This window comes from Triticum urartu, chromosome 4 (assembly GCF_003073215.2).
Source record: "Triticum urartu cultivar G1812 chromosome 4, Tu2.1, whole genome shotgun sequence".
In the NCBI taxonomy this organism is placed as follows: Eukaryota; Viridiplantae; Streptophyta; class Magnoliopsida; order Poales; family Poaceae; genus Triticum; species Triticum urartu.
The window spans coordinates 136310193-136379216 of record NC_053025.1 but is presented as its reverse complement, the minus strand read 5'-3'; the positions used below and the strand labels follow the sequence as shown (position 1 = coordinate 136379216).

Here is a 69024-nt window from a genome sequence, read left to right as displayed (position 1 = left end):
ATAGCATGGAACAATCAAAAATTATAGATATGTTGGAGACGTATCAAGCATCCCCAAGCCTAATTCCTGCTCATCCTCGAGTAGGTAAATGATAAAAACAGAATTTTTGATGTGGAATGCTTTCTAGAATATATTTTTCTCTATTGTGGCATGAATGTTCAGATCTAAAAGATTCAAGATAAAAGTTTATTGTTGACATAAAAATAGTAATACTCCAAGTATGCTAATCAAGCAATTATGTCTTATCAAAATACCATAGCCAAAGAAAACTTATCCCTACAAAATCATATAGTTTGGCCATGCTTCATTTTCGTCACACAAAATGCTCTCATCATGCACAACCCCGATGACAAGCCAAGCAATTGTTTCATAGTTAGCCTTTTCAAACTCTTTCAACTTTTACGCAATATATGAGCACGAGCCATGGACATAGCACTATGGGTGGAATAGAATATGATGATTGTGGTTGTGTGAGAAGACAAAAGGGAGAAAGTCTCACATTGACGCGGCTAATCAATGGGCTATGGAGATGCCCACCGGTTGATGTCAATGCAAGGAGTAGGGATTGCCATGCAACAGATGCACTAGAGCTATAAATATATGAAAGTTCGTCAAAGAAACTAAGTGGGTGTGCATCCAACTCGCTTGCTCACGAAGACCTAGGGCATTTGAGGAAGCCAATCATTGGAATATACAAGCCAAGTTCTATAATGAAAAAATCCCACTAGTATATGAAAGTGACAAAATAAGAGACTCTCTATCATGAAGATCACGGTGCTACTTTGAAGCACAAGTGTGGAAAAAGGATAGTAACATTGTCCCTTCTCTCTTTTTCTCTCTTTTTTCTTCTTTTTTCTATTTTTTTATTTGGGCTTTTTTCTTTTTTTTTCTTTTTGCCTCTTTTCTCTTTTTTTATTTTTTATTTTTCGCCCGGAGTCACATCCCGACTTGTGGGGGAATCATAGTCTCCATCATCCTTTCCTCACTGGGACAATGCTCTAATAATGATGATCATCACACTTCTTTTTACTTACAACTCAATACTTAGAACAAAATATGACTCCATGTGAATGCCTCTGGCGGTGTACCGGGATATACAATGAATCAAGAGTGACATGTATGAAAAATTATGAGCGGTGGCTTTGCCACAAATACGATGTCAACTACATGATCATGCATGGCAATATGACAATGATGAAGTGTGTCATAATAAATGGAACGGTGGAAAGTTGCATGGCAATATATCTCAAAATGGATATGGAAATGCCATAATAGGTAGGTATGGTGGCTGTTTTGAGGAAGATATAAGGAGGCTTATGTGTGATAGAGCGTATCATATCACGGGGTTTGGATGCACCGGCGAAGTTTGCACCAACTCTCGAGGTGAGAAAGGGCAATGCACGGTACCGAAGAGGCTAGCAATGACAGAAGGGTGAGAGTGCGTATAATCCATGGACTCAACATTAGTCATAAAGAACTCACATACTTATTGAAAAAATCTACAAGCCATCAAAACTAAGCACTACGCGCATGCTCCTAGGGGGATAGATTGGTAGGAAAAGACCATCGCTCATCCCCGACCGCCACTCATAAGGAAAGCAATCAAAGAACACCCCATGCTTCAAATTTGTCACATAACATTTACCATACGTGCATGCTACGAGACTTGCCAACTTCAACACAAGTATTCATAAATTTCACAATTACTCAACTAGCACACCTCTAATATTACCACCTTTATATCTCAAAACAATCTATCAAGCATCAAACTTCTCTTAGCATTTAAAATTTATAACCAAAGTGAATTACCATGCCGTTCTAAAGGACTCTCAAAATGATATAAGTGAAGCATGAGAGATCAATTATTTCTATAAAATAGAACCACCGTCGTGCTCTAAAACATATAAGCGAAGCACTAGAGCAAAAATTATCCAACTCAAAAGATATAAGTGAAGCACATAGAGTATTCTAATAAATTCCAATTCATGTGTGTCTCTCCCAAAAAGTGTGTACAGCAAGGATGATTGTGGTAAACTAAAAAGCAAAGACTCAAATCATACAAGACGCTCCAAGCAAAACACATATCATGTGGCGAATAAAAATATAGCTCCAAGTAAAGTTACCGATGGACGAAGACGAAAGAGGGGATGCCTTCCGGGGCATCCCCAAGCTTAGGCTTTTGTTTCTCCTTGTATTTTACCTTGGGGTGCCTTGGGCATCCCAAATCTTAGGCTCTTTCCACTCCTTGTTCCATAATCCATCAAATCTTTACCCAAAACTTGAAAACTTCACCACACAAAACTTAAAAGAAAATCTTTGTGAGCTCCGTTAGTAAAAGAAAACAAACCACCACTTCAAGGTACTGTAATGAAATCATTATTTATTTATATTGGTGTCAAACCTACTGTATTCCAACTTTTCTATGGTTCATAAACTCTATTACTAGCCATAGATTCATCAAAATAAGCAAACAACACACGAAAAACAGAATCTGTCAAAAACAGAACAGTCTGTAGTAATCTGTAGGTTTAGAATACTTATGGAACCCCCAAAATTCTAAAATAAATTTCTGGACGTGAGGAATTTATCTACCAATCATCTTCAAAAAGAATTAACTAAATAGCACTCTCCATTAAAAATGGCAGCAATTCTCGTGAGAGCTAAAGTTTCTATTTTTTACAGCAAGATCAAAAAGACTTTCCCCAAGTCTTCCAACGGTTCTACTTGGCATAAACACTAATTAAACACAAAAAACACAACCAAAACATAGGCTAGATAAATTATTTATTACTAAACAGGAACAAAAATCAAGGAATAAAAATAAAATTGGGTTGCCTCCCAACAAGCGCTATCGTTTAACGCCCCTAGCTAGGCATAAAAGCGAGGATAGATCTAGGTATTGCCATCTTTGGTAGGCAATCCATAAGTGGCTCTCATAATAGATTCATATGGTAATTTAATTTTCTTTCTAGGGAAGTGTTCCATTCCCTTCCTTAACGGAAATTGGAATCTAATATTCCCTTCCTTCATATCAAAAATTGCACCAATCGTTCTAAGGAAAGGTCTACCAAGAATAACAGGACATGAAGGATTGCAATCTATATCAAGAACAACGAAATCTACGGGCACATAATTCCTATTTGCAACAATAAGAACATCATTAATTCTTCCCATAGGTTTCTTAATGGTGGAATCCGCAAGGTGCAAGTTTATAGAACAATCATCAAATTCACGGAAACCTAGCAAATCACACAAAGTTTTTGGGATCGTGGAAACACTAGCACCCAAATCACACAAAGCATAGAATTCATGATCTTTAATTTTTATTTTAATTGTAGGTTCCCACTCTTCATAAAGTTTTTTAGGGATAGAAACTTCCAAATCAAGTTTTTCTTCGTAAGATTGCATTAAAGCATCAACGATATGTTTAGTAAAAGCTTTATTTTAACTATAAGCATGAGGAGAATTTAGCATGGATTGCAACAAGGAAATACAATATATCAAAGAGCAATTATCATAATTAAATTCCTTGAAATCCAAGATAGTGGGTTCTTTGCTATTAAAAGTTTTGACCTCTCCAATCCCACTTTTATCAATTTTTGCATCAAGATCTAAAAACTCTGAATCATTGGGACGCCTTCTAACTAAAGTTGACTCATATCCATTCCCATCATTATCAAGATTCATATTTCAAAACAAAGATTTAATAGGGTACACATCAATAACTTTTAGACCTTCATCATTATTATCATGGAAACTAGAAGAACACGCTTTCACAAAGCAAACTTTTTTTTGCATGCATCCTAGTGGTTCTTTCTTTGCACTCATCAATGGAAATTCTCATAGCTTTGAGAGACTCATTGATATCATGCTTAGGTGGAATAGATCTAAGTTTCAAAGAATCAACATCAAGAGAAATTCTATCCACGTTCCTAGCCAACTCATCAATCTTAGACAATTTTCAATCAAAGCATTGAAACTCTTTTGCGAACTAATAAATTCTTTAATATTAGATTCAAAATCAGAGGGGATCTCATTATAATTTCCATAATAATTGTTGTAGGAATTACCATAATTATTAGAGGAATTACTAGGAAACGGCCTAGAATTAAAATTACATCTATACGTGTTGTTACCAAAATTGTTCCTACCAACAAAATTCACATCCAAAGATTCATTATTATTCTCAATCAAAGTAGACAAAGGCATATCATTGGGATCAATAGGAGTACTCTTATTAGCAAACAATTTCGTAAGTTCATCCATCTTTCCACTCAAAACATTAATATCTTCAATTGCACGCACCTTTTTACTAGTAGATCTTTCAGTGTGCCATTGAGAATAATTAACCATAATATTATCTAGGAGTTTGGTAGCTTCTCCTAAAGTGATTTCCATAAAAGTGCCTCTCGCGGCCGAATCTCAAAGATTTCTAGAAGCAAAATTCAATCCGGCATAAAAATTTTGTATAATCATCCATAAATTCAAACCATGTGTAGGGCAATTACGTATCATTAATTTCATCCTCTCCCAAGATTGTGCAACATGCTCATGATCAAGTTGCTTAAAATTCATAATATCGTTCTAAGAGATATGATCATAGCGGGAGGAAAATACTTAGAGATAAAAGCATCTTTGCACTTATTCCATGAATCAATACTATTTTTAGGCAAAGACGAAAACCAAGCTTTAGCACAATCTCTAAGCGAAAACGGAAATAGCTTAAGTTTAACAATATCATTATCCACATCTTTCTTCTTTTGCATAACACACAAATCAACAAAGTTGTTTAGATGGGTAGCGGCATCTTCACTAGGACGGCCAGAAAACGGATCTTTCGTGACAAGATTCAGCAAATCAGTATTAATCTCACAAGATTCGGCATCGGTAAGAGGAGCAATCAGAGTGCTAATAAAATCATTATTGTTGGTATTGGCAAAGTCACACAATTTAGTATTATCTTGAGCCATCGTGACAAGCAAGCAATCCAACAAACAAGCAAACAAGCGAGGAAAAAGCGAACGGAAAGAGAGGGTGAATAAAACGGCAAGGGTGAAGTGGGGGAGAGGAAACGAGAGGCAAATGGCAAATAATGTAATGCGAAGGATAAGAGTAGTGATGGGTACTTGGTATGTCTTGACTTGGCATAGATCTCCCCGGCAACGGCGCCAGAAATCCTTCTTGCTACCTCTTGAGCATGCGTTGGTTTTCCCTTGAAGAGGAAAGGGTGATGCAGCAAAGCAAAGTAAGTATTTCCCTCAGTTTTTGAGAACCAAGGTATCAATCCAGTAGGAGACCACGCGCGAGTCACCTCGTACCTACACAAACAAATAAGAACCTCGCAACCAACGCGATAAAGGGGTTGTCAATCCCTTCATGGCCACTTGCCGGAGTGAGATCTGATAGAGATAATAATAATAAGATAAATATTTTTGGTATTTTTATGATATAAATTGAATGTAAAGATTGCAAAATAAAATAGATTGGAAACTTGTATGGTGGAAAATAGACCCGGGGGCCATAGGTTTCACTAGTGGCTTCTCTCAACATAGCATAAGTGTTACAGTGGGTGAACAAATGACTGTCGAGAAATTGATAGAATTGAGCATAGTTATGAGAATATCTAGGTATGATCATGTATATAGGCATCACGTCCGTGACAAGTAGACCGACTCATGCCTGCATCTACTACTATTACTCCACACATCGACCGCTATCCAGCATGCATCTAGAGTATTAAGTTCATAAGAACGGAGTAACGCTTTAAGCAAGATGACATGATGTAGAGGGATAAACTCATGCAATATGATATAAACCCCATATTTTTATCCTCAATGGAAACAATAAAATACATGTTGTTTCCCCTACTGTCACTGGGATCGAGCACCGCAAGATTGAACCCAAAGCTAAGCACTTCTCCCATTGCAAGAAAGATCAATCTAGTAGGCCAAAGCAAACTGATAATTCGAAGAGACTTGCAAAGATAACCAATCATACATAAAAGAATCCAGAGAAGATTCAAATATTGTTCATAGATAGTCTAGATCATAAACCCACAATTCATCGGATCTCGACAAACACACTGAAAAAGAAGATTACACCGAATAGATCTCCAAGAAAATAGAGGAGAACTTTGTATTGAGATCCAAAGAGAGAGAAGAAGTCATCTTGCTAATAACTATGGACCCGAAGGTCTGAAGTAAACTACTCACACATCATCGGAGGGGCCATGGAGTTGATGTAGAGGCCCTCCATGATCAATGCCCCCTCCGGCGGAGCTCCGGAAAAGGCCCCAAGATGGGATCTCTTGGGTACAGAAGGTTGCGGCGGTGGAAATAGGGTTTCGTGGTGCTCCTGGATGTTTTCGGGGTATGTGAATATATATATATATATATAGGAGGAAGAAGTAGGTCGGTTGAGCCACGATGGGGGAGGGCATGCCCCCTGCCTCGTGGCCACCTCGTTGGTTGCTTGACGTCCACTCCAAGTCCTCTGGATCACGTTTGTTCCAAAAATCACGCTCCCGAAGGTTTCATTCCGTTTGGACTCCGTTTGATATTCTTTTTCTGCAAAACACTGAAATATTCAAAAAAACAACAATTTGGGCTGGGCCTCTGGTTAATAGGTTAGTCCCAAAAATAATATAAAAGTGTATAAATAAGCCCATTAAACATCCAAAACAGAATATATAATAGCATGGAACAATCAAAAATTATAGATACGTTGGAGACGTATCATAATCATAGAAATTTTTCCGATAGAATTGATACTGTGGACTTGAGGTTGTTTCCTCGGAAAGTGTATTGTATGCTCATTACCGTTAACATGAAAAGTGACATTGCCTTTGTTGCAATCAATAACAGCCCCTGCAGTATTCAAAAAGGGTCTACCAAGGATAGTCGACATACTATCGTCCTCGGGAATATCAAGAATAACAAAGTCCGTTAAAATAGTAATGTTTGCAACCACAACAGGCACATCCTCACAGATACCGACAGGTATAGCAGTTCATTTATCGGCCATTTGCAAAGATATTTCAGTAGGTGTCAACTTATTCAAATCAAATCTACGATATAAAGAGAGAGGCATAACACTAACACCGGCTCCAAGATCACATAAAGCAGTTTTAACATAGTTTCTTTTAATGGAGCATGGTATAGTTGGTACTCCGAGATCTTGTAGTTTCTTTGGTATTCCACCTTTCAAAGTATAATTGGCAAGCATGGTGGAAATTTAAGCTTTCGGTATCTTTCTTTTATTTGTTACAATATCTTTCATATACTTAGCATAAGGATTCATTTTAAGCATATCAGTCAAACGCATACGCAAAAAAGATAGGTCTAATCATTTTAGCAAAGCGCTCAAAATCCTCATCATCCTTTTTCTTGGATGGTTTAGGAGGAAAAGGCATGGGTTTCTGAACCCATGGTTCTCTTTCTTTACCGTGCTTCCTAGCAACGAAGTCTCTCTTATCATAATGTTGGTTCTTCGATTGTGGGTTATCAAGATCAACAGCAGGTTCAATCTCTACATCATTGTTATTGCTAGGTTGAGCATCAACATGAACATCATCATTATCACTAGGTTCATGTTCATTACCAGATTGTGTTTTGATACATCTCTGTCGTATCTATAATTATTGTTCCATGACAATATTCTACAACTTTTATATACTTTTGGCAACTTTTTATACTATTTTTGGGACTAACATATTGATCCAGTGCCCAGTGCCAGTTCCTGTTTGTTGCATGTTTTTTGTTTCATAGAAAATCCATATCAAACAGAGTCCAAACAGGATAAAAACTGACGGAGATTTTTTTGGGAATATATGTGAATTTTGGGAAGTGAAATCAATGCGAGACGATGCTCGAGGGGCCCATGAGGCAGGGGGCGCGCCCCTGACCCTCGTGGACACCCCGTAAGGCGGTTGATGCCCTTCTTTCGCTGCAAGAAAGCTAATATCCGAATAAAAATCGTGTTCAAATTTCAATCCAATTGGAGTTATGGATCTCCCAGAATATAAGAAACGGTGAAAGGGCAGAATCTGGAACGCAGAAACAGAGAGGGACAGAGAGACAGATCCAATCTCGGAGGGGCTCTCGCCCCTCTGCCGCCATGGAGGCCATGGACTAGATGAGAAACCCTTCTCCCATCTAGGGAGAAGGTCAAGGAAGAAGAAGAAGGGGGGCTCTCTCCCCTCTCTCCCGGTGGCGCCGGAACGCCGCCGGGGCCATCATCGTCACCGCAATCTACACCAACAACTTCACCGCCGTCATCACCAACTCTCCCCCCATCTATGCAGCGGTGTAACCCCTCTTTTACCCTCTGTAATCTCTACTTAAACATGGTGCTCAACGCTATATATTATTTCCCAATGATGTATGGCTATCCTATTATGTTTGAGTAGATATGTTTTGTCCTATGGGTTAATTGATGATCGTGATTGGTTTGAGTTGCATGTTTTATTATTGGTGATGTCCTATGGTTCTCTCCGTGTCATGCAAGCGTGAGGGATCCCCGCTGTAGGGTTTTCAATATGTTCATGATTTGCTTATGGTGGGTGGCGTGAGTGACAGAAGCACAGACCCGGGTAAGTAGGTTGTTTGCGTATGGGAGTAAAGAGGACTTGATGCCTTATAATGCTATGGTTGGGTTTTACCTTAATGATCTTTAGTAGTTGCGGATGCTTGCTAGAGTTCCAATCATAAGTGCATATGATCTAATAAGAGAAAGTATGTTAGCTTACGCCTCTCCCTCAAATAAAATTGCAATAGTGATTACCGGTCTAGTTATCGATTGCCTAGGGACAAATAACTTTCTTGTGACAAAAAGCTCTCTACTAAACCTAACTTAGTTGTGTCTTTATCTAAAAAGCCCCTACTTTTTATTTATGTGCTCTTTATTATCTTGCAAACATATCCAACAACACCTACAAAGTACTTCTAGTTTCATACTTGTTCTAGGTAAAGCGAACGTCAAGCATGCGTAGAGTTGTATCGGTGGTTGATAGGACTTGAGGGTATACTTGTTCTACCTTTAGCTCCTCGTTGGGTTCGACACTCTTACTTATCGAAAGAGGCTACAATTGATCCCCTATACTTGTGGGTTATCAAGAACTTTTTCTGGCGCCGTTGCCGGGGAGTTATAGCGTGCGGTGAATATTCTCGTGTGTGCTTGTTTGCTTTATCACTAAATAGTTTTTATTTTATGCTCTTGTTTTCTATCTTTAGTTATGGGTAGGAAACGCAAAATACCAAAAAAATAGTGGTACCTACTGAACCAATGGTTGAAGAACCACTCAAAATCTATCACACTACTGAAGCTTTTTTACTTGGATCATCTTCGGTCCCTATGTGCTCGGGCTGAAACCCCAACTAGCTTAGTTGAGGGCAAATCTTTAGATGAGCATGCTTGTTATGTGCGACACCGCATATCTGAAAAAGGGAAACTTTTACTGGATCAAATTCACCGTTTGCAGTGCTATGCTTGGAATTTATGTGAAATATATGATTGTACTTGTTGTTCTAAAGACCCTAAGAAACACATTCCTTACCAATGTGGGTTTAGTGATAATGGAATCGTATCTTCGTATACTAAGGGTGTTTATAATTACTATGATGTTCCACAAATTGAAGAATTTGTTGCTTTTAGGGGTACTTGTGAAATTGCTTCTTTTATTGAAGAGTGTGATACTATTCTCTACAAATATGAAAATTTGGCCATACTTAAATATTGCTATGATAATTATTCTTCTAATCCTTATATTAAACCATATATCGAGGACTCCTCCGCTGTCCAAGAAGAGACTAATATTTTGCAGGAGTCTATGGAAGAAGAAGTTAATGACATTGTGAGCTCATTGGATGAAAAACATGAGGAGGAGAGCGAAGAACAAAAGGAGGAAGAGTGGATTGATCACCCGTTCCCACCTTCTAATGAGAGTAACTCTTCAACTCATACATTGTTTAATTTCCCTTCGTGCTTACCGAAGGATGATTGCTATGATGATTGTTATGATCCCGTTGCTTCTTTTGAAATATCCCTTTTTGATGATGCTTGCTATGCTTGTGGCCAAGATGCCAATATGAATTATGCTTATGGAGATGAACTTGCTATAGTTCCTTATGTTAAACATGAAATTGTTGCTATTGCACCCCACGCATGATAGTCCTATTATCTTTTTGAATTCTCACGACTACACTATATCGGAGAAGTTTGCCCTTATTAAGGATTATATTGATGGGTTGCGTTTCACTACTACACATGATGATTTTGATAGATATAATATGCATGTGCTTGCTGCTCCTACTTGCAATTATTATGAGATAGGAACTACATCTCCGCCTCTCCATGTTTCCAACACGATAAAATTGCAAGAAACTGTTTATACTATGCATTGGCCTTTACTATGTGTGCATGAATTGTTCTTTTATGACATGTCGACGCATAGGAAGAGAGTTAGACTTCGTTGTTGCATGATATATGTTACTTTATTCTCACTACTAAATCACAAATTATTGTTAATTAAAATTGGCTTTGATATACCTTGGGATCCGGGTGGATCCATTACTTGAGCACTATATGCCTAGCTTAATGGCTTTAAAGAAAGCGCTGCCAGGGAGACAACCCGGAAGTTTTAGAGAGTCATTTATTTCTATTGAGTGCTTTTATATAGTTTAAAAACAAAAAAATAAAGAGAGGAACCAAAAACTTTTCAAAAAGGAAAGTGAAAGTGAGAGAGACAAGCATTGTTGAAGTGGGGGGGCTCCTTGAACTTTGTTCATGCTCACGGAAACTTTGTGAATCTTTATTACATAAAATTTTCAACAGAAATAATTATCCCCTTGTACAATTCCATTGTATTATAAAAATAATGTGCCAAGGTTTGCCTTTAGGATGTTTACATTGCTTGTTGGTTTGTTCGGTGCAAGACAGAAACTTTGGCTGTAGTGCGCAATTTTACATTTTTTACTGGAATGTCAAACGGTTCTGAAACTTTTTGCACTGTCTTTCTATACAAATTGTTTACTTTTCCTAAATTTTTCAGAATTTTTGGAGTACCATAAGTATGGTGAATGTTCAGATTACTACAGACTGTCTTGTTTAAGACAGATTCTGTTTTTGATGCATAGTTTGCTTGTTTTGATGAAACTATCAATTTCTATCAGTGGATTAAGCCATGGAAAAGTTATATTACAGTAGCTACAATGCAAAAACAAAATATGAATTGGTTTGCAACAGTACTTAGAGTAGTTATTTGCTTTATTATACTAACGGATCTTACCGAGTTTTCTGTTGAGTTTTGTGTGAATGAAGTGTTCGAAGATCGAGGAGGTCTCGATGTGAGTAGAAGGAGGAGAGGCAAGAGCTCAAGCTTGGGGATGCCCAAGGCACCCCAAGTAAATATTCAAGGAGACTCAAGCATCTAAGCTTAGGGATGCCCCGGAAGGCATCCCATCTTTCTTCAACAAGTATCGGTATGTTTTCAGATTCGTTTCGTTCATGCGATATCTGCAAATCTTGGAGCATCTTTTACATTTAGTTTTCACTTTTCTTTGATACACCATGCTGGTATGAGATGTCCATGGTTGATTTATAGAATGCTCTTTGCACTTCACTTATATCTATTGAGTATGGCTTTATAGAATGCTTCATGTGCTTCACTTATATCATTTGAAGTTTGGATTGCCTGTTTCTCTTCACATAGAAAACCGCCATTTGTAGAATGCTCTTTTGCTTCACTTATATTTGTTAGAGCGTGGGCATATCTTTTTCAGAAAGAATTAAACTCTCTTGCTTCACTTATATCTATTTAGAGAGATGACAGGAATTGGTCATTCACATGGTTAGTCATAAAATCCTACATAAAACTTGTAGATCACTGAATATGATATGTTTGATTCCTTGCAATAGTTTTGCGATATAAAGATGGTGATATTAGAGTCATGCTAGTGGGTAGTTGTGGATTGTAGAAATACTTGTGTTGAAGTTTGTGATTCCCGTAGCATGCACGTATGGTGAACCGTTATGTGATGAAGTCAGAGCATGATTTATTTATTAATTGTCTTCCTTATGAGTGGCGGTCGGGGACGAGTGATGGTCTTTTCCTACCAATCTATCCCCTAGGAGCATGCGCGTAGTACTTTGTTTCGATGACTAACAGATTTTTGCAATAAGTATGTGAGTTCTTTATGACTAATGTTGAGTCAATGGATTATACGCACTCTCACCCTTCCATCATTGCTAGCCTCTTCGGTACCGTGCATTGCCCTTTCGGTGCAAACTTCGCCGGTGCATCCAAACCCCGTGATATGATACGCTCTATCACACATAAGCCTCCTTATATCTTCCTCAAAACAACCACCATACCTACCTATTATGGCATTTCCATAGCCATTCCGAGATATATTGCCATGCAACTTCCATCATCATCATATACATGACTTGAGCATTCATTGTCATATTGCTTTGCATGATCGTAAGATAGCTAGCATGATATTTTCATGGCTTGTCCGTTTTTTGATATCTATGCTACGCTAGATCATTGCACATCCCAGTACACTGTCAGAGGCATTCATATAGAGTCATATTTTGTTCTAGTATCGAGTTATAATATTGAGTTGTAAGTAAATAAAAGTGTGATGATCATTGTTATTAGAACATTGTCCCATGTGAGGTTATCAAAATAAAACTGGCCAGAGAAGCCCCCCAAAAAAAGAGCGAGAGGCCAAAGAAGCCTACAAAAAATGAGAGAAAAAAAGAGAAAAAGAAAAAAAATAAAAAATGGGAGAAAAGAGAGAAGGGGCAATGTTATTATCCTTTTACCACACTTGTGCTTCAAGAGTAGCACCATGTTCTTCATATAGAGAGTCTCTTGAGTTGTCACTTTCATATACTAGTGGGAATTTTCATTATAGAACTTGGCTTGTATATTCCGATGATGGGCTTCCTCAAATGACCGAGGTCTTCATTAACAAGCAAGTTGGATGCACACCCACTTAGTTTCAGTTTGAGCTTTCATACACTTATAGCTCTAGTGCATCCGTTGCATGGCAATCCCTACTCCTTGCATTGACATCAATTGATGGGCATCTCCATAGCCCGTTGATTAGTTGCGTCGATGTGAGACTTTCTTCCTTTTTGTCTTCTCCACACAACCTCCACCATCATATTCTATTCCACCTATAGTGCTATGTCCATGGCTCATGCTCATGTATTGCGTGAAAGTTGAAAAGGTTTGAGAACATCAAAAGTATGAAACAATTGCTTGGCTTGTCATCGGGGTTATGCATGAGTTGAATAGTTTGTGTAGTGAAGATGGAGGATAGCGAGACCATATGATTTTGTAGGGATAACTTTATTTGGCCATGTTATTTTGAGAAGACATGATTGCTTTATTAGTATGCTTGAAGTATTATTGTCTTAATGTCAAATGATAGACTATTACTTTGAATCACTCATGTCTTAATATTCATGCAATGATTAGATTACATGATCAAGATTATGCTAGATAGCATTCCACATCAAAATTTATCTTTTTTTATCATTTACCTACTCGAGGACGAGCAGGAATTAAGCTTGGGGATGCTGATACGTCTCTGTCGTATCTATAATTTTTTATTGTTCCATGCCAATATTCTACAACTTTTATATACTTTTGGAAACCTTTTATACTATTTTTGGGACTAACATATTGATCTAGTGCCCAGTGCCAGTTCCTATTTGTTGCATGTTTTTTGTTTCGCAGAAAATCCATATCAAACGGAGTCCAAACGGGATAAAAACTGACCGACATTTTTTTGGAATATATGTGAATTTTGGGAAGTGATATCAACGCGAGACGATGCTTGAGGGCCCCACGAGGCAGGGGGCGCTCCCATGACCCTCGTGGACACCCCGTAAGGCGGTTGGTGCCCTTATTTCGCCACAAGAAAGCTAATATCCGGATAAAAATCGTGTTCAAATTTCAATCCAATCAGAGTTACGGATCTCCGGGAATATAAGAAACGGTGAAAGGGCAGAATCTGGAACGCAGAAACAGAGAGAGACAGAGAGACAGATCCAATCTCGGAGGAGCTCTCGCCCCTTCGCCGCCATGGCGGCCTTGGACTAGAGGGGAAATCCTTCTCGCATCTAGGGAGAAGGTCAAGGAAGAAGAAGAAGAAGGGGGGCTCTCTCCCCCTCTCTCCCGGTGGTGCCGGAACGCTGCCGGGGCCATCATCGTCACCGCAATCTACACCAACAACTTCACCGCCGTCATCACCAACTCTTCCCCCCTCTATGCAGCGGTGTAACCCCTCTTTTACCCGCTGTAATCTCTACATAAACATGGTGCTCAACGCTGTATATTATCTCCCAATGATGTATGGCTATCCTATGATGTTTGAGTAGATCTATTTTGTCTTATGGGTTAATTGATGATCGTGATTGGTTTGAGTTGCATGTTTTATTATTGGTGCTGTCCTATGGTGCTCTCCGTGTCGCGCAAGCATGAGGGATCCCTGTTGTAGGGTCTGCAATATGTTCATGGTTTGCTTATGGTGGGTGGCGTGAGTGAAAGAAGCACAGACCCGAGTAAGTAGGTTGTTTGCGTATGGGAGTAAAGAGGACTTGATGCCTTATAATGCTATGGTTGGGTTTTACCTTAATGATCTTTAGTAGTTGTGGATGCTTGCTAGAGTTCCAATCATAAGTGCATATGATCCAAGAAGATAAAGTATGTTAGCTTACGCCTCTCCCTCAAATAAAATTGCAATAGTGATTACCGGTCTAGTTATCAATTGCCTAGGGACAAATAACTTTCTTGTGACAAAAAGCTCTCTACTAAACCTAACTTAGTTGTGTCTTTATCTAAACATACCCTACTTTTTATTTACGTGCTCTTTATTATCTTGCAAACCTATCCAACAACACCTACAAAGTACTTCTAGTTTCATACTTGTTCTAGGTAAAGCGAACGTCAAGCGTGCGTAGAGTTGTATCGGTGGTCGATAGAACTTGAGGGAATATTTGTTCTACCTTTAGCTCCTCGTTGGGTTCGACACTCTTACTTATCGAAAGAGGCTACAATTGATCCCTTATACTTGTGGGTTATCATGTTTCAGCATCAGAAATAGAAATATCATTCGGATTCTTAGGTGTGTCAACAACAGGTTCACTAGAAGCATGCAAAGTCCTATCATTTTTCTTTTTCTTCTTCTTAGAAGGACTAGGTGCATCAACATTAGTTCTCTGAGAATCTTGCTCAACTCTCTTAGGGTGGCCCTCAGGATACAAAGGTTCCCGAGTCATTTTACTCCCTCTAGTCATAACTCTAACAACATTATCATTTTTCTTATTATTTAATTCATTAAGCAAATCATCTTGTGCTTTAAGCACTTCTACCTGAGTGGTAACCATAGAAGCATGTTTACTAATAAGTTTAAGGTCACCTTTAACTCTAGACATATAATCACTCAAGTGTTCAACCATATAAGCATTATGTTTCGTTTGTCTACCAACATAAGCATTGAAGTTTTCTTGTTTAACAATAAAATTATCATACTCATCCAAGCATTGGCTAGCAGACTTATTACGAGGAATATCACCTTCATCAAATCTATAGAGATAATTTACCTTTACTACCTGTGTCGGGTTATTAAGACCATGTATTTCTTCAATAGGTGGTAAATTCTTAACATCTTCAGCTTTAATACCCTTTTCTTTCATAGATTTCTTTGCCTCTTGCATATCTTCAGGAGTGAGAAATAGAATACCCTTTTTCTTCAGAGTTGGCTTAGGAGTTGGTTCAGGAAGTGTCCAATCATTATCATTACTCAATATATTATTCAACAGCAATTCAGCTTGCTCAACAGTTCTTTCCCTGAAAACACAACCAGCACAACTATCCAGGTGGTCTCTGGAAGCATCGGTTAGTCCATTATAAAAGATAACAAGTATTTCATTTTTCTTGAGAGGATGATCAGGCAAAGCATTAAGTAATCGGAGAAGCCTCCCCCAAGCTTCTGGGACACTCTCTTCTTTAATTTGCACAAAATTATATATTTCCCTTAAGGCAGCTTGTTTCTTATGAGCGGGGAAATATTTAGCAGAGAAGTAATAAATCATATCCTGGGGACTACGCACACAACCAGGAGCAAGAGAATTAAACCATGTTTTAGCATCACCCTTTAATTAGAACAGAAATAACTTAAGGATATAGTAGTAACAAATTTTTTCCTCATGAGTGAATAGGGTGGCTATATCATTCAATTTAGTAAGATGTCCCACAATAGTTTCAGATTCATAGCCATAAAAAGGATCAGATTCAACCAAAGTAATTAACTCAGGATCGACAAAGAAATCATAATCCTTATCAGAAATATAGATAGGTGAAGTAGCAAAAGCAGGGTCATATTTCATTCTAGCATTCAAAGACTTTTCTTTCAGCTTAGCTAACAATTTCTTAAGATCATATCTATCTTTGTAAGCAAAAAGATCTCTAGCAGTTTCTTCATCCATAACATAACCCTCGGGCACATCAGGCAATTCATGTCTAGGGGGAGAATCTTCATCATCACTTTTCATCAATATTATCTGTTTCAATAATTTCATTTTCTCTAACCCTAGCAAGTTGTCCATCAAGAAATTCACCTAATGGCATGGTATTATCAAGCATAGAAGTAGTTTCATCATAAGCATCTGGCATATCAGAAGTGGCATCATCAATAACATGCGACATATCAGAATCAATAATAGGTGTAGGTGTCGCAAATTTACTCATAATAGAAGGTGAATCAAGTGTAGAGCTAGATGGCAGTTCCTTACCCCCCCCCCCTCGTAGTTGAGTGAAAAATCTTGGTTCTTTCATCTTTCAAGTTCCTCATAGTGATCAATAGATATAAATCCCAAGTGACTCAAAGAATAGAGCTATGCTCCCTGGCAACGGCGCCAAAAAATAGTCTTGATAACCCATAAGTATAGGGGATCGCAACAGTTTTCGAGGGTAGAGTATTCAACCCAAATTTATTGATCCGACACAAGGGGAGCCAAAGAATATTCTCAAGTATTACCAGTTGAGTTGTCAATTCAACCACACCTGAAAGACTTAATATCTGCAGCAAAGTATTTAGTGGCAAAGTAGTATGGAAGTAACGGTAATGGTGGCAAAAGTAACAGTAGTAGTTTTTGTAGCAATCCTAACAGTGGCAACGGAAAAGTAACTAAGCAAAGATCAATATGTGAAAATCTCGTAGTCAATGGATCAATGATGGATAATTATGTCGGATGTGATTCCTCATGCGACAGTTATAACATAGGGTGACACATAACTAGCTCCAGTTCATCAATGTAATGTAGGCATGTATTCCGAATATAGTCATACGTGCTTATGGAAAAGAACTTGCATGGCATCTTTTGTCCTACCCTCCCGTGGCAGCGGGGTCCTATTGAAAACTAAGGGATATTAAGGCCTCCTTTTAATAGAGTACTGGACGAAAGCATTAACACTTACTGAATACATGAACTCCTCAAACTACGGTCATGACCGCGAGTGGTCCCGATTATTGTCACTTCGGGGTTGCCGGATCATAACACATAGTAGGTGACTATTGACTTGCAAGATAGGATCAAGAACTCACATATATTCATGAAAACATAATAGGTTCATATCTGAAATCATGGCACTCGGGCCCTAGTGACAAGCATTAAGCATAGCAAAGTCATAGCAACATCAATCTTAGAACATAATGGATCCTAGGGATCAAACCCTAACAAAACTAACTCAATTACATGGTAAATCTCATCCAACCCATCACCGTCCAGCAAGCCTACGATGAGATTACTCACGTACGGAGGTGAGCATCATGAAATTGGTGATGGAGGATGGTTGATGATGATGATGGCGACGGATTCCCCTCTCCGGAGCCCCGAACGGACTCCAGATCAGCCCTCCCGAGGAAGATTAGGGCTTGGCAGCAGCTTCGTATGATAAAACGCGATGAATCCTTCTCTCTGATTTTTTTCCTCCCCGAAAGTGAATATATGGAGTTGGGGTTGAGGTCAGTGGAGTCCCATGGGGCACACGAGGTAGGGGGCGCACCCCAAGGGGGGCGCGCCCTACACCCTCGTGGACAGGGTGTGGGCCCCCTGATGCTGATTCTTTTGCCAGTATTTTTCATTAATTCCAAAACATGTCTCCGTGGATTTTCAGGTCATTCCGAGAACTTTTATTTCTGCACAAAAATAACACCATGGCAGTTCTGCCGAAAATAGCGTCAGTCCGGGTTAGTTCCATTCAAATCATGCAAGTTAGAGTCCAAAAGAAGGGCAAAAGTGTTTGGAAAAGTAGATATGTTGGAGACGGTCAACAGGTCGAATAGTCCGTAGAGAGATTCGTCGGGCTCGATTGCCACAACTTGTGGGGTGGTCGACTGGTGAGCCACCGCATGCTTCACCCAGCGCTGAAGCCGCAAATGGCCAGATCTCTTGCGACGACGTACAGCTGGAAGGGTGGGCGACGCGGGAGCTGACCGATACTGGGTCGACGGCTGCCGCAGGAGGACGCCGCAAGCACTCGCACGGAAGTGCGCCGCCCCACGGACGGGAAGGCCCTCGACGTTGAGGGGAGCCTCTTGTAACCAAGCGGAGTCGTCGGCGATGAAGACGAGCGCGCCGAGTCGGATCTCGCGGCCCAAAGCCAAACACCGCCGAAAACCATGTTGATTAAGATAAAAAATGCAACCTCACCGGAAGTTGCTAAGACAGCTGCCCCACGGTGGGCGCCAACTGTCGTGGGAGTAAGTCTGACAATAGAATAGGGGGTACGTAGGAGGAGGCAAGGTCCTAGCTACGGTGAAGTTGTGCATGCCAGGTTTACGAGTTCAGGCCCTTCTCGGAGGAAGTAACAGCCCTACGTCTCGATGCCCGGAGGCTTGGTCGACTTGATTATGCGTGAAAGTTACAGGGGGTGTGAACCCTTGTGCCAGAGGAGGGGGTGGCTTATATAGAGTGCGCTAGGACCCCAGCCGTCGCCCGTTACACAGGGTTCAATGTACATTAAGACAGGGCGTTACTGATAACGCCAACTATAAAGAGATATAAATGATCTTAGAGACTGCGGAGTGAACGCCTGACCGTTGCCGTCCTGAGTGGCTTTAGATCTTCTGTACTCAGAGTGGTTTCTTGTATGGTCGAGTGAATTCTTCTTGGTCAAATGGAATTGGGGTATCCGAGTGAGATAATTGGTCGAGTGGATTGCACTCCAAGGTTACTTCAGTTGGTATCCTTTGTTGCACTTTGAACGTTCTTGACTCTAAGGTAGTGACCTTGGGTAGAGCATCTTGGCAGGCCTATGACGCTACCCTAGGTTAATGGCATCGTCACTAATCTCTCCATTGCAGGAAAAGTACTTTACATCCAGTTCTATTTATGTTATTTACTTTCAACTTTCTATTACTCTCGCTGCTACAAACTCATCTTATTCACTATTCTGGTTCGTTTGCCTCTTGGGACACTAAACTTCTGCAGAATCACAAGCAGTTACCTCAAATAAGAATTATGACAACTTGTGTATGACAAAAATGCTACTAATAAATACTCTCCTCTGCTCTATGTAGGGAACGATTACTATTTGGGATACTTACACGAAGGTGCTACGCTATCCTGTGTGTCTTGCAGGCCATCATCCGATAGAAAAGGAAAATGGTGCATCATGGGGTGGGTTCTTTGTGTTGGGTGTAACGCCCCGAGACTGTTGCGCCAGGTGTCTTCCGGTTATTCGCTGTTGTTGCCTTGTCATTCGCTTGCGTGCTGCATCTTGCCATGTCATCATGTGCATTGCATCATCATGTTTTCAAAACTTGCATCCCTCTGGTTTCCTCCAGTTCTCTCCGTTGTCCGTTCTGAGCCCAGACACACTTGCATGCGCACGCGGCATGTCCGAAATCTTATTTTATAAGTGGGCATAAAATGTTCTCGGAATGGGTTGAAAGTTGGCGTGCGGTCTTATTATAGTGTAGATAGACCGCATGTCAAATTTTGTCGCATTCGGAGTTCGTTTGATAGCCCAACCGTTAAACATATAGCAGCATTATAGTCGGTCATACGTCGGACGTTTCGCTCCTCAAAACTGCCGTCGGGCCTCTCCTTCTCTTCTCTCTTCTCAGCCCAAGGCCTCTCTTCACAGCCCACTCCCTCTCTAAACCAGCCCACCAAACCCCCCCTCCGACCGGAACCATCGGATCATGATCCGAGGGTCCGAAAACGGATGAAACCCCCCTAACCCTAGACCCCTACTCTATTTAAACACCCCCTGCCATTTTGGGCATCCCTAACCTACCCCTAGCCTCCCCTGACCTCCAGCCGCCGCATCCTCCTCGAGATCGTGCTGCAAGCCACCTCCAACCGCTCCCTCCTCGTTTTCCGGCGAGCCCCGGCCCCCTAGCGCCACATGGCAAGCTCTTAGTGGCCAGCCGCAACCGCGCCGCCGCCCTCGCCCAACCACTGCTTGCCACGCGCCCCTCCTGCCTCCACCTCCCGCAGGGCCCGATGAAGCCCATCGCTGACCCGCCGCGGGCCGATTTGGGCCTGAGGCCGCCCACCGCGAGCCCGCGCGCACACGAGCCCCGCAGCTTCCCGCAACCTCCCGCTGGTGACCCCGATCCCCACCACTGAACTCCGATGGCGCCATCCCGGTCATCCCTCGTTACTCCGCCGCCGGCGACCACCGACCCAGGTCGTCGCGCCCGTTGCCTCCTCACTCCTCTGCTTCGATCTCTCCCTCTCTCTCTCTCGCTCGCTCGCGCCATCACCGGACTCCCTCTCGCTGCAGGACGCCGACCCCATCACCGAACCTCTGTCACTGCCTCGGATCCGATCGGGATCAACCCGAGCCGGCCTGTGCCGACCGGATCTGTCCATCCCCGCAGCCAGCCGGTCGACCCCAGCACCGGAGCGCCACCCGACCGCCGTATGGATTCCGCCGCCGCTCGTCCTCATCACGGGAGGAGGACGACACCCTCCGTGTCGGTGCCTCGACCTCCCGCGTGGGCCCCACACCCCATTCCAGGCCCGGCCCAACATCCATGTGGGCCTCGAGGAGCGCCAAGGCCCAGCCTGCTCCAACTCCTCAGCCAGCCTGTTACCTTCTCCATCGACTTGGGCCGAGACCCTTGGTGAGCGCCCGCTATTCCTCGCCCCGTGCGATTCCTGTTATGCCGCACTCATGTTCCTGATAGCCCAATTTTAGATGCGGTCTGTTACGTTTTTTTTCTACGGTGGAGAATTTAGCTATTTATCCAGAGAATGCCAAATTTGCAGAAAAACCCTTGGACATCATGCATTTAATATCTCACAAACCATGCATCGGATTAAAATGTTTTATATATGTAACTTGCTTAGAATTTCTTCTAGTTTCATAATTTGCAACTTTCATGCATGTTTAAAATGTTTAAACTTGTTGTTTGTTAAACTTTGCATAAATGCTATGTTAAAATGATTTATTTCATAACTAAATAACCGTAGCTCCATTTTATATAAACATTATATATAAATGGGGTGGAAAATGCATAGATTAACATGGTGGCATTGCTTTGCATGTTTAATAACTCTAAAATTGTGTATAGCACAGAACAGTACCAACCTTGAAATATGCACATGGGGCTTTTCTGGAATTGTTGTTTGTTGTTCTAGCCTCATTTAAACTTGCCTAGATAGGTAGTTTTCATATGCATCACCCCTTGCCATGTTTAATAACATTTAATATTGTTGGGTACATAAATGAGAGAGAACTAAGTAATTGAATGTGGTGTTTCATCAATATGCAACTCGTTGCATATTGAGCTCCACTTAATTTGTAGTATTGTCTGTGCACTTTTCTATGCCATGCCTCATTAAATTGGACATGCATCATACTTGATTGTGCATCATGCCATGTTTATGTGATGGTTGTTTACCATGTTGTTTGCTTCTTTCCGGTGTTGCTTCTTCTTGTTAGTTCCGGTAACGTTGCGTTTGTGAGGATCCGTTCGACTACGTCCGTTTGTCTACTTCTTGGACTCGTTCTTCTTCCTTGTAGGATCTCAGGCAAGATGATCATACCCTCGATATCACTTCTATCTTTGCTTGCTAGTTGTTCGCTCTATCTCTATGCCGCGCTACCTACCACTTGTTATATCATGCTTCCCATATTGCCATGTCAAGCCTCTAACCCACCTTTCCTAGCGAACCGTTGTTTGGCTATGTTACCGCTTGTGCTCAGCCCCTCTTATAGCGTTGCTAGTTGCAGGTGAAGTTGGAGTTTGTTCCATGTTGGAACATGGATATGTTGGGATATCACATTATCTCTTATTTAATTAATGCATCTATATACTTGGTAAAGGGTGGAAGGCTCGGCCTTATGCCTGGTGTTTTGTTCCACTCTTGCCGCCCTAGTTTCCGTCATACTAGTGTTATGTTCCTTGATTTTGCGTTCCTTACATGGTTGGGGTTATGGGACCCCCTTGACAGTTCGCTTTGAATAAAACTCCTCCAGCAAGGCCCAACCTTGGTTTTACATTTGCCTAACAACCTAAGCATTTTTCCCTTGGGTTTCAGGAGCCCGAGGGTCATCTTTATTTTAACCCCCCCCTCCCGGGCCAGTGCTTCTCTAAGTGTTGGTCTGAACTGGGCGATGTCCGGCGCCCCCTGGGAAACCAGTGTCTATGCCAATCCGACGTCTTGCCCATCCAGTGTGCCCTGAGATCAAGATATGTGCAGCTCCTATCGGGATTTGTCGGCACATTCGGGCGGTCTTGCTGGTCTTGTTTTACCATTGTCAAAATGTCTTGTAACCGGGGTTCCGAGTCTGATTGGGTCTTCCTGGGATAAGGAATATCCTTCGTTGATCGTGAGAGCTTGTGATGGGCTAAGTTGGGACACCCCTGCAGGGTATAAACTTTCGAGAGCCGTGCCCGTGGTTATGTGGCAGATGGGAATTTGTTAATGTCCGGTTGTAGAGAACTTGACACTTAACTTAATTAAAATGCATCAACTGTGTGTGTTGCCATGATGGTCTCTTTTCGGCGGAGTCCGAGAAGTGAACACGGCTTTGTGTTATGCTTGAACGTAAGTAGTTTCAGGATCACTTCTTTATCACTTATAGCTTTTCGACATCTGTGTTGCTTCTCTTCTCGCTCTTATTTGCGTATGTTAGCCACCATATTTGCTTAGCGCTTGTTGCAGCTCCACCTCATTACCTTATCCTACCCATAAGCTTAAATAGTCTTGATCTCGCGGGTGTGGTATTGTTGAGTCCTCGTCACTCACGGATACTTCCAAACAGTTGCAGGTGCCGATGATGCCAGTGCAGGTGACGCAACCGAGCTCAAGGGGGAGCTCGATGAAGATCTTGGTTGTTGTTATGTGTCTTTTTCGGATGATTAGTAGTGGTGCCCAGTTGGGACGATCGGAGATCTAGCATTTGGGGTTGTCTTCTTTTATTTTGGTTCCATAGTCGGACCTTGATTGTACTCTAGATGATGAATGTTTAACTTGTTATTTGAGTGAAGTGACGATTGTAAGGCAACTCTTTATCCCTTTCTTATTTAGTACATGGGATTGTGTGAAGATTACCCCTCTTGCGACAAAACCACCATGCGGTTATGCCTCTAAGTTGTGCCTCGACACGTGGGAGATATAGCCGCATCGTGGGTGTTACAAGTTGGTAATCAGAGCCATCCCCGACTTAGCAGCCCCCTGCTTGATCGAATCCCTGACGTTGTTGAGTCTAGAACAAAATGTTTTGAGTCTTAGGATTATATATATCGGAGAGTAGGATTATTTTTACTCCTCGGTCCCTTCGTCGCTCTGGTGAGGCCTCCGGACGTAGAATTTTTGACTTTCCTCTCCTCAAATTTCACGAATTTTTTTTAGGATCATGCGGGTATCTTGGGATCATTTCGATAGTCTTGTGACAAGAACATTGTTCTTGGTGCCTCTTGGCATTTAGGGGTTGTGGCAGTGTCTCGGGGAGTTGAGCTCCGAGGTGTTGTCGTCACAATTTTATCGTTGCAGTTCTGGAATACCTGAGTTCACCGACATCGAAAATATCTTTTATGTAGTTGTTGGTGATATAACCTCGACGCCACCCAGTACTGGGGCAGGAGTTCGGGAGTATTGCCATAGCTCGTATAACAGATGCCTTTCGAAGGTTGAGGTACTTGATTTCCGAAGGTTTCTTGGTTATGTGTTGAAGGATGGATACAGCTGGATGTAGGGATTGTTAGTTTGGGTGAGATATTATGCTTCCCCTGTATCCCCAACACCTGATTGCATAACCAGAAATTTTCGGGAGTTTATAAGTGGGAATTCAAGTATCACGTAGGATATCCTTCCAACAGACACATGATATGATATGGGGTCTATCATATGTTTCTTCCGGTTTATTCTGCAAGCCAATCCATTGTTTTGTTTTGAGTTGTGGTGTTCGAGTTGCTTCAATGTCAAATGTGTTTCCATACCTTTTCCAAGTGGTGTTCTCATGTTCTATGGGAGTGCTAATCCTTCTTGGTCATCAAGATTGTCATCCCAATTCTATTTCCAACTGGTGCGCTTCACTTTGAGATGATCCCATCATTCTCCCCTTCTGTAAGATCAATTCTAAGTTTTTCTCAACGTTGTTTTTTTCAACCGTCCCAAGTCGCCTTTGTTTTTACCGCCCTCCCACCCTTTTATTCAAAGACTCAGATTTCTTAATCAAGTATCCATGTTATGGATGTGAAGTCTCTTTATTCTTTTCTTTCAATGTTCTTATCCGGTGATTCTTGGGAAGATAATAACGGAGCTTCAAGTTCATCATTCTACGTTTTTTTCTTCTCCGGTGGTTTAAATTCAAGCTTTGTCGAGCATATCCTCTCCTTGTTTCAAATGTTTTCTCATGTCGGGATATCTCCTAATCATTCACCTCTCGCTTTTCATTTGTTCCGATGTGCTGAAGATATCTCAGAAGATTCGTGTTTCCATTCTTAATCCATTCAAGCTATTTCGAGGTTGTTATCTCATTCAAGCCATTTAATTCAACCAGTGCAATCTTTCTTCAAAATCATTCCAAAGGTGTTTTTTTAGTGGGCCCTAACCCACAGGTCTTTTCCCAGGATCTTACCTGACTCTTCTAATTTCCCGGAGCTATCCTCAAATTCTTTCAAAGTTGAAGTAAGAATGAATCATCATCTGTCAAATGTCTTTCTCCAAGATCTTTCAAAATTCTATCATCGTTGGTTCAACCTTTCTAATTTTTCATTCCGGAGTGCCTCAACAATTTGTGGTGGTGTTTCTCACCGTCATTCTCAACATTTGAAGACCGAAGAAGAGTTTTTCCTCCAAATATTATCCGTTCTCTTAGAGATGCGAAGTTCAAGCTTGCTGCCATCCTCTCATAATTGGTTTTGATTGTGAGAATTTTTTTTTCACCCATCTGGAGCAATTCATGAGTCTTTTCAGTTTGATTCTCTGGAGGCCATCATTTCAGAAGATTTATTCATTCTCAACATTCAGCTCTCATTCCCCAATTCTACCGGCCGGTGCATCATTCAAACATCCTCTAATCGGTTCATAATCTCTTCGTTCTCATGTATCTAAATCCCCTCAAGTATCTTCTTTCGTTTTTCCAATTCTTCCCGGTGAATTGTGCCTTTGCTACTTTCATTTTCAATTCTTACGGCAGTTCGTTCAAGAATTCTCTTCCGTTGTTATTGTATCAATTCATTCGTTCTTTCCTAAAGTCTACCGATGGATCCATCAAGACCTTACCAAGTTTATGCTATATCTCTCTTTAATCCTTGCAATGAGAATAAGTAGTATGCGAATCCATTGCTTGTCATCAATTTAATTCGATGAAGGATAAGCATACAATAAATCTTATTCTTATTTCCTTGAGGTGATTCAATTTTTTTCTTCCTGAGATTGTCCATGTTGAGTAAATTCTTGATTGCAAGTGAGTCATCTTTCTTTTCCGGAGTTCCAAGTTTTCCGCTTTATCTCGTCGCGAAGCTCCATCTAAATCATCGCAAGGCTTCACCTTGTGTTTTCAACTTCTCTTTATTTTTATCATCCTTTTATTACCGGAGTTCTTCACAGAGGCTCTACATGGTGTTTCGTCAAGGATTCTTTTCATTCTTCAATTGTTCTTCAAGATTTATCTTGAAGCTATGATCCTCTAAGCTATACTCCAAATTAAACATGGTGTTCAACACATGTCTTGTTTGAGGAGTTCAAGTATTCTTCTTCTTGCATTTCAAAGTGCAATTCTTTCTACCTTATCATTGAGGTGGTGCTATGTCATTCTTGACAATTTCCCTTCGTGTTTCAAGGTTCACAAGTTGTTAATAATGAGTTATTTAAACCCATCATTTTCTTTTCGTCCAGGAGATCCTTTGCAACCCATCAATCTCTTCATTGGATTTATCTTGGGTTATATTTCACCTAAAGACTTCCCTAAGGTATGTTGCTATTGTGGTGTTTATCAATGATCCAATCTTCTCCTTCCCATCTCGGTGAAGAGGTTTTTCATCTCTTCTTTGTACCCGATCAATCTTTGTTTTCGGTGGCGTAATTTCTCCTCAGTTTTCAGAAGTTTTCCATAAGCCCACTCCAAGTTTATTCGTTTCGTTGTTGGTTTTCCAACAACTCCGTTTTAACCTTCTTCGAAGGGTGCTTTCAAAGCTCATTTGTGGCAGAAGTTGGCATTTTCTTCTCCATTCTGTTATTCCAATGATCTATCTTATATTCTTTCTTTTGGAGGCATTGTGATGCTGCTCTCTTTCCTCATAATCTCGAATTGTGAGGATCGTGTTCTTTTCATGCTTATCCATTTAACCGGGGTGCCGTGCCCTCTTTTCAAGTTCTTCCCATTTTGTCAAGCTTTGTTTCTTTTCTACCGGAGTGCTTCCTGCATTCTTTCGTTCTCATTCCTTACTTATTCCGTTTCAACCGGAGTGGTTACTTGTCCTTCCTTGTCGCTGGAGCTCGTCATTCATGTATTTCTACCCACAAGGTTCTCGTAATGTTCCTTGTTCCTCTTTTCTAACGGAGTGTTTCAACTTCGTTCATCTCCATTGTATTCTTTTTTCAAAATGTTTTAACCTCTCAAGGTTCTTTGGTTTCACTCGCTTGTCAAAGAAGCAACTTAGTTTACCTCTGCTCTTCCTCTTCTGCTTTTTCTCCGGTGCCATCCTAGATCTCGGGACGAGATCCTCTTGTAGTGGTGGAGTGTTGTAACGCCCCGAGACCGTTGCGTCAGGTGTCTTCCTGTTATTCGTTGTTGTTGCCTTGTCATTCGCTTGCGTGCTGCATCTTGCCATGTCATCATGTGCATTATAGCATCATGTTTTCAAAAGTTGCATCCGTCTCGTTTCCTCCAGTTCTCTCTGTTGTCCGTTATCAGCCCAGACACACTTGCATGTGCCCGCGGCACGTCCGAAATATTATTTTATAAGTGGCCGGAAAAATGTTCTCGGAATGGGTTGAAAGTTGGCGTGCGGTCTTATTATAGTGTAGATAGACAGCCTGTCAAATTTCGTCGCATCCGGAGTTCGTTTGATGGCCCAACCGTTAAACATATAGCGGCATTATAGCCGGTCATACGTCGGACGTTTCGGTCCCCGAAACTGCTGCCAGGCCTCTCCTTCTCTTCTCTCCTCTCAGCCCAAGGCTTCTCTTCACAGCCCACTCCCTCTCTAAACTAGCCCACCAAACCCCCCCCCTCCGACCGGAACCATCAGATCGTGATCCGAGGGTTCGAAAACGGATGAAACCCCCCTAACCTTAGACCCCTACTCTATTTAAACACCCCCTGCCATTTTGGGCATCCCTAACCTACCCCTAGCCTCCCCTAACCTCCAGCCGCCGCATCCTCCTCGAAATCGCGCTGCCAGCCACCTCCAGCCGCTGCCTCCTCATTTTCCGGCGAGCCCCAGCCCCCTCGCGCCACGTGGCAAGCTCTTAGTGGACAGCCGCAACCGCGTCGCCGCCCTCGCCCAACCACTACTTGCCACGCGCCCCTCCTGCCTCCACCTCTCGCAGGGCTCGGCGAAGCGCATCGCAGACCCGCCGCGGGCCGATCTGGGCCCGAGGCTGCCCGCCGTGAGCCCGCGCGCACACGAGCCCCGCAGCTCCCCGCAACCTCCCGCCGGTGACCCCGATCCCCACCGCTGAACTCCGTCGGCGCCGTCTCGGTCGTCCCTCGTCACTCCGCCGCCGGTGAGCACCGACCCAGGTCGCCGCGTCCGTTGCCTCCTCTCTCTCTCCTCTACTTCGATCTCTCTCTCTCTCTCGCACGCGCGCGCCATCACCGTACTCCCTCTCACTGTAGGACGGCGACCCCATCACCGAACCTCTGTCGCCACCTCGGATCCGAGCGGGATCAACTCAATCCGGCCTGTGCCGACCGAATCTATCCATCCCCGTCGCCAGCCAGTCGACCCCAGCACCGGAGCGCCACCCCACCGCCGTACGGATTCCGCCGCCGCACGTCCTCATCACGGGAGAAGGACGACGCCCTCCTTGCCGGTGCCTCGACCTCCCGGGTGGGCCCCACGCCCCGTTCTAGGCCCAGCCCATCATCCACATGGGCCTCGAGGAGCGCTAAGGCCCAGCCTGCTCCAACTCCTCAGCCAGCATGTTACCTTCTCCACTGACTTGGACCGAGACCCTTGGTGAGCGCCCGCTATTCCTCGCCCCGTGTGATTCCTGTTATACCGCGCTCATGTTCCTGATAGCCCAGTTTTAGATGCGGCCTGTTATGGTTTTTTTCTGCGCTAGAGAATTTAGCTATTTATCCAGAGACGCCAGATTTGCAGAAAAACCCTTGGACATCATGCATTTAATATCTCACAAACCATGCATCGGACTAAAATGTTTTATATATGTAACTTGCTTAGAATTTCATCTAGTTTCATAATTTGCAACTTTCATGCATGTTTAAAATGTTTAAACTTGCTGTTTGTTGAATTTTGCATAAATGCCATGTTAAAATGATTTATTTCATAACTAAATAACCGTAGCTCCATTTTAAATAAACTGTATATGTAAATGGGGTGGAAAATGCATAGATTAACATGGTGGCATTACTTTGCATGTTTAATAACTCTAAAATGGTGTATAGGGCAGAACAGTACCAACCTTAAAATATGCACATGGTGATTTTCCGGAATTGTTGTTTGTTGTTCCGGCCTCATTTAAACTTGCCTAGATAGGTAGTTTTCATATGCTTCACCCCTTGTCATGTTTGATAACATTTAATATTGTGGGGTACATAAACGAGAGAGAACTAAGTAATTGAATGTGGTGTTTCTTTAATATGCAACTCGTTGCATATTGAGCTCCACTTAATTTGTAGTATTGTTTGTGCACTTTGCCATGCCATGCCTCATTAAACCGGACATGCATCATACTTGATTGTGCATCATGCCATTTTTATGTGATGGTTGTTTACCATGTTGTTTGCTTCTTTCCGGTGTTGCTTCTTCTTGTTAGTTCCGGTAACGTTGCGTTTGTGAGGATTCGTTCGACTACGTCCATTTGTCTACTTCTTGGACTCGTTCTTCTTCCTTGCGGGATCTCAAGCAAGATGATCATACCCTCGATATCACTTCTATCTTTGATTGCTAGTTGTTCGCTCTATCGCTATGTCACGCTACCTATCACTTGTTATATCATGCTTCCTAGATTGCCATGTCAAGCCTCTAACCCACCTTTCCTAGCAAACCGTTGTTTGGCTATGTTACCGCTTTTGCTCAGCCCCTCTTATAGCGTTGCTAGTTGCAGGTGAAGTTGGAGTTTGTTCCATGTTGGAACATGGATATGTTGGGATATCACATTATCTCTTATTTAATTAATGCATCTATATACTTGGTAAAGGGTGGAAGGCTCGGCCTTATGCCTGGTGTTTTATTCCACTCTTGCCGCCCTAGTTTCCGTCATAGCGGTGTTATGTTCCTTGATTTTGCGTTCCTTACGCGATTGGGGTTATGGGACCCCCTTGACAGTTCGCTTTGAATAAAACTCCTCCAGCAAGGCCCAACCTTGGTTTTACATTTGCCTAACAACCTAAGCATTTTTCCCTTGGGTTTCAGGAGCCCGAGGGTCATCTTTATTTTAACCCCCCCCTCCCGGGCCAGTGCTTCTCTAAGTGTTGGTCTGAACTGGGCGATGTCCGGCGCCCCCTGGGAAACCAGTGTCTATGCCAATCCGACGTCTTGCACATCCAGTGTGCCCTGAGATCAAGATATGTGCAGCTCCTATCGGGATTTGTCGGCACATTCGGGCGGTCTTGCTGGTCTTGTTTTACCATTGTCAAAATGTCTTGTAACCGGGATTCCGAGTCTGATCGGGTCTTCCCGGGAGAAGGAATATCCTTCGTTGATCGTGAGAGCTTGTGATGGGCTAAGTTGGGACACCCCTGCAGGGTATAAACTTTTGAGAGCTCTGCCCGTGGTTATGTGGCAGATGGGAATTTGTTAATGTCCGATTGTAGAGAACTTGACACTTAACTTAATTAAAATGCATCAACTGTGTGTGTTGCCGTGATGGTCTCTTTTCAGCGAAGTCTGAGAAGTGAACACGGTCTTGTGTTATGCTTGAACGTAAGTAGTTTCAGGATCACTTCTTGATCACTTATAGCTTTTCGACCATTGTGTTGCTTCTCTTCTCGCTCTTATTTTCGTATGTTAGCCACCATATTTGCTTAGCGCTTGCTGCAGCTCCACCTCATTACCTTATCCTACCCATAAGCTTAAATAGTCTTGATCTCGCGGGTGTGAGATTGCTGAGTCCTCGTGACTCATGGATACTTCCAAACAGTTGCAGGTGCTGATGATGCCAGTGCAGGTGATGCAACCGATCTCAAGGGGAGCTTGATGAAGATCTTGGTCGTTGTTATGTGTCTTTTCTGGATGATCAGTAGTGGTGCGCAGTTGGGACGGTCGGGGATCTAGCATTTGGGGTTGTCTCCCTTTATTTTGGTTCCATGGTCGGACCTTGATTGTACTCTGGATGATGAATGTTTAACTTGTTATTTGAGTTAAGTGGCGATCGTAAGCCAACTCTTTATCCCTTTCTTATTCAGTACATGGGATTGTGTGAAGATTACCCCTCTTGTGACAAAACCACCATGCGGTTATGCCTCTAAGTCGTGCCTCAACACGTGGGAGATATAGCCGCATCGTGGGCGTTACATTGGGCCCGCATGTTGGAGATAACATGGCAGATAGTTAGGACAATGACATTTCTCCCCCACATATCTTCTGGATTTGGGGGAGACTAGACTGTCTAGACAGTTGAATCTTGGTCACCCTACCACGAGTTAGGATGTTCTTGGTATGATTAGATTGGGACTAGTCATGTTCTTGCATTTCTATTAGGTTGTTATTGGTCCTACACTACTGTAGCATGCTGCTAACGCGACAGTACGATCAGAAACCCTTTGACGAAAATATGTGTGATGCATTAATCACAAACGGTGATGTAAAAAACCGTCAAAAAGGGTGCAAAAACGTTTGTGATGATGGATGCATCAAACACGGTTCCGATTTTAGTTGTGTGTGCGATGTAGGGCATACGGTTCAGTTCAATGAACTGTTTGCGATGAGGAAGAAGAATAGAAACGGGCAACCATATGAAGGTGTGTGTGATATACGGCATAGAGTTCACTCAGATTAACTGTTTATGATGAGGAGGAACAACAGAAATGGGCTGCTAGATAAAGGTGTGTGCGATTGAGGGCACATGCTTCAGAAGGATTAACTATTTGCGATTAGGCAACAGAACAGAAATGGTTAGTCATATCAAAGTGTCTGTGATTGATGGCATACACTTCACACGGATGAACTATTTGCGATTAGCCACAACAAACAGAAATAGTTAGACAGATCACCGTGTGTGCGCTAGACGGGCACACATTCTAATTTAAAAAAGTGTGTGCGATGGTAATAACGAGCACGCACAGTTGTTGGAACAAGACGTGTGCTGACATTGCCTATTACGGTGCACCCTATGGTGCAAATGCCATGTAGGCGGCCGAGAAAGCGTGCCCACATCACGCCGTCCGGGAATAGTGCCGCACTTAGAAACTATAGAACCGTCAATAAATTTTGAGCCTGTGTCCTGTCACATTCCAAATTACTACCATGCTATATTTAGTTGCAAACCTATTCACACCGATCAAAACCTAAACGGTTTCCCACTTAGGAGCGTATTAGTACTCGGTTATAAATACTACTACTCCAAGATGACTGCACATTCCTCCTCAACTCCTCATCCACAAAAATAAGCAAGTCATTCATCATCGTTCCCTTGCGTCTGCCATGGCCAGCATGAGTTCTAGGTTGAGAGATTGCCACCAGGGAGAGGCGAGCATGGAAGCGGAAGCACGAGAGATGTCCCGCCTCGCCGAGAAAGCAGCCAACATGTCTCGTCGCGCGGCCGTAGCAGCACAGAGGTCCCCCGTGTCGCCGAAGCAGCATGGAGGTCCCGCCGCGCCTTCAGTGTAGCACACTGGTTCGGCCACACCGTGAAAGTAGTAGAGATGTCCAGCCGCGGCGTGAATGCAGCGGAGATGTCCTCTCGCACCGTGGCAGCCTGGGAAAATGTCTTGTGGGCAGGCGAGGACTCTTACAGGCGCATGCATGCGTTTGTCCTTAGCTAGATGGATCAGATCTCCGGCTGGGCGAGGTTGCAGGACGACATGAAAGCCTCGTTTGAACAGGCTACCGGCGTCATCTGGCAACTAAATGAGAGCAATGCGAAGGTCATGGCTGAGCGCGACCTGCTGAGGGCGAAGATCATTAGAAGTGTGGAGCAGCAGGAGGAGACCACTGCCTTGTTGAAGAGGACCGCTGATACGTCTCCAACGTATCTATAATTTATGGAGTATTCATGCCATGTTTACAATAGTTTTATATGATTTTGGTATGATTTGATTAGAACTAACCCGGACTGATGCTGTTTTCAGCAGAACTACCATGGTGTTGTTTTTGTGTAGAAATAAAAGTTCTCGTAATGCGATGAAAATCAACGGAGAATTTTTCTGGAAAATATAAAAAATACTGAAACAAAAATCTACCGGAGGGGAGTCCCGTGTGCCCCATGAGGGTGGGGGCACGCCCACCCCCTGGGCGCGCCCCTGTGCCTCGTGGACTTCCGTGGGGCCCCCTGACTTGTTCTCGATGCCAAACTCTCATATAAATACCCAAACCTCCAGAAATTAACCTAGATCGGAAGTTCCGCTGCCGCAAGCCTCTGTAGCCATGAGAAATCAATCTAGGCCCTCTCTGGCACCCTACCGGAGGGGGCCATCATCACCGGAGTCTATGGAGGAGGATCCCGGAGGGGCCATCATCACCATGAAGGCCAAGGACCAGAGGGAGAACCTCTCCCCATCCAGGGGGAGGCCATGGAGGATGAAGCACAAGGGGGAGAACCTCTCCTCCTCTCTCTCGATGGCACCGGAGTGCCATCGGGAGGGGAATCATCGTCGCGGTGATCGTCTTCATCAACATCACCATCATCATCACCATCCTCATCTCTTTTACATGGTCCACTCTCCCGCACCCTGCTGTAATCCCTACTTGAACATGGTGCTTTATGCCACATATTATGATCCAATGATGTGTTGCCATCCTATGATGTTTTGAGTAGATATCCTTTGTCTTTGGGTTGATTGATGATCTAGATTGGTATGAGTTGTATGTTTTATTTTGGTGCTGTCCTATTGTGCCCTCCATGTCGCGCAAGCGTGAGGGATTCCCGCTGTTAGATATCTTTTGTCTTTGGGTTGATTGATGATCTAGATTAGTATGAGTTGTATGTTTTATTTTGGTGTTGTCCTATTGTTCCCTCCATGTCGCATAAGCATGAGGGATTTCCGATGTAGGGTGTTGCAATACGTTCATGATTCGCTTATAGTGGGTTGCTTGAGTGACAGAAGCATAAACCCGAGTAAGGGGATTGTTGCGTATGGGATAAAGGGGACTTGGTGCTTTAATGCTATGGTTGGGTTTTACCTTAATGATCTTTAGTAGTTGCGGATGCTTGCTAGAGTTCCAATCATAAGTGCATATGATCCAAGAAGAGAAAGTATGTTAGCTTATGACCTCTCCCTCATATGAAATTGCAATGATGACTATCGATCTTGTTAACAATTACTTAGGACAATTCCGACAATCCATCATTATTCCACACTCGCGCTATTTATAATATTTAGTAATATATTCTAACTTTATGATAACAGCACCTACTTTTATGTTTTAGCTCTCCTATATCATGCAAAGTTATCCTCTTCATACCCACAACGTAGTTTCATTTCTCGTTTCTAGTTGGAAGCAAACGTTCGGTGTATGTAGAGCTGTATCAGTGGCAGATAGGGCTTGAGAGAATATTGATCTTACCTTTAGCTCCTTGTGGGTTCGACACTCCATACTTATCACTTCCACCATTGGGAATTGCTATGATGATTCCCTGCACTTGGGGATTATCAAGCTCTTTTCTGGCGCCGTTGCCACGGAGCAATAGCCTGGGGTTGATATTCTCGTGTGTGCTTGTTTCGTTCTTCACTAAGTAGATTTTGTTTTTCCTTTTTTTGTTTCTGTTTAGTTGTGGGTGAAACATACAAAAAAATAAAAAATACAAATACAAAAAAAATTAGTTGCCTCTCATACCTAAAAAGTTTTTCAATAAGAGAAGTGATTGGAAGGTTATGCATTGGAGAAATGAGGGTCGACCTTGCACACTTGTGTTCATGCTCATGGAAACAATGTAAAAAAATTCATGGAAGCTTCTCTAAAAATAATTATCCCCTTGTATATATCCATTTTATTACAAAAATAATGTGCCAAGCTTCGGTTTTAGGATGATTAGATTACTTGTTTACTATGTACAGTACAAAAACAGAAACTTTGACTGTAGCGCATGATTTTACATTTTTTACTGGAAAGTCAAATGGGTCTGAATCCTTTTGTACATTAATTATGTACAAATTTTTTAAATTTTCACATTTTTTAGATTTTGTTTGAGTTACAGAAATATACTAAACTTCCAGATTACTATGGAATGTCCTATTTTTGACAGATTCTCTTTTCTATGTGTTGATCGCTTATTTTGATGAAACTATGGGTAGTATCGGGGGGTATGAACCATGATGAAGTTGGAATATAGTAGATATAGTTCTAATATGAAATTGGAATAAGTTTGCAACAGTACCTAAAGGTAGTGATTTGCTTTATTATACTAACGGATCTCACAAAGTTTTTGTTAAAGTTTTGTGTGGATGAAGTGCTCGAAGATCGAGGAGCTATCAATATGAGAAGAATAAAGAGAGGCACGAGCTCAAGATTGGGGATGCCCAAGGCACCCCAAGTAAATATTTCAAGGATACTCAAGCATCTAAGCTTGGGGATGCCCTGGTTAGCATCCCATCCTTCTTCTTCAACAATTATCGGTATACCTCGGTTTTTGTTTTGTTCACATAATTTGTGTCCTTTGTGTTTTTATTTTTCCTTTAAGAACCATGCTAGTATGAGATAGACCTTTATTTATTTATAGAATACGTCATGTCACTTATATCTTTTAAGTATGACCTTATAGAATTGCTCTTTGTGCTTCACTTAAATCTGTTGAGTATGGTTTTATAGAATGCTTCGTGTGCTTCACTTATATATTTTGAGCTTGGATATTGGTTAGTCTATATTAATTATAGAATTCTCCATGAACTTCACCTATATCTTTTGGATTATGAATAATACTATCATCTAAAGTGGATTTAGAAGAAGTTCGCTCCCAATATTTCGAATGAGGAGAATTTTGCTTATGAGGAGAGTAGTAAAATTTCTATGCTCGTAGATCATGAAAAGAATGCTTTATGTGATGGTTATATTGTTGAACTCATTCATGATGCTACTGAAAATTATTATGAGGGAGGAATACATGCTTGTAGGAGTTGCAATAATATCAAGTTTCCTCTCTATGTTCTTAAAGTTTTGAAGTTGTACCTGTTTTGCCTTCCTATGCTAGTTGATTCTTGTTCCCATAAGTGTGTGCTCACAAAATCCCTAGGCATAGTAAGTGGGTTAGGTTTAAATGTGCTAGCCATATTCTTCATGATGCTCTCTGTATGTTTCAATTCTTATCTTTTATGTGAGCATCATTGAAATCATCATGCCTAGCTAAAAGGCCTTAAAGAAAAGCGCTTGTTGGGAGACAAAATAATATTTACCCTTACTACTTTTTTGTGTTCTCATGATTAAGCTACTGTAGTAATCATGTTTTATAGCTTTTGTTTCAATAAAGTACCAAGTAAGACCTTTGGGAAGACTTGGGTGAAAGTTAATGTGATCTTGCTGTAAAAAACAGAAACTTTGCGCTCACGAGATTAGCTGTCAATTTTTACAGAAGAGTGTGATTGAGTTGATTATTTTTGAAGAAGATTAATAGACAAATTCCTCACGTCCACAAATTTATTTCATAATTTTTGGAGTAGCAGAAGTACGGTTTCTGTTCAGATCATTACAGACTGATCTGTTTCTGACAGATTCTGTTTTCATTGCATAGTTTGCTTGTTTCTAGTTTCTATGGCTTATATTTCTCAATATAAATTGTAGAAATGATATGGTACAGTAGGCATTGTGTGATAAAAATTATGAACCTTGTCTTTGACAGTACCAAAGTGAATGGTTTACTCTTTATCATACTAACCTATCTCACGAAGTTCCGTTAAGTTTTGTGTGATTGAAGTTTTCAAGCTTTGGGTGAGATATCAATATAAGGAGAATAAGGAGTGGAAAGACCCTAAGCTTGGGGATGACCAAGGCACCCCAAGGTAATATTCAAGGAAGACTCAAGCGCCTAAGCTTGGGGATGCCCCGGAAGGCATCCCCTCTTTCGTCTTCAAAACTATCGGTATACCTTACTCGGAGCTATATTTTTATTTGTCACATGATATGTGTTTTGCTTGGAGCGTATTTCCAATTTACTTGCTGTTTGAATAAAATCATTGGATCTGAAATCTTGAATGAAAAAGAATCCTCCCATGGCTATTTAATTATTTGACTACTCAGTATTCTTCACTTATATCTTTCCGGAGTAGTTTGTCATTTACTCACGTGCTTCACATATATCCAAATGGTTGAATGAATTGAATATCGTAAATTTGAATTTATATACGTTTCATATGCTTACAGCATGAGGAGTAATGACTTCACACATAATAAGTATAGGTAGTAAACTTATTGAAAGTTAGCAAATGCAGAATTGGTCACTTGAACAATTCATGAAAGAATATTGAAGGAAGAGATATTTCACATATAAATATACTATCTTGGACATCTTTTGCAATTGTGAGCACTCATTTAAATATGACATGCTAAAAGGTTGATGTTGGACAAGGGAGACAACTTAATGGGTTATGTTTTCCTATATCCGAAACTTTATATTGTCTTGGACTATCCAACATGTTGAGCTTGCCTTTCCCTCTCATGCTAGCCAAATTCTTTGCACCAAGTAGAAATACTACTTGTGCTTCTAAATATCCTTAAACCCAGTTTTGCCATGAGAGTCCACCATATCTACCTATGGATTGAGTAAGATCCTTCAAGTAAGTTGTCATTCTTGCAAGCAATAAAAATTGCTCTCTAAATATGTATGATTTATTAGTGTGGAGAAAATAAGCTTTATATGATCTTGTGATGTGGAAGAAATAAAAGCGACGGACTGCATAATAAAGGTCCATATCACAAGTGGCAATATAAAGTGACATTATTTTGCATTAAGATTTTGTGCATCCAACCATAAAAGCACATGACAACCTCTGCTTCCCTCTGTGAAGGGCATATCTTTTACTTTTATCTTCTACCCTTGTACCAGAGTCATGGTGGTCATCACCTTTCCTTTTTACACTTTTTCCTTTGGGAAGCACTTTGTGTTGGAGCGATCCGGATATACATATCACTTGGATGTATGTTTTCATAAATTATTATTGTTGACATTACCCTTGAGGTAAAAGGTTGGGAGGCGAAACTATAAGCCCCTATCTTTCTCTGTGTCCGATTAAAGCTTTGAACCCATAAATATCGCATGAGTGTTGGCAATTGTGAAACATTAAATGATAGTTGAGTATATGGAGTTTGCTGAACCAAAGCTCTTACATAGACCCATCCCGAAAATAAGATGAATTGCAATTGTTTGATGACTAAGAGCATGGTTTGTTAGTTTTCAAGAAAGTTTATGATCTACACTTTAACATGTGAATAGCTTGTTACTTGATCATGAGAAGTTTTATGAGTTGAGCTACTGTTATGATATATAATGATGATAGAAAAAGTGATTGGAACTATCATTGATCAAATTTAAGCACTTGCTAGCATTCACACTTCATAAATTATTTCTTTTGTCATTTACCTACTCGAGGACGAGCAGGAATTAAGCTTGGGGATGCTGATACTTCTCCAATGTATCTATAATTTATGAAGTATTCATGCCATGTTTACAATAGTTTTATATGATTTTGGTATGATTTGATTAGAACTAACCCAGACTGACGCTGTTTTCGGCAGAACTACCGTGGTGTTGTTTTTGTGCAGAAATAAAAGTTCTCGGAATGCGATGAAAATCAACGGAGAATTTTTCCGAAAAATATAAAAAATACTGGAACAAAAATCTACCGGAGGGGAGTCCCGTGTGCCCCATGAGGGTGGGGGCACGCCCACCCCCTGGGCGCGCCCCTGTGCCTCGTGGACTTCCCGTGGGGCCCCCTGACTTGTTCTCGACGCCAACCTCTCCTATAAATACCCAAACCTCCAGAAATTAACCTAGATCGAAAGTTTCGCAGTCGCAAGCCTCTGTAGCCACGAGAAATCAATCTAGGCCCTCTCTGGCACCCTGTCGGAGGGGGCCATCATCATCGGAGGCTATGGAGGAGGATCCTAGAGGGGCCATCATCACCATGAAGGCCAAGGACCAGAGGGAGAACCTCTCCCCATCCATGGGGGAGGCCGTGGAGGAGGAAGCACAAGGGGGAGAACCTCTCCTCCTCTCTCTCGGTGACACCGGAGTGCCATCGGGAGGGGAATCATCACCGCGGTGATTGTCTTCATCAACATCACCATCCTCATCTCTTACGCGGTCCACTCTCCCGCACCCCACTGTAATCCCTACTTGAACATGGTGCTTTATGCCACATATTATGATCCAATGATGTGTTGCCATCCTATGATGTTTTGAGTAGATATCCTTTGTCTTTGGGTTGATTGATGATCTAGATTGGTACGAGTTGTATGTTTTATTTTGGTGCTGTCCTATTGTGCCCTCTGTGTCGCGCAAGCATGAGGGATTCCCGCTGTAGGGTGTTGCAATACGTTCATGATTCGCTTATAGTGGGTTGCTTGAGTGACAAAAGCATAAACCCGAGTAAGGGGGTTGTTGTGTATGGGATAAAGGGGACTTGATGCTTTAATGCTATGGTTGGGTTTTACTTTAATGATGTTTAGTAGTTGCGGATGCTTGCTAGAGTTCCAATCATAAGTGCATATGATCCAGGAAGAGAAAGTATGTTAGCTTATGCCTCTCCCTCATATGAAATTGCAATGACGACTATCGGTCTTGTTAAGAATTGCCTAGGACAATTCCGCACACCAATCCATCATTATTCCACACTCGCTATTTATAATATTTAGTAATACATTCTAACTTTATGATAACAACACCTACTTTTATGTTTTAGCTCTCCGATATCATGCAAAGTTATCCTCTTCATACCCACAATGTAGTTTTATTTCTCGTTTCTAGTTGGAAGCAAACGTTCGGCGTACGTAGAGTCGTATCAGTGGCAGATAGGGCTTGAGAGAATATTGATCTTACCTTTAGCTCCTTGTGGGTTTGACACTCCATACTTATCACTTCCTCCATTGGGAATTGCTATGATGATTCCCTGCACTTGGGGATTATCAACCGCCATCATCATCGAGAAACTTATGGACGAGAATGCCATGCTGCGCACCAAGCGCAAAAGGCTGGTGGAGGAATCCGTGGATGATCTCAAGCAGCATCTTGAGGACACGAAAGAGCTCATCGCCGCTCGCCGCGGAGACTAGTTCCCGCGGCCTACAGCAACGCATCAAGAAAGTAGAGATCAGCGAGCCAGATCGTTGTCTTCCTTCTTTTGCCGTTGTGTATTTTGGGCATTGCCGCATGTGGCTTTTTTAATTATGTTTCTAAATATGAAAGACAATTATTATCCACTATCATCGTCCTTATATTCATCAGTCTTACTATAAGTCGCAGTCGATGCTATATTGGTCCGTCGGATCTTACATCAAGATCCGTGCAAAACTTTCTTTTTAGATTTTCCTTTTTCTCTCCTAAATCTCAGTCTAGTGAGACATAGCCACGCCGTGAAACAGGGGATCGATACGTCTCCAACGTATCTATAATTTTTTATTGTTCCATGCTATTATATTATCTGTTTTGGATGTTTATGGGCTTTATTATACACTTTTATGTTATTTTTGGGACTAACCTATTAACCGGAGGCCCAGCCCAAAATGTTGTTTTATTGCCTATTTCAGTGTTTCGAAGAAAAGGAATATCAAACGGAGTCCAAACGGAATGAAACCTTCGGGAGAGTTATTTTTGGAACTGAAGCAATTCAGGAGACTTGGAGTCTACGTCTGGGAAGCTTCGAGGTGGCCACGAGGCAGGGAGGCGCCCCCCCACCCTCGTGGGCCCCTCGTGGCTCCCCTGACCTACTTCTTCCTCCTATATATATATATACATACACCCACCAAACATCAAAGAATAGAATAGATCGGGAGTTCCGCCGCCAGAAGCCTCCGTAGCCACTGAAAACCAATCTAGACCCATTCCGGCACCCTGCCGGAGGGGGGAATCCCTCTCCGGTGGCCATCTTCATCATCCCAGTGCTCTCCATGACGAGGAGGGAGTAGTTCTCCCTCGGGGCTAAGGGTATGTACCAGTAGCTATGTGTTTGATCTCTCTCTCTCTCTCGTGTTCTTGAGGTGGTACGATCTTAATGTATCGCGAGCTTTGCTATTATAGTTGGATCTTATGATGTTTCTCCCCCTCTACTCTCTTGTGATGAATTGAGTTTTACCTTTGAAGTTATCTTATAGGATTGAGTCTTTAAGGATTTCAGAACACTTGATGTATGTCTTGCCGTGCTTATTTGTGGTGACAATGGGATATCACGTGATCCACTTGATGTATGTCTTGCCGTGCTTATTTGTGGTGACAATGGGATATCACGTGATCCACTTGATGTATGTTTTGGTGATCAACTTGTGGGTTCCGCCCATGAACCTATGCATAGGGGTTGGCACACGTTTTTGTCTTGACTCTCCGGTAGGAACTTTGGGGTACTATTTGAAGTTCTTTGTGTTGGTTGAATAGATGAATCTGAGATTGTGTGATGCATATCGTATATAATCATACCCACGGATACTTGAGGTGACATTGGAGTATCTAGGTGACATTAGGGTTTTGGTTGATTTGTGTCTTAAGGTGTTATTCTAGTACAAACTCTTGAATAGATCGATCAGAAAGGATAACTTTGAGGTGGTTTCGTACCCTACCATAATCTCTTCGTTTGTTCTGCGCTATTAATGACTTTGGAGTGACTCTTTGTTGCATGTTGAGGGATAGTTATATGATCCAATTATGTTATTATTGTTGAGAGAACTTGCACTAGTGAAAGTATGAACCTATAGGCCTTGTTTCCTAGCATTGCAATACCGTTTACGCTCACTTTTATCATTAGTTACCTTGCTGTTTTTATATTTTCAGATTATAAAAACCTATATCTATCATACTTATTGCACTTGTATCACCATCTCTTCGCCGAACTAGTGCACCTATACAATTTACCATTGTATTGGGTGTGTTGGGGACACAAGAGACTCTTTGTTATTTGGTTGCAGGGTTGTTTGAGAGAGACCATCTTCATCCTACGCCTTCCACGGATTGATAAACCTTAGGTCATCCACTTGAGGGAAATTTGCTACTGTCCTACAAACCTCTGCACTTGGAGGCCCAACAACGTCTACAAGAAGAAGGTTGTGTAGTAGACATCAAGCTCTTTTCTCGCGCTGTTGCCGGGGAGGTTAGCACTTGAAGGTAACGAGGAGGAGCCTTCTATCCTACCAATCTCATTAATAAGTAGCTCCAAAAAGAGGATTGAACCCACACATGATGTGTAGAAGAAAAATAAAAGACAGAGAAGCAAAGGTAGAAAGGTATATCTCCCAAATGATGTTGCTCCTACTACTCATTGTGATGATGATAATTGCTATACTATTTGTGCTATCCATACTATTAATGATGAGAGTGATTATGCTTATGATATGAAAAGGCCCAAGCTTGGGGATGCTATGTTTGATGAAGATGATTTTTTTGAGAATATATTTGCTGCAATTAATGTTTGTCCCAAGCTTGGGGATGCTACGTTTAATGAGGATGATATTTTTAGTCTCCCAAGTTTTGATATGCAAATTTATAATGATGATAGCATGCCTCCTACTTGTGATGATTATATTGATGAAAGTGGGTTTGGAAGAGTGTCAACTTTAGGAAGTAATGATCCCACTATTTTGGAGGATGTTGAATCTTATTGTGATAATTATGAAAGTGGATTTGGAGAGGTCATGACTTTATTTAGTGATGATTCCACTATCTTGGAAGAGCTTTCAATCGATTATGATGAGAACAAAGTTGCTACTTATGATAATTATTGTGATGATACATATGCTATAAAAAGTAGTGATGATTATATTTATAAAACTTGTCATGATTATGATTACCCTTTTTCTTAACATTACTCTTTTAATGTGGAAACAATTTATAGTATTCGAGTTTCTTATGATACTCCCACAATTCCGAATGAGAAGAATTTTGCTTATGTGGAGAGTATTAAAATTTCTATGCTTGTATATCATCAAAAGAATGCTTTATGCGATAGTTATATTGTTGAATTCATTCATGAGGCTACTAAAAATTATTATGAGGGAGGAATATATGCTTGTAGGAATTGCAATAATATCAAGTTTCCTCTCTATGTGCTTAAAGTTTTGAAGTTATGCTTGTTTTGCCTTCCAATGCTAGTTGATTATTGTTCCCATAAATTTTTTGATCACAAAATCCCTATGCATAGTAAGTGGGTTAGACTTAAATGTGCTAGTCATATTCTTCATGATGCTCTCTTTATATTTCAATTCTTATCTTTTATGTGAGCATCATTAAAATCATCATGCCTAACTAGGGGCGTTAAACGTTAGCGCTTGTTGGGAGGCAACCCAAATTTTTTTTGTTCCTTGCTTTTTGCTCCTGTTTAGTAATAATTAATCCATCTAGCCTCTGTTTAGATGTGGTTTTATGTTTTAATTAGTGTTTGTGCCAAGTAAAGCCTTCAGGACCTTCTTGGGTGATTGTTATTTGATCTTGCTGTAAAAAACAGAAAGTACGCGTCACGAGAATAATTTTCATTTCTTGCCAGAGAGCGATGAAATACCAATTCCACTTGCAGTAGATTAATAAACAAATTGCCTAGGACTCCCTAATGTCTTAGGATTTTTGGAGTTATAGAAGTATACGTTTGATCCAGATTACTATAGACTGTTCTGTTTTTGACTGATTCTGTTTTTCGTGTGTTGTTTGCTTATTTTGATGAATCTATGGCTAGTAAAAGAGTTTATGAACCATAGATAAGTTAGAATACAGTAGATATTACACCAATATGAATTTAGAATGGGTTCACAACAGTACCTAAGTGGTGATTTATTTTCTTATACTAACGGAGCTTACGAGTTTTCTGTTAAGTTTTGTGTTGTGAAGTTTTCAAGTTTTGGGTAAAGATTCAATGGACTATGGAATAAGGAGTGGCAAGAGCTTAAGCTTGGGGATGCCCAAGGCACCCCAAGGTAATATTCAAGGACAACCAAGAGCCTAAGCTTGGGGATTCCCCGAAAGGCATCCCCTCTTTCGTCTTCGTTCATTGGTAACTTTACTTGGAGCTATATTTTTATTCGCCACATGATATGTGTTTTGCTTGGAGCGTCATTTTTTTTGCTTGCTGTTTGAATAAAATACCAAGATCTGAAATTCTTAAATGCTAGAGAGTCTTCCTATAGTTGCATAATTATTCGACTACTCATTGATCTTCACTTATATCGTTTGGAGTAGTTTGTCTTTTGCTCTAGCGCTTCACTTATATCTTTTTAGAGCACAACGGTGGTTTTATTTTGAAGAAATAGATGGACTCTCATGCTTCACTTATATCATTTTGAGAGTGTTTAGAACAGCATGGTAATTTGCTTTTAGGCATAATAAAAACTTTCATATAAGTGCATTGAATACTAAGAGAAGTTTGATACTTGATGATCGTTTTGAGATATGGAGATGGTGATATTAGAGTCATGCTAGTTGAGTAGTTGTGAATTTTAGAAATACTTGTGTTAAAGTTTGCGATTCCCGTAGCATGCACGTATGGTGAACCGTTATGTGATGAAGTCAGAGCATGATTTATTTTTTGATTGTCTTCCTTATGAGTGGCGGTCGGGGATGAGCGATGGTCTTTTCCTACCAATCTATCCCCCTAGGAGCTTGCGCGTACTACTTTGTTTCGATAACTAATAGATTTTTGCAATAAGTATGTGAGTTCTTTATGACTAATGTTGAGTCCATGGATTGTACGCACTCTCACCCTTCCACCATTGCTAGCCTCTCTAATACCGCGCACCTTTCGCCGGTATCATACACCCACCATATACCTTCCTCAAAACAGCCACCATACCTACCTATTATGGCATTTCCATAGCCATTCCGAGATATATTGCCATGCAAATTTCCACCGTTCCGTTATTATGACACACTTCATCATTGCCATATTGCTTTGCATGATCATGTAGTTGACATCGTATTTGTGGCAAAGCCATCGATCATAATTCTTCATATATGTCACTCATGCATCATTGCACATCCCAGTACACCGCCGGAGGCATTCACATAGAGTCATATTTTGTTCTAAGTATCAAGCTGTAATTCTTGAGTTGTAAGTAAATAAAGTGTGATGATCATCATTATTAGAGCATTGTCCCAAGTGAGGAAAGGATGATGGAGACTATGATTCCCCCCACAAGCCGGGATGAGACTCCGGACGAAAAATTAAAAAAAGAGAAAAAAAGAAAAGAGGCCAAAAAAAGAAGAAGAGAAAAGGCCCAAATTAAAAAAAGAAAAAAATGAATGAGGGAAAAAGAGAGAAGGGACAATGCTACTATCCTTTTACCACACTTGTGCTTCAAAGTAGAACCATGATCTTCATGATAGAGAGTCTCCTATGTTGTCACTTTCATTTACTAGTGGGAATCTTTCATTATAGAACTTGGCTTGTATATTCCAATAATGGGCTTTCTCAAAATGCCCTAGGTCTTTGTGAGCAAGCGAGTTGGATGCAGAATCACTTAGTTTCGTTTTGAGCTTTCATACACTTATAGCTCTAGTGCATCCGTTGCATGGCAATCCCTACTCACTCACATTGATATCTATTGATGGGCATCTCCATAGCCCGTTGATACGCCTAGTTGATGTGAGACTATCTTCTCCTTTTTGTCTTCTCCACAACCACCATTCTATTCCACCTATAGTGCTATATCCATGGCTCACACTCATATATTGCGTGAAGATTGAAAAAGTTTGAGAACATCAAAAGTATGAAACAATTGCTTGGCTTGTCATCGGGGTTGTGCATGATTTAAATATTTTTGTGTGATGAAGATAGAGCATAGCTAGACTATATGATTTTGTAGGGATAACTTTCTTTGGCCATGTTATTTTGAGAATACATGATTACTTTGTTAGTATGCTTGAAGTATTATTATTTCTATGTCAATATTAAACTTCTGTCTTGAATCTTATGGATCTGAATATTCTTGCCACGGTAGAGAAGATTACATTGAGAAATATGTTAGAAAGCATTCCACATCAAAAATTCTGCTTTTATCATTTACCTACTCGAAGACGAGCAAGAATTAAGCTTAGGGATGCTGATACGTCTCCAATGTATCTATAATTTTTTATTATTCCATGCTATTATATTATCTGTTTTGGATGTTTATGGGCTTTATTATACACTTTTATATTATTTTTGGGACTAACCTATTAACCGGAGGCCCAGCCCAAAATGATGTTTTATTGCCTATTTCAGTGTTTCGAAGAAAAGGAATATCAAACGGAGTCCAAACGGAATGAAACATTCAGGAGAGTTATTTTTGGAACGGAAGCAATCCAGGAGACTTGGAGTCTACGTCTGGGAAGCTTCGAGGTGGCCACGAGGCGGGGAGGCGCGCCCCCACCCTCGTGGGCCCCTCGTGGCTCCCCTGACCTACTTCTTCCTCCTATATATATATATATATCCATATACCCCCCAAACATCGAAGAACATAATAGATCAGGAGTTCCGCCGCCAGAAGCCTCCATAGCCACGGGAAATCAATCTAGACCCGTTCCGGCACCCTGCCGGAGGGGGAATCCCTCTCCGGTGGCCATCTTCATCATCTCGGTGCTCTCCATGACGAGGAGGGAGTAGTTCTCCCTCGGGGCTGAGGGTATGTACCAATAGCTATGTGTTTGATCTCTCTCTCTCTCTCTCGTGTTCTTGAGGTGGTACGATCTTGATGTATCGCGAGCTTTGCTATTATAGTTGGATCTTATGATGTTTCTCCCCGTCTACTCTCTTGTGATGAATTGAGTTTTCCCTTTGAAGTTATCTTATCAGATTGAGTCTTTAAGGATTTGAGAACACTTGATGTATGTATTGCCGTGCTTATCTGTGGTGACAATGGGATATCACGTGATCCACTTGGTGTATGTTTTGGTGATCAACTTGTGGGTTCTGCCCATGAACCTATGCATAGGGGTTGGCACATGTTTTCGTCTTGACTCTCTGGTAGAAACTTTGGGGCACTCTTTGAAGTTCTTTGTGTTGGTTGAATAGATGAATCTGAGATTGTGTGATGCATATCGTATAATCATACCCACGGATACTTGAGGTGACATTGGAGTATCTAGGTGACATTAGGGTTTTGGTTGATTTGTGTCTTAAGGTGTTATTCTAGTACGAACTCTTGAATAGATCGATCAGAAAGGATAACTTTGAGGTGGTTTCGTACCCTACCATAATCTCTTCGTTTGTTCTCTGCTATTAGTGACTTTGGGGTGACTCTTTGTTGCATGTTGAGGGATAGTTATATGATCCAATTATGTTATTATTGTTGAGAGAACTTGCACTAGTGAAAGTATGAACCCTAGGCCTTGTTTCCTAGCATTGCAATACCGTTTACGCTCACTTTTATCATTAGTTACCTTGCCGTTTTTGTATTTTCAGATTACAAAAACCTATATCTATCATACATATTGCACTTGTATCACCATCTTTTCGCCGAACTAGTTCACCTATACAATTTACCATTGTATCGGGTGTGTTGGGGACACAAGAGACTCTTTGTTATTTGGTTGTAGGGTTGTTTAAGAGAGACCATCTTCATCCTACGCCTCCCACAGATTGATAAACCCTAGGTCATCCACTTGAGGGAAATTTGCACTGTCCTACAAATCTCTGCACTTGGAGGCCCAACAACATCTACAAGAAGAAGGTTGTGTAGTAGACATCAGGGCTCGGACGCCATTAATGGAGACGTTGGGAGGGAGGTGCGAGGCGGATAGAGGTCAAAGGGCTCTCCTACCGATGAGCACGTGTAGGGGTCTGATCGCACACCTCCCGTACTCAAATAGCTACCCCGCACGGCGCCTCCTAGCCAATAAAAAAGGGGACGCGTGGCGGCATGTAATTGGTAAGTAGAACGCCCATGGTTTCAATAATACTTGTGTTTCTAATTTGTAACGTGAAAGCAGTTGGTCCAAAATGACTTTGTTGATTGTTAATGTGTGTGTCTTCGCAAATCGGACAGAAAAATTACCACAAGATGTTGGTGCCATGTCATGACACCATGCCAAGTTTCATGATTTTCAAACGAGTTTTGGATTTAAGAGAATCTTAAAACCAAGTTACTCGATGTTTCCGGCCGAGCCAAGACGCCCAGATGTTTGAATTCCATTCCCACTTCTTCCATGGAACCTAGAAGTTCGCCCAAGTACACATAAATGATTTTCCAGCTAACTTTTGTGCATTGTAGCATGCGCTTGTACTTCAAATTTAAATTATGTGCATTAAATGCCTAGAAAGTGAATTAATGTATAAAAAGGCCAAACGAATCTGGAATAATTCCAAAATTTAGCACGAAACTCCTATTTGGTCTAAGCTGGGTGTGTAAAAAAAATCAAGGCAGGAGAAGGCAGTGTATGTTGTTTCGCACACGAAGGTGACACGTTCCCTCTTGGAACCATGAGCCTTCTTGAGAGAAGCTCTGATTAGTAAGAAGCTTATATCAAAGCTTGTCCCAATTCGGCCAAAAAATTTACCACCACATGTTGGTACCATGTCATGACACCATGCCAAGTTTCATGATTTTCAGGCGTGTTTTGGATTTACAAGAATTAAAAAACCAAGTTTCTCAATATTTTCAGCCGAGGCACGACGCCCAGATGTTTGAATTCCATTCCATTTCTTGCATGGAACCTACAAATTCATCCAAGGACACACATGTAATTTTTCAACCAACTTTGATGCACTGGAGCATGTGCTTGTAGTTCAAATTTGAATTATGCATATTAAATGCCCGGAAATTCAATTAATATATAAAAAGGCCAAACGAACCTGGAATAATTCCAAAATTTAGCATGATACTTTTATTTGGTCTAATCTACATGTGTAAGTAATTAAGGTGGGAGAAGGTAGTGTATGTCGTTTCAGACGCGGAGGTGACACGTTCCCTCTCGGAACCACGAGCCTTCTTGAGAAAAGCTCCAGTTTGCAAGAAGCTTATACCAAAGCTTGTCCCAATTCGGCCAAAAAAATTACCACATCATGTTGGTGCCATGTCATGACACCATGCCAAGTTTCATGATTTTCAGACATGTTTTGGATTTACAGGAATTAAAAAACCAAGTTTCTCAATCTTTCCCGTCGAGCCACGACACCCAGATGTTTAAATTTCATTCACATTTCTTGCATGGGACCTAGAAATTCACCCAAGGACACATATATGATTTTTCAACCAACTTTGGTGCAGTGGAGCATGTGCTTGTAGTTCAAATTTGAATTATGCATATTAAATGCCCAAAAAATCAATTAATGTATAAAAAGGCCAAATGAACCCGGAATAATTGTAAAATTTAGCACGATACTTCTATTTGGTCTAATCTGCCCGTGTAAAAAAATTAAGGCGGAAGAAGGCAGTGTACATATGTCGTTTCACACATGGAGGTGACAAGTTCCCTCTCGAAACCACAAGCCTTCTTGAGAGAAACTCCGGTTTGCAAGAAGCTTGTACCAAAGCATGTCCCAATTCGGCCAAAAAATTACCACAACATGTTGGTGCCATGTCATGACACCATGCCAAGTTTCATGATTTTCAGGCGAGTTTTGGATTTACATGAATTAAAAAATAAAGTTTCTCAATCTTTTTGGCTGAGCCACGACGCCCAAATGTTTGAATTTCATTCTCATTTTTTGCATGGGACCTAAAAATTCACCCAAGGACACACATGTGATTTTTCAACCAACTTTGGTGATCTGGAGCATGTGCTTGTAGTTCAAATTTGAATTATGCATATTAAATGACCAGAAATTCAATTGATGTATAAGAAAGTCCAAACGAATCCGGAATAATTCCAAATTTTAACACGACACTCATCTAGTTTTATGTTTCCTATGTAAAAAATCAAGTGGAGGAGGCAATGTATATCGTCTCGCACACAAAGGTAACACCCCCCTCGGAAATCACGAGTCTTCTCGAGAGAAGCTCCGGTTTGCAAGAAGCTTATACCAAAAACTTGTTCAAATGTGGCCAATTTTTTTACCATAACATGTTGGTGCCATGAAATACACCATGCCGAGTTCATGATTTTCAGGCGAGTTTTGAATTTCTAGGAATTTCAAAACCAAGTTTCTTAATGTTCCCGGCCAAGGCACGACGCCCAGATATTTGAATTTCATTCCCATTTCTTGCATGGGACCTATAAATTCACCCAAAGACACACATGTGATTTTTCAACAAACTTTGATGCACTAGAGCATGTGCTTGTAGTTCAAATTTGAATTATGCACATTAAATGCCTAGAAACTCAATTAATGCATAAAAATGCCAAACGAACCCAGAATAATTCCAAATTTAAACACGACACTCATGTAGTTGCATGTTCACTGTACATAAACGTTCTAGCAATTCAAACACCATCATTTTCCTCCGTAACACCATTTTGTCTTTCAGAATATAATGAAAAAAATCAGGTATACCTTACTAGAAAGAATCATGTGGGATGCAATATAAAACATCTTGGCGCACCGTCTTGTCTGGCTTACGCAGGAAGCTTCGTCGTCCACAGTCCACCGCCCCCGCTTGAACCACACTTGCGCGCTAGTTTCTCGCGACACCGAGCGATTTTTTTGCCACCGCGGAAATATCTATCTCCCCGCCCCCTCCCTCCCACCAAAAGCCACATTTTCACTATTCCTCCTTGCTTTCCAAATTCAAACCTTCACTGTTGCTTACTGGCAGCTCAGCCTCCTCGTTGGCGATCCTTCTTCTTGCAGCGCCCGCCTCCTCATTGGCTACCCTTCTTCTTGCAGCGCCGCCTCCTCGCCAGCGACCCTTCTTCTTGCAGCGTCGCCTCCTCGCCGGCTATCCATCTTCTTGCAGCATCGCCTCCTCGCCCGCGACCCTTCTTCTTGCAGCGCCGCCTCCTCACCGGCAACCCTTCTTCTTGCTGCGCGACCTCCTCGCTGCTGACCCTTCTTCTTGCTGCGCGACCTCATCGATATGGTCAGGTAATCCACACCCCACCCACACCATCCTCCTCCTTCCCCGTTCCACATGCCCCGACCGACGACGTGACACCTTCTGCCAAAATCACTGTCCCCTTCCTCCAATTAAGCACCGCCCACAACCATTTTGCACGCAGTATAACGTGGAGCTCAGTAGCATCTGGCAGCGGAGAAGCAAATCGTGGCCGCACACGCGCACAAGGTCGCTATGGCTGCCATGCATGCTGACCGCCAGATCTTGGAGGAGCACCTCGCCTTCGAGGCCATCGTCGACACCGCCACACGGTTGTCTACCTTAAAATATAGTTTGTGCTATTTTCTCGAGGCCACCGCCAGTGCCTTCTAGTGATTTGTCCTTTGTAATGTTAATATGCAATCTGATGTTTAGTTAATAGTTTGGTCCTCTGAAATGTAATGTTCAGTTAACAGTTTGGTCTAACAATTGCTACACTTCGTAGTACTGTTCTCAAGCATTCTTTGTTTTTTTAGCTATCTTATCTTCTAGTACAAGTTTCTATTCTACAATGTCATGCTCAGTTAACTGTTTTAGTTCATTTGGTCTCCTGCCCATTTAACTATTTGGTTCAATTTTGCAATTTGATTTTCATTTGTTGTGGGTACAATTTTGTATTGTTATGCATGTGAAATAAATCAAATTTGGCTATACTCAATACATATTCTACTGATAGTATGGCAACTCTCAGTTAACCTGATCAAGATCTTCCATATGTGTGTTGCATGCAAACAACGGGAGACATTGCAGTTTACCATCGAGGTTTGCTCATGCATGGTCCTTTCGCTAGTAGCACATTATTGTGCAGTTGCAGGAATCATTCTAATATTTAGGTTTCTTACAATTTGGTCTTGCACATGTAGGTCCTGCTGTCAGAGGCTTAGACCCACTGTTCGATCCATTTTGCATATGGGGAAATGAGATGTCCATGAATACCAGTCAAGTCAAGAAACTGAGAAAGATTGTTTGGATGAAAAAACTTGCGACGAATAACAGCAAGATCTTTGTTTGCACAATGAAGAAGACATCAGTCAACTATAGGATGGTACTCACTATTTTACCTTGTTTTTACCCCTTGCGCCATTTCAAAATTTATAACAACCATTTATGCATATCTTTGTTTTTCAGTACTTTTCAAAGCAGTTCAACGCTGATTACCTCTGAAACCACCTGCATGGTCAAGAGGCGAGGAAGGTATTCATTCAACACCCACGGTACAATATTGAAGTCTTCCTGAAGAGGACAAAGGTTGGGCGGGCAATTATCATAGCCACTGGCCTAAAGTTGCAAGGACATTCCACATCACTGAATGCTCAATATTTGCCTTCTGCTTCTGCAGTTTCCCAAATGAGATTCATCTGTCTATTTACCATGTATGATGCTACTTTCCAAAGGTTTTCGATGTTGCATGTGAAACTTGGTGATGTTGTGTAATGGCGTAACTAAGTGCCGAAACTATTTGATGTAATTCGATTATGAAATCCTGGTTGCTGTTATACGGATATGAAATATCTGGTGTGTTTTATAAGAAATATCAATTTGATTAGTACATGGATTATCAATAATAGGCTAATTACCCTACTTATTGGGGTTTTCTATTGCATACAGTTACTCAGATAGCACCGTGGGCGATGAACTCAAACAACCCACACAGTTTTTAGAAAATAGGCGTGTTCGATCAACTAACAATCACACACGACTTCCAGCAAAGAACTATTTGCGTTAGGACACCTTTCACAAACGTTCCGACACAAAAAACTGTGTGTGATATACATACGAACGGAAATGTTTTTCTGGATTCACCGTGTGGGATGTATATACGAACGAAAACGATTGGGTTTCGATGCCTCGCCAGATCACACACGAGCTCATTTTGCCCCAGCCTGTGTGCCAGGAGGGCCTATCCCCAACGGTTTCTGGGTCGTGTGAGAAGGACCCCCTATCATCCACACTCACTTGGCGATGGTTCCAAACGCCGTCGCGAAAAGGGGTTAAAAACCGTTTGTATAGCAGGTCTCTACACCAATGCTAGTAGAACGACTGTGCATTGCTATGGGCTGCAATGCATATACTTTAGGAAGCATCTTTGGTCTGAACTCTTAATCTAATTATGCCCCTCAACCTAGTCTATTTGCAGCTACTGCTTTTTTAAATGCACTCGTTATTATTTTGGTTGTTGTTATATCATGAAAAAAATTGAGCTACAAACTAAATTCACCAATTAGACATGCATGCCTTGGTATTAAAAATGATTGCTTGCATGATTTTTGGAACATGTGTTGACAACATATCTATTTAAAAAAGAATAATACTTATATTAACAAGAATCCAAGAGTTGTACAATTCGTGAATGTATGTGGCTAAGATATAATTATGAAAGAAAAAGGGTCTATATAAAGTCATTTACTAATGACATGACATAACTGACCTTTTGAATTCTTTGGGATAGAATGCAAGATATCTCAATGCAAATCAATACATGCCCACTCTCATCTTTGATGTCTTCTCTATCAGTCCCTACAACCTAGATAGGTGTGACCTATCGGAACTAATAGACATCATCTTTCTCAACTATGTGGCAGCCTTGCTTATGATGAACCTATAAAACATGGAATTAATCAATCAAAAGCGTCATATGATACGTCTTGAACATATCTATAATTTTTTTATTATTCCATGCTATTACAGTATCAATCTTGGATGTTTTATATGCAATTATATATTATTTTTTGGGACTAACCTATTAGTCTAGTGCCCAGTGCTAGTTGTTGTTTTTCCTTGTTTTTTGGCTTTTCAGAAAATCAATACCAAACGGAGTCCAAACACTAAAAAACTTTTTAACGATTTTTTCTGGACCAGAAGGGAACCTAGAAAGTTCGGGAGAAGACCTGAAGAGTCACGAGGGAGCGACAAGCCTGCCAAGCACGCCCCAGGGGGGCGCCCCCAGGCTTGTGGGCCCCTCATGGCACCTCTTGACCTTAGAAAGTATTATCGAGTGTTTGACAGTAGGATCACTTTAATTATGGAGAGTATTATTTTTTGCACAAGTGGATCACATTAATTGTAAAAAGTATCGTCGAGTGTTGAACGGAAGGATCACGTTAATTACTGAGAGTATCATTATTTGGATGTGAGTATCACATTAATTATGGAAAGTATTATCGAGCCTTGAATGGAAGGATCACGTTAATTATGCATCACCCAGTCATTAATCAAAACAATTTGGACACCGGGCACCAAATCGATTTGGAAATCAAGTCATTAGTGCAATTAATTAGCCAAACAATCAATTATGCGTGCAATTTATTACATTCGCTTAAGTAGGGATTTTTTTGCACCAAATCAATTATGAAATCAAGTCATTAATACAATTAATTAATTAGTCAGACATATAATTAAGGATGCAGATAATTAATACTAGGAACTTTTTTCAACCATGTCTTTACTATTAAACCCTTGACCCCCCTTACGAAAAAACCCATCCGCCACAAGAAAACCCATCCCCTGCATCACGCAAAAATAAAAATAAAAATAGGAAAGAGATTTGGAAACCAAGCACCGAATCAATTGGGAAATCAAAGGGTTTGGTTTCGCATGTGGCCATTAATGTCCAAAACCCGTCTCAGTTATTGCTTGTCCAATTCCTGCATTGCCCATAGTTCAATGCAATTAATTAGGCAAACCAATTAATTATCTATGTTAATTAGTTAGACACTTAATAAGTCTGTTTAATTTGGAAAGTATAATCAAGCGTTGGACATGAGTATCACATTAAATATGAAGAGTATCATTATTTGGACGGAAGGATCACATTAATTATGAAAAGTATCATTATTTGGACGAGAGGATCAAGTTAATTATGAAAAATATTATTGAGGGTTCGACAGTAGGATCACTTTAATTATGGAGAGTATTAATTTTTGGATAGGATGATCACGTTTATAAAAAGTATCATCGAGTGTTAAACGGAATGATCATGTTAATTACGGAGAATATCATTCTTTGGACATGAGTATCAAATTAGTTATGGAAAGTATTATCAAGCCTTGAATGAGAGGATCACATTAATTATGAAAAGTATCACCCATTCATTACTACAAAAGGATTTGGACACCAAGCACAAAATCAATTTGGAAATCAAGACTTTAATGTAATATATTAGTCAGAAAATTAAATAAGCGTGAAATTAATTAAGTTTGTTTAAGTAGGATTTTTTGAACCAAATCAATTATGAAAGCGAGCCATTAATGCAATTAATTAATTAGCCAGACACATAATTAGGGATGCAGATAATTAATACTAGAAAGTTTTCTCAATTGTATCTTTACTATTAAACCATTGATCCCTCTTACGAAAAAACCCATCTGCTCCCGTCTCCATACATGCACGAGAAAACCTACCTCCCTTGCCTCAAGCAAAAAGAAAATAAAAAACAAAAATATTTGGAAACCAAGCACCATATTAATTTGGAAATCAAGCCACTAATGCAATTAATTAGAGAGACAACTCATTATGCGTGCAATTAATGCTCGTGTGTTGAGGCACTAGGGATTTTTTGCGACAAATCAATTATAAAATCAAGCCCTTAATGCAATTAATTAGTTAGACACTTAATTAGAGATGTAGATAATAAATAGTAGGAAGTTTTTACAATTGTGTCTCTAGGGGGGCGCCCTGGCCTTATTGTGCGAGGCGCACCGGCCCTACTTGGCCCATGCACATAGGGGAAGGGAAACCCTAAGTGGGAGGGCCCTGCACTTGGCTTGGGGGCACTCCTCCCCCTTGGATGCCTCCCCTCCTTGGAGGAGGGGCTAGGGCTGTGCCCCCAGCCCTCCCACACCCCTATATATAATGGGGAGGGGCCGCAAGGGCTGGACACACCAAACCCGAGCCTCCTCTCTCTCCTAATAAGCCTCCACCTTGATCCGGTGGCGCTTGGCGAAGCCCTATCGGCATTCCGCTGCCATTACCACCACCACGACATCATGTTGGTTCAGATCTCTTCTACCCATTCTACCTCTTTTGCTGGATCAAGAAGGAGGATACGTCACCGAGCCGGATGTGTGCTAAAACTTGGAGGTGCCGCACGCGCGGTGCTTGGATCAGATTGGATCACGACGCGAGTTCGACTACGCCAACCACGATCTCTAGATCGTTAACGCTTTCGGTCTGCAAGGGTATGTATACACCTCTCCCTCTCGTTGCTATGCATCTCCATAGATAGATGTTGGATGTTCGTAGGATTTTTTTTGTTTTCCATGCTTCGTTCCCCATCAAATTGGACAACACACATAGGGTTCACCGCATTATAACAACTTACTAGACAGATCATAAGACTGCAAAATACAAATGACGATATATAGATCATGTACAAATTAATCTTACCACTCACCTACATCTCCCTCGCCTATGGGGAATTACTCACACATCATAAGAGAAAACCCAATCACACCAGAGAATAAACTCATGAAAACCATATCAATAATACTGTGAAGATCCACAATAAAATGAAATGGATAATTCAAATAGTCTTGATCTCCAGATGAGAATGAATAGAGTTATAAATTGTTCCCACAACTTGGAATTTCCCTTACTATGGTGAAGGATGAGATGATGATGGAGATGAAAGGACCAAAACTAAGAAGATCTCCGAAGGTTCTTCAGATCTCCTCCTCTTCTGTTCTGGAGGTGGCGGCGGCTAGGGTTCTTTCTCCCCCCGGTCCCTTCACGAAAGTGTCTTCTCTAGACGTGGTGGAGCTGCTGGCACCTCATACAAGCGCTCATACGAGCACCAGTGATTGTATGGAAGGTCGTCTTTTGCTCTGGTGCGCTCGGTGACTTGGCTCTCCACATGGAAGTTGCTCCATTTGACTTGATTGGCAGTTATCCTCCTGGGTTTCCTTCCATAAATGATATTTACTGCCAAACAATGGAAAATGGGTTTATTCTCTTTTGAAGGATTAACATTATAAATAATCAGGAAGTGGCAATGATCCAAAGAAATCCAAATAAGAATCACTCAAAGATATCACAAATGCTCGAGCCATCAGCTAGCGGCGACGAGCAAGTCGTTGGGGATTGGCCACTAGGAGGGGGCACGAGAGCCACTTAGGTCCTACATGCCCATCAAGGACGGCGAGGACATTGCTATGCTCATCATCCATGAGCCCTTCCGACCGGTGATGAAGGAGCATATCATCGTAAAGCATCCTCGCATCGTTAGGCTCTCTGTGCAACCAAATGGTGCGAGTTCTGCGTCCAGGTCCAGATCTTCCACTAGCAGATGGCGCTGGGGAGAGTCTGGGACTACTTCTGCCAGAAGCACAAGATCTCCAGTGACATGCTTGACTGAGGTTGACAGGCCCGAGCTTCAAGGTGTAGATCTACAATGCCGATACCTCCACCATCTTTAAGGTCAGGTGCACCAGGCACTGCTTCCTGGGTAACATCGCTCGTGCTCCCCCCTTTCTAGCTAGATCGTCTGAACTTTGCCTCTTTTGCTATCAGACTGTATATTTTGCCCAGGGATCAACGCCCTGGGTTGTGGAGGGGAATGGGATGCCCATGTTGTGTTAAACTTATGGTATGTAATGCACCATGAACTGTTTAGTTGTGTTGTAATGAGTAGGAACTATTTAGTTGCTTGTTAATTGTGTTCATGCTTGATGATATGTGTTGTGTTGCTGTGAAGTGTAGTCCAATTGGGTGGTAAGGCCACCACATTTGAAATGGCGGCGCAAAACGCCTACGCCCACACAACCAAACACTTGTGGTTTGGATCTATTCACTCTTGAAGCACAAATGCAGCCCACCAAACACCAGGCATAATCTGATCACTGGCGCAATGTAGGCTACCAAACCATGTGCACAACATGGTTTTGAGCCTGCATTAGCTCGACATGTCCTAGTTGAGTCACACTTGTAAGGAGATAAAAACTATGCAGGCTACCAAACACGTCCTAGATTCTCATGCAATGTACTTATTATGTATACTTGATCTTGTACATTTTACCATATTTTCCCATTAACTAGGTCAAACTTGAAAAGGTTAACATATGTCAAATTTAGAACTTCAACTAATTTGGAATGAAAGGAAGTATGGTTTTCCAAAAAAAGAGCATCCACCAAAGTTGTGTAAGGTACACATGATTGTTCGACTCAATATAGTTCCACGAAATTTCTGCATTGCAGGCTCCATAAAACATATCAATTAGGACTACATAGACGTTGTTGGCACTTACGTCGATTCAAAGAACACTCAAGAATACATGGGTATCGTGGTCTCGAGTTGATGACATTTTTTAGAAAATGCTAAAAATGTGATGCTAATTATACGAATAAGAATAGTTTTTTTTGCAAGAGAGGAATAATAATGACTGCAGTGACAATATATCTCAAGGACACCTTCGAGTTTTTGAGTTGGTCCTACTAAAGTAGGAATAGTAAAATACATGATTGAAGTGTCACATAACCTTTAATACTGCAGGGCTGTGCACATAAAAACTTAATAATTTGAAGTAGATGAAAAATTTCCTATAAAATCTGTAAATATAAATGAATCCCTGAGAAAAATATATTACAGTTTGCAGAACCCGTATAGCAATCTTCTATAATAATTAGAATTCTTCAAAAATCTTTTGAGAATCCTTCAAATCAAATAGACACTACATGTGTTATCTATTTTTAAACTTGCATGTGGAAGAGTAAATATTTCCAACTTCAATTATGAGTTGTTACCCAAGCAAAATTAATCACACAAATCTAAACATTTATCGCTCATCGTAAGGTAGACAGTGGCTTCTCCTCGCATTTAACAGTAATTATGGACCTGCTTCTTCATCTCTCACACAAAAATAATTATAGACTGACGGCTACATCCTCACATAAAAATAATTATACATCGTCCGGAGGTAGAAAAATGTCGCTATCTGGTACCATTTTATTGTAAAACAGATAAGGTAACATAAGAGCAATCCAAAAATGACTAGAGAAAAGGAAGGCAAAAATGACGCTTTATGTGGTTTTCGCTTCTTCCCACGCCGACCAAACCAAAGAGGCCAGAGGAAGGAAAAAAAAAAGATCCAACGAAATTACACAATCCAAGAGCAAACCTAGGGTTTTCGCCATGACCACCGCGCGCCTCGAGCTCCTCCACCCCTCCTCCATTCCCAATCTCTCCTAGGGCGACGCCGATACCCTGCCCCGCATCTCGCATCCGCGAGAAAGGAGCCGCCTTTCCTTTCCTCTCCGCCCGCTCCCTCTCTTCCATCCCAGGGTTTCCTCCCCCTTTCCCCTTTCCGCCCTCAAAGCCGCCGCATCGCATCGCGTCGCCCACGCAGCAAGCAAGTAAGCCGCCCGCTATCGTCGCCAGGTAGGGCGTGAGATTCGGAGGAAGGCGCTGGCGATCGACCTCCGGGTTAGGGCCTCGGCAGCGGCGGCGGTCGGATAATGTGTATACTGTGCGCCGTGCAACGGTGGTCGCGGCGCGTCGCCACCATGCTGCCGTGGCTCGTCCTCCCGCTCATCCTCCTCTGGGCGCTCTCCCAGCTCCTGCCCGCCGCCTACCGCTTCGAGGTCACCTCCCCGCGCCTCGCCTGCGTCTCCGTCCTCCTCCTCACCCTCTTCTGGTACGAGATTCTCCTCCCGCGCCTCTCCATCTGGCGTGCCCGCCGCTCGGCGCGCCTCCGCGAGGAGCGCCGCGCCCATGCGCTCGAGCTTCAGAAGCTCCGCAAGACCGCCACACGCCGTTGCCGCAACTGCAACAATCCCTACAGGGACCAGAACCCTGGCGGCGGCAAGTTCATGTGCTCATACTGTGGCCACGTATCCAAGCGGCCCGTGCTTGACCTTGGCCCTGCGGGGAAGGTCCCCGCTGGGTGGCCTTGCAGTCAGGATTGGGCCAATGCTGTTGGTGACCCGGGTTACTGGCTTGACCTGCAGTGTTCCGCCGATAACTCGTACTCAGGCTTCTCATGGCGGCTGTTCTCGTGCTTTTGCACCAGTATGGCATGGTTCTGGAAGAAAGTGTTCAGGTTTGGGTCATCAGTGGACAGCGGTGGATTGGGCCGGGATGGCAGAATGTTGACAAAAGCAGGGGACAATGGAGGCAAGGCTGAGGAGAGCAGAGTGGACAAGGCGAAAAGGAAGGCTGAGGAGAAGAGGTTGGCGAGGTTGGAGAGGGAAATGCTAGAGGAGGAGGAAAGGAAGCAGCGAGAAGAGATGGCAAAGCTAGTAGAGGAGCGGAGAAGGCTGAGGGATGAGAAAGCAGAGGCTGAGGAGCGATCCAAAGGTGCTACCCCCGTCGGGGAGAAGGATGCTAGGAAGGAAGCAGAACGGAGGCGGCAGGAGAGGAGGAGGAAGGAAGACAAGGGATCAAGCAAGAGCAATTCAGACTGCGAAGATGTTGAGAGAAGAGTAAGCAGAGAAGGTGAGAGGAAGCGCGACTTTGATAGAAGGAATGAGACAGACAGGCGGGATGCGGCAAGAGTTGGGACAGATGGATACAAGCCCAATAACTTTGAATCTAACAGTCAGGGTAGTAAGATAGCACAGAGCAAGACGAAGTACTTTGGTCGTATGACTGGAGGTTTATTATCTTCTTCCAGAGGTTTTGGTGGTGGCTCCTTTTTTGGTAGAAGTGCTCAGGCCCCTGTTCATCAAGCTAACAAGGTGACTAAACCGCTCATTACTGCAACTGACCAGAGTATTAAAAGAGATACCCAACCTGCAGCCACACCAGCAATGGTCAAATCTGCCACAGCCGGAGAAACTAGAAATTCATTGACTAATTTTAGTCGACCTGTAAGTAAAAGAGCATCGCTATGTACTGTTTTCATCTGAACAAATAGCGTATGTTGTTTTCACCCAATTGACCATCTTACATTTAATTATTTGTGTTCTGCTTTGTGCAGGTTAGTCCAAATATGCAGGCACATCCTACAGGCCTTAAAAAGTCATGGCATCAGTTGTTTAGTCGCTCAGCTGCAGTTTCCCCTTGTCCCGATGTTACTGCTTCAGCTCGTGAGAAGAACATGCAGCCTGCCCCAAATGGTGCACAGATAAGCAGCGCTCAAAATTTTCTGGCTCAGTATCCTCCTCTGGACAGCACGCCGAAGTTAAGCCAATCCATGCACTCTGCAGGGTTTCCGCCAGTGAATGGAGCATCTGCCAATATGCCGCTATCTCATTTTCCAGCGGGACACTCGCCCTTCGGTAAAGTTTCAGAAGCAGCATTACTGGAAGAACCTGAGCAATTTGAGGACCCGTGCTATGATCCAGATGCCATTGCATTGCTTGGTCCAGTTTCAGAGTCCCTAGACAACTTCCCTCCAGACTGGGATAGCAGATTCACCTTGAATGATGTCACCAAGCAACCACATGTTAGGAACCCCATGCCTTCACCAATTGAGTCTCCTCTATCAAGATCACGGACTGTTGAACGAAATCCTATTAGACCCTCACATTTCTCAACTGCAAAAGGGCATAATGGTTCAATGTCAGCTGAGGCTAACAATGAGCAAGGCACATGGCAAATGTGGAGCACGCCGCTGGTACAGGATAGTTTAGGTCTGCGAGGTCCTCAGGGACAATGGCTTCTACCAAACACAAATCAATTCAACCATGGCATCAATCATTTGAATGGTGGAACAAGAAGCCCCCTCAGTGCTGGTCTGAATGACAATGATTTATGGCTGCAGAAATCACCCTTCCAGCAATTGCCTCTTGATACAGATAGTCTGTTCCTTTCACACGACATGTCAGAAAATGCTATACACAGTGACTTGGGTTTTGGATCTCCAAACAAAACAGCCCGTGCGCACCCCTTTGGACCACCTGATCCTTGTCATTCTTGGTCCAAGTAAGTCCTCTGACATTGTTTTTAGATCTTCTACATTTTCTGCAACAGTCAAGTTTTGTATCCTTACCAATTGTTTGATATTCTTAACTTGAGCTTAAAACTCGGAATAATCACCTGCTGTTGTCAATTATCATTTTGTATGTGGCTACAATTCTAAATATGTGATTCAGATTGTCTTATTCACTATTGTGTATAGCTTTGTGTATCAATACATGTAAGCATCAATTGGCTGAAAAATATCATAATGATACTCTTACTTGAATTCACGTATATGTACATGCAATGTGTGTGTTTATAACCATTGAAGCTTAGACTTTATAGACAGTTTTTAATAGTTTATGAAAGATAACCAAGAGAATTTTTTAGGTAATGTCCTTTGATTGGTATGCAGTACAACCGATTGCTTGCATTTCTGCAATATTCTGTGCTGGAATGAGCCTAATCTTGTTGTTTGTGAAACATATGTGACTCTTGGGCTATGTGATTGGTCCTTTTGTCTCTGAACACTAGAAGCACCAATAATCTTTTACACTTCAGTGAAAAATTTGTGTTAGTCTTGTGTATGAGCAATAATCAAATATGCTTCATTGCATGCAATTTAGTTTTTCTGAATATGTGACGAATCGTCATACCATTTTAACTTTAGAAATATACTCCCTCCTCCTCATAATATAAGGGCGTTTCTGACACTACACTAGTGTAAAAAACGCTCTTATATTATGGGATGGAGGAGTAGTTTTTTGTTTCTATATGGTCAACTGGTATCTGGAACAACCAGGTAGCAAGAATGGCAAGTGGACCTTGAAACTGTATGTATTGTTTACATGTCAAGGATTGGTTTGAATTTTGGAGTGAACCACAAATGGCAGATAGGAGAATGGTCATTGTTTCCATTTATTTGTAGAAACTTTCTTCCTGTGCCACTTTCAGTGTAGGCAGTGGGGACTGAAGTCAGTTTAGTCTACAGCATTAAATACAAATATATTGTTTTAGAGGATATGATGTGCCTAACTACCATGAAGTCATCATACATGGTGTTGTGTTAATGCAATGAATTTAGTGCACTTTGACTTGTCAATTCCAGCATGTGCATTCTGTGGCTTATCTGTAATTTGTGGCGGGCAGAAGAGCTCACTTGAAGCTAAGACTGTCCTGTTTGTTGCTACATAATTTTTAATGCGTTTTATAGCGACCACCCCCCTTTATAACGCTTATGGCGTATGGCGAGGTGACAACATAGACCAACCTTGCTTTGATACCAAATTAAATCACTACTTCATAGACATGGCCTAACTTAGTGTGACAACAAAATAAATCACTAATTGAGTTGTACATACCTTGTTGGCGTGCATGTAGGACGCATATTCATGATAAACATTGAGCAACGAGCAAGATTGAATTAAGCATAGCACCAGCCAGGCAGCCACTAGTCCATGTACCAAATCAAGCAGAACACCAGCCACCAATATATCATGTACATAAGTTCAGAACAGAGAATAGAAACAGTGCAGGAATGCGGGCAGAAGAAGGGAGTTGGGGGGAAGCTTACCTTGCTGGCTGTTGCACGCAGCGGAGGCAGCAGAAGAGAGGAGGCGCTGTGCAAATCTGGAACTGGATGCGGGCGGCAGGAAGCGCTGCTGAAGGGGGGGGGGGGGGGGGGGGGGGGGGGGGGGGGGGGGGGGGGGGGGGCTGGAGGAGTCGCTGGCTTGCTACAGGGCTGCTGGTCACAGTAGGAGATGAGGTTAGCGGAGAGTCACTGCCAAGCTGCTGCCGGAGAAGACCAGGGGCAGCTAATTTCTCCTGATCATGGCTGCCTCCCTCCCTCTCTCCGCAGATAGTTTCTTTTCCCTACTGCTGGACTGTTGCCCCCACTGTCCAGGCGCCAGAAATCCAGGTCCAGGCTTTCCCTCCCAGCTCGGACCCTGCCTATCGTGTCTAATTCAGGGCAAGGCGACATGCCCCTTGCCATTTGGATGCCATGGTGACACCATGCCCCTATGGCAGATGCCACATGGTATTTTTATCGTGAGGGTGGACGGCTTGAGGTAGAGGGTCGTCACACCGGTATAATGATGATATAATGGCGTCAACTCGCACCGATGGTTTTAAAACTCTGGTTGCTAGCATTTTTTAAGTATACTCCCTCCTTCCCAAAATATAAGGTGCAGATTGACTTTTTTGGTCTTCTTTGCACAACTTTGACTATGATTTTCGCGTATTGCATCTCTATAAAATTAGTATATGGACATATGATTTTTTTTTGTAAGACAAATACAACAATGCCATTTATACATATTCAATTTCATGTACTTTGATATATATTAGTGGTCAAAGTCGTGCATCAAAGACCATGCAAAGTCAACCGCGCCTTATATTTTGGGTAGGAGGGAGTGTATTTGTTATGTCGTTAGTTTTACTTTACCGGTCTGCCTCTGGTAAGGATGCCATAATCTTAAGTTTAATAAAGTACTTAACATAATCTTAAGGATGCCTGGTTCGCGGGTTGAGGGTGCGTCCCGTGACCCGGGGTCGATCGACCCCAATCAAGGGTCGGGAACGATGTGGGGTCGAGGTGGGTCGTTGGGTGGATCGCGACCCCGATCGATCCCGATCGCTCCATGATACCCCAGTATCGAAGATTGCAAGAAGCCAGCCAAGAACATCTATGGGTAATCGGACGGGATTTCATGGTGATTCGAGGCTTACCTGGCAATTGCGCTCCAAAGTTTTGAACTCCGTCGGACTGCCGATGTCCGCCCTCCCACGATCCGCCACTTGCCTGCCTGTTGTCGAGTTGTTGCGTATGCGCCCTCTCCTGTCCCGCTCAGTCCTGCCATTAAAGGATGCACGCCTTGCTCGCCGCTGCCGCTTGAGAATCCGATGCTGACTAGGGAACGAAGACTGCATAAGGAAGAAGGAATGGCTGGATGGGAAAATAGGAGAGTGCTGGACGGCTCGAGGGTTGGAAGTTGGAACTGAATCGGGGACTAGAGCTTTGCTGATGAACTGATGAAGAGAGATTTGGGGACAGTTCTTGCAGAAGGTCCGCATACGCTTCGTGTGTAAGAAAATGGTAGATGAGAAAATCACGCTGTAAATGGCTGACTTGCCGCCCCATTTTTTCTGACAAAGAGGGAAGGGAAATAAATCATTGCGCAGATCGTAATCTTTTCTAGGGGAATGGCAGGATCTTTCTTTCCCTTCCATGGAAAGATCACCATGACCCGGGTCCATCGACCTGAATTTGTTTGGATCGCGATCCACGTTCCAAATTAACGCCCCGAAGATGTATAGTCCTCGTCGCACCTTGCTCCGGCGGGGTAGTGACCCACGACCGACGACCCCGTTCCTCGACCCACACGACCCGGAACATGTTAATGCCTCCTTTGGTTCATAGGATAGGAATTTCATAAGAACAGGAAAACCATAGGAAGTGAGATGACACGTATCTCAATTCCTATAGGGAAAGAGATGGCACTTGATTCATAAGATAGGAATTTTTCCATTGAGTCTAGGCTAATGTTCTTTTTTTCTTTCGAAATGTGAAGGGCTGGTTCCTATCCTACATAGGAATAGGAATCCATTCCTACAAACCAAAGGGCTCCAAAGGAATTTTTCATACAAAATTCCTATCCTTCAGAATTTTTACAAAATTCTTCTAAACCAAAGGAGGCCTAATATTGATACCAGACTCTAGGTCAAATAAATGAAATTCGTTACACCCCAAAGATCAAGAGGAATCCATCTGGCATAACCATCATCTTAGTGGGGATATATCATGCTTATATATGTTATTTGTGGATTGATTGTGTGACCTTCAAGAAATTAATCGCATAAATTAAGCTTTCAAAATTCTAGATGTATAGGATTCTTACAAATGATAGTAGTCATTAGTGGCGATTGGCTACCTTCATATATTTGGGCCTTCCTTTGGATGAGCCATATTTGAAGGTGATGGCTAGTTTTGTTTCCTGGCTTGCATGGATTGGACGTGCCTTCGTCAGAAAAATCAAGTCATGGAGGTGCTGCCAGGATACACCAAAATGTGCACATTCTTACTGTTGACATTTGATTTGGTTCAAGCTGGAGTCCTTGGTAGGGGCTGTCCAACTGGCAGAAACTTTTCAAACAAAGGGTATGTTTGCTTTGAGCCCAAGTTCAACAACAACAAACAACAACAAAGCCTTTAGTCCGAAACAAGTTGGGGTAGGCTAGAGGTGAAACCCATAAGATCTTCAGACCAACTCATAGTTCTGGCACATGGATAGCAAGCTTCCACGCACCCCTGTCCATAGCTAGTTCTTTGGTGATACTCCAATCCTTCAGATCTCTCTTAAGGGACTCCTCCCATGTCAAATTTGGTCTACCCCGACCTCTCTTGAGATTCTCCGCACGCTTTAGCCGTCCGCTATCACTGGAGCTTCTAGAGGCCTGCGCTGAATATGCCCAAACCATCTCAGACGATGTTGGACAAGCTTCTCTTTGAGCCCAAGTTCACCCTACCAAAAATTTGGCTAGCCAAAATTTTAGCTGAGGTTATCATTGCCAATGATTTGGCCAATGTTGGCAGGAGAAATGAACTGGAGCGGGCATGCGCGCATGGAGCCGCTGAACCACTCGTAAACCCGATGCTGGAAACCCTTAGTTCCATGCCGTAGCCACCCATCAACCATCAACTCCAAAATGATAAATACTTACATATGCATCCCATTGGCTGTCATGCATGCCTGGTGCTGGCGTTGGTCGTCATGCATGCGATCCCTACCTAGCAAATGGTTTCTATCTCGCTGTCAGCTTCCATCCCTCCAGACCTCGCATTCATATCCAGAAACTAGCTTCTAGACCTGTAGTTTTCTTTCACAACCTGTAGTTTTCTTTCACAACCTGTAGTTATCCTTCATGTTAAACTAGTTTCTGTACACACTTTCTAAATGTTGGGACCAGAGACGAGCCATAATTTTGTTCATTCGCTGTTTTTCCCTGTTGAAAATTGCTGGTAGTTCCGTTGCTGGTTTTCTGATCTGGAGGTCAGGGTGGCAAGGCTGCTGGGTAGGTGAAACCGATAATTGGGGGTCACTGATTGCTTCCTTGTGGGAACCAAGTTCAGAGCAGTTCAAAAACTCAAAAACACTGGCTTGGTATCAAGAACAAAAATAGCGCGCTATACAAAATAGCACCTCCCCTTAAGTTACGCTATTAGCATGCTATAGCGTTTTATTAGCGAGGCATACACTGATTTATTTAGCGAGACGGTTCTCTACACGCTATAGCGTGCTATTTTTTTTCAGTGGTTGGTATTGAAGCTAGTATAAGAGGGTTTATTTTCTATGGTGTCTTTTCTCTAGCTGGAACCATTCTATTGGAAGATTTATTCACGTTGTGTAGGGCATGACATTCTCTAGACGCAGCAGGAATATACAAGAGGATCCGGTCGTGCATCCTTTGTGTTCTTTGCAATAGATGATGTTCATCTTCTCATCTTGTATGCATTCTATTGCTTAGAGAATATCTTGAAACTACTTATGTTTGGCTGGTTCCCAATGTAGCCCTAACACATACTCCCTCCGTCCCAAAATAAGTGTCTCAACTTTGTACTAACTTCAATACAAAGTTGTACTAAGCTTGAGACACTCATTTTGAGACGGAGGGAGTATTTGTCAATTTTTTGGCCAAGGATTCTTGCACCCTCACTTTGCCAACTGTTTGGTAGGAATCTGTGAGAAAGATTGGTGTGTTCCATTGGCAACCAAGTTCCAAACAATTAGAGACTGAAAAGAAAAAACGGATGGCGATTTTTTGGCACCAACCAAACATACCTTAAGTCTCATGGACTAGTCAGACCTTGCATTTAAACGGGCGTAGTCTACAGTAACTTCTGTATTCTTGAATGCGGATTGCAGAGGTGCAAGCTAGATAATTTGATCTATAAAAGCATTATTTATGAGTGCCCTTTATTGCACTTGGGACTTGTCAGCTTGTACTACAAGTAGTGTGGTTTCTATGAATTGAAATATGACCTCATAAATCCTTACGATTCACTTTTTAGTTTTACGGCAGTTTGTTCCCATCCTGTGTTATGGTTGGCCGTGCTGCAATTTCATGAGATGCTGCTTATTGGAATTTACAAGTTGTATTTGATGTTTAAAATGAGTAACAGACTTGCTACCACTGACGTTCTTCATTTTTTCAGTTAAAGCTGTCGAGTATTGGCATGTTACCCAGAGACATATACATGTTAATTTATCTCGGGAGTTTTTGTTGTGTATTTTATTACTTCTTAGAGTTGGAACTCATGGCTTGTTATGACTAATGCAGGGAGCAGCTGGTGCCGAATGGACCCCAGGGAGCTAGTCCAGTCCGCTTGCCGCCAACTGGAGGGCATGCCGGTTTATTTCCAACAAATCCAAATGCACAATCAGTGTGGTCGTTTGATAAGAAAAGGGACAGCATAGAAGTTATGGGTGAAGCAAGGCTCCCTCCTTCCAGCTTAGGGAGTTGAGGAGACATAGAAGTCGGACCGGACTGTATTCCCTTATGCGAAAAACGAAACATAGCCATCTTATTTAGTAAGCACTCACCTGTTAACATTGTGCGCTTTATGCATCCGTGTTAGGTTTCTCGCCTGACACGCTTGTTTGGTGCATTTTTTGGTGGATTCAATGCAATGCAATGGTTGGGTTATCTCGTTGCGCACATGTGGCGCTGTGCATGTTCATCCTCTTGAGTGACTAGTGAGATCATCGGCTTACCCGGAGTCAATTGTTGGTTGCTGACCATATTTTTCTTCTTCTTTTCGCGCATGCTTGGTTGAACACTGAATCTTATCTTAGATATCAGTCCGTGTGAAGCATGGCTGTTACTGTCATACCCTGCAAATGGTAATGGATGCAGTGCTGGAGTGAAACCAGGGGAGAGGAATTGTTGCAGGGGCAAGTGGTGCGTGCATTAGCTGCTTTGGTGCATCTTATCCATTAAGTCACTGCTTGGTCTGCATGCGGCCATTTGGAGGATCAGCTTGGTTGACAAAGGCAGGACCAAATCTGGGCGTGTGTGCGAAAAGTGAGCAGCCCTTGCAAGTGGTTCACTAGTTGCCTGTGGCCGCTCTGCGGCTGCCTAACTCGATTAATACCAGCATGTCCTTTGGTGGTGGTGTGGAACACGAAAGTTCCATTCTTGAGTGACATGGACATTGATTGCCGGACTGTT

The 69024-nt window shown here is 42.0% G+C and overlaps 1 protein-coding gene across 2 annotated transcripts; it reads left to right on the top strand.

Annotated features, from left to right (window-relative positions):
- Positions 1 to 59002: 59002 nt before the first annotated feature.
- Positions 59003 to 68499, top strand: LOC125551096 (stress response protein NST1-like). 2 transcript variants are annotated; one of them, XM_048714253.1, is made up of 4 exons: positions 59003 to 60761; positions 60872 to 61010; positions 61101 to 61818; positions 68134 to 68499. In XM_048714253.1, exons 1-4 carry the CDS (start codon positions 59409 to 59411, stop codon positions 68315 to 68317), a joined length of 2394 nt encoding a protein of 797 aa, XP_048570210.1. In that variant the 5' UTR covers positions 59003 to 59408; the 3' UTR covers positions 68318 to 68499. The 2 variants fall into 2 exon arrangements, with proteins under 2 accessions (XP_048570210.1, XP_048570209.1); XM_048714252.1 differs by having other exon boundaries at positions 60872 to 61818.
- The last annotated feature ends 525 nt before the right edge of the window (positions 68500 to 69024 follow it).

What these genes read in the sequence shown, in the direction of transcription:
- LOC125551096 (XM_048714252.1), top strand. Translation starts at nt 59,409, where the DNA reads ATGTGTATACTGTGCGCCGTGCAACGGTGGTCGCGGCGCGTCGCCACC. An exon ending in TGACTAATTTTAGTCGACCT is followed by an intron (nt 60,762 to 60,871) that starts GTAAGTAAAAGA and finishes TGCTTTGTGCAG; the next exon opens with GTTAGTCCAAATATGCAGGC. An exon ending in CCTTGTCATTCTTGGTCCAA is followed by an intron (nt 61,819 to 68,133) that starts GTAAGTCCTCTG and finishes TGACTAATGCAG; the next exon opens with GGAGCAGCTGGTGCCGAATG.